Raw genomic sequence first — 72,089 nt, 5'->3', positions numbered from 1 at the left:
TACAAGGGTAAGAAGTGAGAACTTCGTGACGAGTGTGGGGCAGGGGCATCAGGGGGATTTCATTATTCATATTATAGTAATTAATTAAATTGAAATTAAGGATAAGATATGATTGAATAGGTGTAATGTTTCAGAAAAGATTATATGTATACAATTATTAAAATATTTATGTCTAATAATTAAATTTCAGAAAATAGTAATTCCTTTAATATATTTTAAAAGATAAAATACAAATATGGTTATTGAATAAAAGGTTTTTAATTTGAGATTCTAGTCAAATATATGCATATACATTCACCAAAAAAATGCGTGTATTTTTTTATTTTAAAAATACGTGCATATACATACATAGTACATAGTAATAATATTTAAATATTAAATATTCATTTATATTAATAATTATTATTTTTTATCCTTATCTGAAGCAAATTTAAATAGTACATAGTAATTTTTTATCCTAGTCAAATTGATGTAGGGAAGCATACGTAATTTTTCAAGATTAAATTTTAAATAATAATATTTATGATAACATTGACTTGAAAAAACATTAATGAAATAATTAATTAATAAATTCTTTGATATATTTTAAAAGATGAAATACAAATATAGTTATTAATAAAAGCTATTTAATATTGTAGACATGTATATACATTCACAAAAAAAACATGTATGTACAAAATAAATTACAATAATATTTATATATCAAATATTAATTTTATATTAATAATTAATAATTAGTTGAGTTCAAAAAAAAATTAATAATTAATAATTAATTTTATGATAAATTTGACTTTACTAGACATTAATGGAAGAATTAATTAATAATTAATGAATTTCAACCAATTTAAATTCAGTATTTAATATTATTAAAATATTAAATATTATTACAATTTAAATGTTAGTACAATATTAATTACTTTGTACCAAAAAAAAAACAATATTAATTACTAAAATTATACTATGTATATTTCAAAAAAAAATTGGTTACATAGGAAAATTAAAAACGACAGAAAAACTAAACAAGCACATCCTAGCACAGAAGATGCACGATGTTGGAGGGTGGAATATACTTGACCAAACATTAATGGAAGAATTAATCAATAATGACAAATAGTCAAACATTTTAAATACATTATGTTATTAAAAATATTAATTATTTAAATTACTTAATGATGGCATGGACAATTAATTAATTAATATATATTTTTATGATGAAATTTACTTGACCAAACATTTATGGAAGAATTGATTACTAATTACTAAAGTTCAAACATTTTAAATACAATTATTATGTTATTAAACATATTAATTATTAGTAAAGTATTCATTGTTTATAAAAAAATTAAAGTATTTATTATTGGTAAAAGAATAATTATTAAAATTATGTATGATAGTATGAATAGTTAATAATAAGGTTATAATACTTTGTGTTTATTTTTATGATAAATTTGACCTGACCAAACATTTTAAATTACCTGATATAAAATATAAATTATTAGTAGAATAATAATTATTAATAATAAATTAATTATTAAAATTACGTTGACTAAATATTAATTAAAGCATTAATTAATAGTAAGTTACATTTCACTACCTTCAATTTTATTCATATGACACTAAACTTATCACCTTTGTTTAAGATTCATCATTCTTATATGCACGACATGTTGTCGGCAGGTGTGGCAAAATGGGTTTGAACCGCTGGGCCAGCCCGTTTGGCCCGTATTTTTGGCGGACTGAGTTGAGACTTTAATCTCAAATGTCAAGATATGGTCAGCCCAACCCGCCCCACAATTTAGCGGGTTGGCTCGTCACACCCTGCCAACCCATATTGCCGCTCTTGATGGTGATGAAGATTTGAAAGATGATGATGGTGGGATGATGAAAAAGCGGATGCAACTTCTTCCATTAGAGCATCTTATGTTCGAACTAAAAACTATGTTAGAACTTAGAAGTTCTAAACTAAGATTATGTTATTGTGAGATTGTTGGACTTTGATTTGTGCTTTTGTTGTTTCAAACATTTTTCAGTTCTCTTTCTCGTTTTTATTCTTTTGATTATTCATTTTATTGGGTTGGAGTACCCCTAGTACCCCCTTTTATACTATTTTGCTTACCAAAAAAAAAAGATATTTTTGAGTTATGATGATTGTGAATTTTTGCAACCTGTGCGTTGGTTATGAATTTGTGATTTTTATTCTTAGTGTAATTATGGAACTAATTCTACTAGAGATGAATCAAAATCTTTAATAGTAATATTAACATGGAACAAAAAAATATGGAGAAACCATGTCTTCTTGTTTAATTAGGTCTTAGTGTTGTAGTGTCATTAATTGTAAATTTTAACTTTTTGTCTATTGCACAAGAAAAATGGAGCAACATTTTTAACTTTTTACTAGTTGCACAACATCTTTTTTCATTGTATACATAAAGTGGGCTAGCCACCAACTTGTTTGCTCGTATCAACCCAAATGTGGAAAATGAATTAGTCCAACTCAACCCACATTTTGGTGGGTTGATGGTGGGTCAGACTCAGCCGGCCCAGCCAACCCATATTGCCACCCCTAGTTGTCGGTATTTACTTGGACTTATTATTTTATTATGTAACAATTAGGTTTCTCAAATCTGATTATGAATAAACACTTTGCAACAAATGCTTATTATCATAAATGTTTAATTAATCTGTTTATCTAAACAAACCATTCATTTTCTCTCCAATTCCTTATTTCTTGGTGCACTCTTATTTATTTTCATAATGGAGTTATATTAAACTCGAAATCTTAGGTAGTTTTTTTGCAATCATAAGTTAATCTTTTTTTTATACCTTTAGATTTAGCGATCATGGTTTATTCATCACAGGTTTACATTTATGATGCGATACACACACACAAACACACACACACATATATACTGACAATGTGATTATTTTCAATTTCGACCCATTAGATTTTAATGATTTGCAACATAAACTAATTAAACTAAACAACCAAACTTATTTTCTCTTTTATTAATGAACACAACATATTATTAAAAGAATACAAGTGCTACATCTAATACATTAGCTTGAAGAACACGACCCATATCTTGAGGAACATCCTAAATCCAATAAGAATCTTGGAAAATAAAATATAACTTAGAAACAAAATTAGCACCACTATTTTCTGCTCTTTTAACAAAAAAGAGACTATAACGGTAAAAATGAGAAACTAACAAACGACAATCGCTCAGAATAGAGCCTAAATAAGACAAATATGACCCGAGCTTTAACCAAGCATTATACAAAGCCTAGCAATCCGCCTTGAACACCACAAATGTAAACCAAGATCATTTAACGTTGTAAGAGCCCATCGAAAGCACACTGCTTCTGCCAAAAGAGGAGAGGAAGCTCGAGACAAAGGACCACAACCCACCGCCAAAATAAATCCCTCCCAATCACGAACAACCAAGGTCAAGCCGAACTCACCAAAATCACGCAAGTCGCATCGAAATTCACCTTAACCGTATCAAATGATGGAGGAGATCAACAAGTAGCTCACAACACCAATGAACCAGAAGCAATAGTTCTAGGCTGCAGATTAAGAGGAACCATAAGTTGTTGTCTATGCAAAACTTGCTCAATGCCGTGAAGCTTGCCGTCAAAGATCAACTTAATACATTGTTCCCACAATGCATAGAAACCAACCATAAGGAGATGTGATCCTCCACCATCCACATGGGCACCGACCAGCAACATAACCTCAACAATGGACGTAAATTGGCCATCCTCCAAACACAAGCCTAAGTGAGAAGCGAACTAGGATGGTTTCAGCCTCAGGCATCAACGTACATAGAGGTCGCAATTAGTCCACCTTCACTCCACGCGCAGAGCCTAGAACGCACTGGTACAATATTTATTGTTGCACAACCACCAAGTGAGTTTTTTTGCCCTCAGGTGAGCAATTGAACCCGATAACCACGTCCAAAGAGAGCCTGACAACAACGAAGAAGATGAGGATGCCCATTAAGAGTGTGATGCTTCGTCAGGCCAGATCTAACAGTGTAATGCCCATCCGAGTAAGAAGGCCCGTAAACAATATCATGTGCATGATAAAATGAGAAAAGGAATAGAAACTATATGATTAATAATCTCATATAGTAAAAAACAAAAATTAACACCCTCATATCCCATGAATGGGATCCTCCGTCAATAAGATCATAAACTTAGTTCACTTCCATTCCGGAAGGGGTTTGAGCACCCAAAACATTTTAACACATCCATTGTGTCCGAAAAATGTTGGGTAAATGGTCACATTGGTCCCTGGAAGTTCACACCGACTTCAGAATAGTCCATGGATGAATTTAATTAGGCTCGCGGTCCCCAGAAGTGGCAAAAAATAGTCATAGTAGTCCCTGACGTTAAAATCCCCTAACGTCCGTTAACCATTTACTGACATGGAATTTTTTTTTCCCACAGTCTATGCCTACGTGGAAATAGAAAATGTCCCCCCCCTAAAATGAAAGATCCAAAAGAAGTCAGATTGGTCCCTAGGTATGTGTTGGATTCTTATTGGGTTAAAAGGAGGTCACATTGGTCCTTGTTACAATCTCCCTCCATTTTAGAAACTCCTCCTATTCTCCATGAAAGCAGAACGTTGGTGAAGGTTGAGAGAGAGAGAAGAGGGTGAATCGGTTGTGCAGTGAAGAAGACACTAGTTGGAAGCTTGGAAGTTCTCTTGCTTGCTGGTTGATAAGTGTCAATTTTACGTAGTTTTCCATTGTTATTAAGGCACTTATCTATGTGATTTATGGAAAATTTCTATCAAAGTTACTCTCCTTTGTTATGAATTTATAGATTAGTGAATTCTAGCTAGAAAGTGTTTAAAATTTAATTCCAATCTCAACTTTTGTTGTAGGAATGATGATTTAAGGAACAAATGCAAGAAACCAAGGATTTTGAAGATTTTGTGTCAAAAGAGCTCAGCTTATTCCAAAAGGTGCTCAGCTGATTTATGGTGGAATGGTTCTGACTTAAAAGAGCTGAGCTGATTTTGAAGGTGCTGAGCTGATTTTTAGTGGAAAGATTTTGTCCTAAAAGAGCTGAGCTGATTTTAAGAGTGGTCAGCTGGTCTGAGGCGGTTTGGAGACAAAACCCATCAGTGAAGGTAAAACAAATTCAGCTCAGCGCACGGGAAAAAGAGCTGAGCGCCCTGTGTCAGAATTTTATATAAAAAGGCCAAAATCCCATCAGAAACGGAACTTCTTGGATCATAATTGAAACCCACCACTTAGGGAAAGATAGAACTCGAAGGAGAGCATCAAGGGAGGTATAGGAGACTAGAGAGAAGGCTTCGGAGCCGATTTCATCGTCGGGGAACCGTCGCAGATTCGGTTTTTCATCGTTCTTCTTCTCTTTTATGATTGTAAAGTTATCCATGGAAATGGATAGCTAATTTCTCATTTGTTGGGATTAGAACTAGTTGTTTTGATGCTCTTGTAATCTATTTGATTTCCTTTCATGCAAATTTCATGTTTCTATGCTAAAGAATCAATGGTTTTCTCTTATGCTTCAAGCTATATCTTAGGTTGATCCCCTTGGGTATTTTGATTGATTCAAACTTGTGTAGGGAACTCACACGTAATTGAGTCTGAACTAGAGTTAATCATATGTTTCTTTTCCATGATTCAATGATTTTTACCTTGTGCTTCATGCTTGTTTTGGATTGATCACCTAGAACATGAATTTAGATTTAATAGGATGGTGGGAACTAACTATTTAAATCTGAATTAGGTAAAATTATCTAATGATTCTAAGGTCTAGGGACAGGGTTAGATCATTAGTCTATTCAAACATCTATGCTTAATGCTACTCACTATTGTTAATCGATCAAGGGATTGAAGGTTAATATAGGGAGTTGATAATCTTCTACACCGGGGGACTGGGTAGTAAGATAAGAAATGGTGGGAGGAATCAATTGCATAAAACGATATTTGTATGTGAATCAATAGAATACATAGAGGTCAAACAACGATGTCTAATCCCAACAATTCCTCATATCTGTTGTTTCTCTGTCATTTTATCTGTTTTCCTATTTACTTTCATGCATAAACAATCAAACTATTGTGAATCCATCATTTAAGTTTGTGAACTATTGAACGGCGTAAGTATTACACCTCCTTGTGGATACGAAAAAACCCTTTACTATACTACAATTGAGTCTTGAGAGATTCAAACGTAGAGTGGTAAAAAATCTTTCAACAAATTGGCGCCGTTGCCGGGGAGGTGTGTCATTACTTATTGCATTGCAATAGTTTTCATTCTTGAATGATCGTGAATATAGTGTATAGTCTTTGTTTTCAGTTTAATTTTCCTTGTTGCTACTAATCTCTTGTGTTAGTTAGCTAGTTCAAGAAGAGAAGCTACAAGAAGCTTCTGAATCACTACCTTCTCAAAATGTATCAACCGTCTCAAACATACTATCCCTCCGAAGAGGATAGGATTTCTAAGCTTGAGGATACCTTGGTGCAATTCATGCAATTGTCAATGATTAATCAAAGGAATACTGAGGCTTCCATCAAGAACTTGGAGGATCAATTGGGAAAGCTAGCTAATATGGTAGCTGAACATGGAAGAGCAATGGTTGAAACACAAGTGGAAGAAAGTGAGGAAGAAGAAGAAAAATCAAAAAAAGAAGAAAGAGATCCAACCCTTCACCATTTACCGATTCCTTCAAGCCCTCCACAGGTAAAACATGATGAGGATGAGGTAAGCGTTGAAGATTTTGATAGCATATCACATCACCAATGCAATGATGAAATTATTAATGTTGAGCATATTGACTCTGTATTTGGTGATAGGTTTGATGAACAAGTTCCATCAAATTCTTCAAAGAACTTTAAATTTGCATTCATTCATATGCATGTAAATACCTTGGCATGTGAGTTGAATGTAGGTGAATTGGGTTTGATTGAGAAAAGAAAGAAAAAGAATGAGTTTCTGATGGCTTGGAAAAACTTTGTTAGAAAACTAGATGAAATCCAAGTCAAAAGGCCTAAAAAAAGGAAGGGGTTATACTATAATCCTTGTTTGTGGTCACCATGATAGTGCTTGCGTCAAGCTAATGACGTTAAACAAGCGCTTTCTGGGAGGCAACCTAGTGTTTTACTGCTTTTATTATATTTATGTTTTTATGTGTTTTAGTAAGTGGTAATGTGATTTTGTGAAGCTTTGATTCATTGTGTGCTTTAACGTGCTTCACAAGTTTTGATAGATATATTGAGTGTGTTCATAAGCTTTGGAAGCAACGAAAATGATAAACTTTGAATTTGAGGAGGTGACTTGTGAAAATGCATGAAATTTGAATGGAATTTGGATCTTGTGAAATTTCTGTTCAAATTCTGAGTTTGGGGGTTGCTACAGGTTCAACTAAGTGTTTATCATGTATATGGATTGATGGTATGCAAGGTTTGTATGAATTGTAAAATCTAAGGTATGTGGTTGTGTGGTCTTAAGTGAAAAACAAGTCCCACTATGGTATTTTCTTCATAAACTGTGCAAAGTTTCTTTCTATTGCTTGTGAACCATCTCATAATGTGTTTTGAATGTCATTTTTCAAGTTTTAGGATAAGTTTTTAGTGAACTTCTTGATGGTGTGATGGAATTGCAAAAATGAAGGTCTATTTGTGCTTGTCATGTCCATGGAGTGAGTTATGATGCCATGCGCTTCAATTGTGTATCTAAAAGCTCTCAACAAGTTTTAAATAATGTTAATATATGGTTTTGAGGCCTAGCATGAAAGAAATGTAAGAAGTTCAAAATATAAGGTATGAAGCTTAGAGTGACTTTTGTGCAAAATGTGCTTCAATTTCTAATCTTAAGTTATGCACAAGTTTCATAGGGTATATAAATGTGTTTGAACCAAACGACATGTGTTAAAATTGTTTAAATCAAAATTTGGCCTATTGAGTTGTGGAATTGCATGAAACTTGACTTTGAAGCTTGGATTGTAAATCACTGATGAATTGAGCTTGACTGTTGATTTTTAAGGGTTAGACATGTTTCATATGATGAATGGATGTGAAAGAATCAATTGGCATGCTCTGAAAATTCAAAACTCAAAATTTGACCTACCCACTTGTGATTTAAGAGAGTTTTGAGTTATTGTGAAAATTATCAATTTGATATTTTGATTTTGGATTTGTGATTGAAAATTTGGTTTGAAAAATATTTGAGCAAGTTTAAATGAGTGTTTAGAGTGTATTATTGAAGGTGAGGAGTGAAAACTTAGTCTAGAACAAGCATTGGATATAGCACTTGTGAAAAACCAGAGTTTTCAACTGCAACACCATTATGCAGGTCTTATTTCTGTCCAAAACACGCTTAGCGTGTTATTTGGGGTGCTTAGCGCCCTGAATTTTGCAAAGCATAATGGATTCACTGCCATTTTAGCGCTCAGCGCTAGGTTTGGGCGCTCAGCACCACCCCTGAAACAACAATACATGCTTTACTTCAAATGTACATAACTTCTTCATTTCTTATCGGATTTAAGCAAATGACCACTCTTTGGAAAGATCTTGAAGTCTATTTTCATATGGACTTGAGTTTTTACTATTATAACACTTTTATTTTCTCATTTATCTCTTGTATTCTAACATGTTTCAAGTGACTGTAAGGCAGATTAACAAGAAAATCATACAGTTTGGCCTGAGGACAGTCCATTTCTCAAGGAGGAAGTGAGACATCAAGGATTTGAGGAGAGATCTTGGATTCAAAGCATTCACATCATGAGGGAGTCCACTTTACCTTGTTTCTAGTTTCTTTTTAATAGTATAGTTTATATATAGCACTTGTGTCCTAGATTTCATGTTTCTCTGACTGTTATCAATACTAGCATGACTGTTGTGAGAATTGCTTGATATATGATATAAAAATGAATGTTTCCATGATAGAAGTTGTGTTTGCACTCATTGATGCCATGACTAGATATGATTGCATTATTCTCTTGGAATTCTTGAAGCATACATGAAAGTTGCTTGAAAATCAGGGAAATTTGAAACTTTTTAGCCTGTGAGGGAGTGTTCCTATACACTGTGAGTTGAGAGAACATCACTGCTTTGCATAGTTGATTTTGTTTGAATCTTTGATATCATTGGTTGCATGGAATTGATAGGAAAGGATCAAGGCATATTTTGTTCTATATATATAGCTACTTAGCCAAATAGCCTACCTATGTCAATTAAAATCCATGTGCTACCCCTTGAGCCTGAAAGTTAAATATTTGGTTTTGTTCTTGATTATGACCTTAAGCCTAATAGAAAAACAATGGATTCTCCTAAGCTTGATAGGCTAAGAGAGCATTCATTAGTGTGGGTTGTATGCAAGTTGGGGGGAGAAGGCTTTTGTGCTAAATTTTATTTATGCTTTGGATTCAATATCTTTGTATATGCTTCAAAAGTAAAAAAAAAAAAATCCAAAAAATGTGTAAAAAAAAAAAGAGAATAAAGAAGAGATTGATGAAAGAAAAGGGTTAAGTTGAAAGAAAATGGTGAATGAGAGTTGGTTTAAATCAAGTTGAGGGGAGTGAATATCATGAAAGTAAGTTGTGATTTCTCTCTAAGCTTGTTGAGTTCCTTTGATTATCCAGAAAAACCAAATTCATTGAAGCATAGCCTCATTACAACCCTAAAAGTCCTAAGCGATCCTTGATTGCACATGTGATTTTGATGATTGTGGAGACAGGTAACAATCTTGACTTCTGTGATTCAGTGATGTACATGAGTGAGACACTAACCTTGCCTGATTCATATTCTATATCTAGGCTGGATTAAATGTTTCCTGATCAAGAGTAATTGAGTGTGTGCCTATTGAATTTTAGGTTGAATAAGTAGTTGTATCAATGTTATGAATTATCTTGTGGGTATCATGTTTCTATTTTGGATCATTCATACAATATGTGTGAAATCTTGCAATTTGAACATTGAAAATGTTTCAGTCATGCTTGCTTGATTGCGGTCTTGACCTTTTGTTTGAGGACAAACAAAGTGCTAAGTTGGGGGGAGTTGATAAGTGTCAATTTTACGTAGTTTTCCATTGTTATTAAGGCACTTATCCATGTGATTTATGGAAAATTTCTATCAAAGTTACTCTCCTTTGCTATGAATTTATAGATTAGTGAATTCAAGCTAGAAAGTGTTTAAAATTTAATTGTAGGAATGATGATTTAAGGAACAAATGCAAGAAACCAAGGATTTTGAAGATTTTGTGTCAAAAGAGCTCAGCTTATTCCAAAAGGTGCTCAGCTGATTTATGGTGGAATGATTCTGACTTAAAAAAGCTGAGCTGATTTTGAAGGTGCTGAGCTGATTTTTAGTGGAAAGATTTTATCCTAAAAGAGCTGAGCTGATTTTAAGAGTGCTCAGCTGGTCTGAGGCGGTTTGGAGACAAAACCCATCAGTGAAGGTAAAACAAATTCAGCTCAGCGCACGGGAACCAGAACTTTATATAAAAAGGCCAAAATCCCATCAGAAACGGAACTTCTTGGATCATAACTGAAACCCACCACTTAGGGAAAGATAGAACTCGAAGGAGAGCATCAAGGGAGGTATAGGAGACTAGAGAGAAGGCTTCGGAGCCGATTTCATCGTCGGGGAACCGTCACGGATTCGGTTTTTCATCGTTCTTCTTCTCTTTTATGATTGTAAAGTTATCCATGGAAATGGATAGCTAATTTCTCATTTGTTGGGATTAGAACTAGTTGTTTTGATGCTCTTGTAATCTATTTGATTTCCTTTCATGCAAATTTCATGTTTCTATGCTAAAGAATCAATGGTTTTCTCTTATGCTTCAAGCTATATCTTAGGTTGATCCCCTTGGGTATTTTGATTGATTCAAACTTGTGTAGGGAACTCACACGTTCTTGAGTCTGAACTAGAGTTAATCATATGTTTCTTTTCCATGATTCAATGATTTTTACCTTGTGCTTCATGCTTGTTTTGGATTGATCAACTAGAACATGAATTTAGATTTAATAGGATGGTGGGAACTAACTATTTAAATCTGAATTAGGTAAAATTATCTAATGATTCTAAGGTCTAGGGATAGGGTTAGATCATTAGTCTATTCAAACATCTATGCTTAATGCTACTCACTATTGTTAATCGATCAAGGGATTGAAGGTTAATATAGGGAGTTGATAATCTTCTACACCGGGGGACTGGGTAGTAAGATAAGAAATGGTGGGAGGAATCAATTGCATAAAACAATATTTGTATGTGAATCAATAGAATACATAGAGGTCAAACAACGATGTCTAATCCCAACAATTCCTCATATCTGTTGTTTCTCTGTCATTTTATCTGTTTTCCTATTTACTTTCATGCATAAACAATCAAACTATTGTGAATCCATCATTTAAGTTTGTGAACTATTGAACGGCGTAAGTATTACACCTCCTTGTGGATACGACAAAACCCTTTACTATACTACAATTGAGTCTTGAGAGATTCAAACGTAGAGTGGTAAAAAATCTTTCAACACTGGTGTTGTGAAAAATCGCTCTGTCGCTCGCTGAGGAAGAAGAACGAAGGAGGGCGAACCCTTCGTTTGCAGCGTTAAGGTATGTATCCCAAACCCCAAGTCCTTACAATCTGCAGTTGAAAGTTCTTACCTTTATGCATGTTAACCCTAAATTTCGACACATCTAAATCTTGTCTGCGATTTTGAAGTTCAAGTTATGATTTTTATGGAAAAGATATGAACTTTATGGAAAAGACATGAATTTTTGTGGAAAAGATATGATTTTTATGGTTTATATGGTTCTCTGAAGTTGGTATGTTGGTATATTAGAGTTGGGCTTGGGGTTTTATAAGGAATGAGATTGATTGTGGGTGTAAGATTGTGAAATTTTGAAACCCTTAAGATTGTGAAATTCTGAGATTTTATTTTGGTATTGTGGTGTAGATGGATTCAAGGATCACTGTGATATTGATGCATGGTGGTGAGATAAGTTTGCATGTGGATGGCACTGCCTCATACTTTGGGGGAACTATGTGTGTGTGGGAGGATCTTGATTCTGACAGGCTGAACCTATTTGATCTGGAAGCTATGGCAAGGGGATATGTTATGACTATGAAGATGTGGTGGCGTAATCCTCAAGTTCCAGATGTGCTTAAGTTAAATGAACTTTGCACTGATTCTGACCTAATGGATGCATGCTTAGCATCTAAGTCCAACAACCAAGAGATCGAGATTTACTATGAGCATTTGGAACCAGTCCCTTTAGAGGTTATTCCACCCCCTAATTTTAATGAGGATGAGAATGTTGTGATTGTGATTACACCCCCTGTGGTCCATGTGGTGGATGAGGAGGAAGTTATAACACTGATAAGTGCCAAATTCACCATGTTTTCCGTCATATTTTAGGCATTTATCTATTGTAATTATGGGAAATTTCTTATAAGTTAACTCTCTTTTATGTAGATTATGTAGAAAATGATTCCAATCTCAATTTGAGGTGTAGGTTGAAGAGCATTAGAGAAAGTTCATGATTTGGATGAAAGGAAGCTTGTAAATGAAGATATCCAACTAGCCCTTGAAGAATCTCACTCAAGACCTTTGAAATATCAAGAAATCAACCTTGTTTCTCCGGTCATGCTTAGCATGTGTTCCAGGGTGCTAAGCATCCTCTGGCGGTGGAGACTCCTTCAACATGAAGAAACAGGGCGCTAAGCACCTAAAATGAGGTGCTAAGCACCCTGTCCAGATCTGAAAAGTCTATAAAACTCAATTTCAGTCATAGAACAAGGAGTTCACGAAAATCAGAGATAAATACACAAACCCATCACTTGGGGAAAGGGAGAACTCAAAGGAGATCATCAAGGGTGACCTAGGAGACTAGAGAGAAAGCTTTGGAGCTGATTTCATCGCCGGGGAAACCGTCACGAGTCGGTTTTTCATCGCTCTTCTTTTCTTTTATCATTGTAAAGTTATCCATGGAAGTGGATAGCTAATTTCTCACTTGTTGGGATTAGAACTAGTTGTTTTGATGCTCATGTAATCTATTTGATTTCCTTTCATGCAAATTTCTTGTTTCTATGCTAAAGAATCAATGGTTTTCTCTTTTGCTTCATGCTATATCTTAGGTTGATCCCCTTGGGTATTTTGATTGATTCAAACTTGTGTAGGGAACTCACATGATCTTGAGTCTGAACTAGAGTTAATCATATGTTTCTTTTCCATGATTCAATGATTTTTACCTTGTGCTTCATGCTTGTTTTGGATTGATCACCTAGAACATGAATTTAGATTTAATAGGATGGTGGGAACTAACTATTTAAATCTGAAATAGGTAAAATCATCTAATGATTCTAAGGTCTAGGGATAGGGTTAGATCATTAGACTATTCAAACATCCATGCTTAATGCTACTCACTATTGTTAATCGATCAAGGGATTGAAGGTTAATATAGTTGAGTTGATAATCTTCTACGTCGGGGGACTGGGTAGTAAGATAAGAAATGGTGGGAGGAATCAATTGCATAGAACGATATTTGTATGTGAATCAATAGAATACATAGAGGTCAAACAACGAAACTCTAATCCCAGCAAAACTATCTACCTTGGTGAATCCAATTACTTTATCTGCTTTCTTTATATTTTCATGTTCTTAAACAAACCCCTAATATCTCTGTTAACCATCATTTGAGTTTGTTAGCTATTGAACGGCATAAGTATTACATCTCCTAGTGGATACGACAAAACCCTTTACTATACTACAATTGAGTCTTGAGAGATTCAAACGTAGAGTGGTAAAAAAATCTTTCATCAAATTGGCGCCGTTGCCGGGGAGGTGTGCCAATAATAATTGCATTGCAATAGTTTTCATTCTTGAATGATTGTGAATATAGTGTATAGTTTTTGTTCAGTTTAACTTTCCTTGTTGTTACTAATCTCTTGTGTTAGTTAACTAGTTCAAGAGGAGAAGCAACAAGAAGCTTCTGAATCACTACTTTCAAAATGTTTCAATCATCTCAGACATACTATGCCCTTGAAGAGGATAGGATTTCTAAGCTTGAGGATACCTTGGTGCAATTCATGCAAATGTCAATGATTCATCAAAGGAATACCGAGACTTCCATCAAGAACTTGGAGGATCAATTGGGAAAGCTAGCTAATAAGGTAGCTGAACATGGAAGAGGAATGGTTGAAGCACAAGTGGAAGAAAGTGAGGAAGAAGAAGAAAAATCAAAAAAAGAAGAAAGAGCTCCAACCCTTCACCACTTACTAATTCCTTCAAGCCCTCCACAGGTCCAATTTAATATATATAATGCATATGGCATGATGGAAGGTTGGTATGTTGAGTATTGAAGATTTTGGGTATAGAGGTTGTGAAGTTGTGATGAAATTCAACTCATTTTGTGTCCAAAACTGCATAAATTCTGCATAATGTTTCCAAATGGCATGAAATCATTATTGTTTTGGTGTGAACTTATGTCAATCTAATGTGCTTTTATGTTTGTGTTGTGTGTGTGCAAGTTTGAGTGTTAAAGATTAGGTATAATATGTTTTACTACTTTAGGTTGTAGGTTTTAAGTGTTTTATTTAGGATTTGAAATTTTGATCTTGTGGATTGAGTACTTTAAAGTGTGATTTTAAATTCTCCACATGTTTCGCTTGATGTGTATAGATGGTTTGCTCAATTTTGAGGTAAGAAAAATGAGTGGATTGAAATTTGAGGTATTGAGTTGTGTAAAGATGTTAAAATGCATGTGATTTTGGCTTTACTTTGATATTGTAAATTGTGATAAAATGTTGAAATTGAAGTTTGTCACAAGTTCAAAATAAAGTAAGACATGTATTTGACTGATTTTGAAGCAAGAACTATGATTAAAATGAGTTTTGGGGTATAAGGTTTTGAAAAGTCTTGAAAAATGCACTGTTTTTTGCTGCATAATTATGCAGATATTGAGATCTATCAAACAGATGCTTAGCACCAATATTTGGTGCTTAGCACTCTGAATTTCCACTCCAGAATGTCATTTTCATGCTAAGCACATGTAAGGGGCGCTTAGCGCCACCCCCTTAACAACATTGAACACCTTGTTTCAAACGAACATAACTTCTTCATTTCTCATCGGATTTGAGCAAATGACCACTCTTTGGAAAGATCTTGAAGTCTATTTTCATATGGAATTGATTTTTTTATTATTATAACACTTTTAGTTTCTCATTTCTCTCTTGTATTCTAACATGTTTCAAGTGACTATAAGGCGGATTAACAGGAAAATCATATAGTTTGGCCTGAGGACAGTCCATTTCTCAGAGGGAGTGAGAGATCAAGGATTTGAGGAGAGATCTTGGATTCAAAGCATTCACATCATGAGGGAGTCCACTTTTCATTGTTTCTAGTTTCTTTTTAATCGTATAGTTTTATATATTAGCGCTTGTGTCCTAGATTTCATGTTTTTCAGACTGTTTTCAATACTAGCATGACTATTATGATAATTGCTTGATATGTGCTTAAAAGTGAATTGATTTAGTGATTCCATGATAGAAATTGTGTTTGCACTCATTGACGCCATGACTTGATATGATTGCATGATTTACTTGGAATTCTTGAAGCATACATGAAAATTACTTAAAATCAGGAAAATTTGAAACTTTTTAGCTTGTGAGGGAGTGTTCCTATACACTGTGAGTTGAGCGAACATCACTGCATTGCATAGTTGATATTGTTTGAGTCTCTGATATCATTGGTTGCATGGAATTGATAGGAAAGGATCAAGACATATTTTGTTCTATATATATATAGCTACTTAGCCAAATAGCCTACCTATGTCAATTAAAATCCATTTGCTACCCCTTGAGCCTGAAAGTTAAATATTTGGTTTTGTTCTTGATTATGACCCTAAGCCTAATAGAAAAATAATGGCTTCTCCTAAGCTTGATAGGCTAAGAGAGCATTCATTAATGTGGGTTGTATGCAAGTTGGGGGGAGAAGGCTTTTGTGCTAAATTTTATGTATGCTTTGGATTCAATATCTTTGTATATGCTTCAAAAGTAAAAGAAGAAAAAAAAATTCAAAAAATGTGTAAAAAACAAAAAAAAAACAAAAAGAGAATAAAGAAGAGATTGATGAAAGAAAAGGGTTAAGTTGAAAGAAAATGGTGAATGAGAGTTGGTTTAAATCAAGTTGAGGGGGGTGAATATCATGAAAGTAAGCTGTGATTGCTCTCTAAGCTTGTTGAGTTTCTTTGATTATCCGGAAAAACCAAATTCATTGAAGCCTAGCCTCATTACAACCCTAAAAGTCCTAAGTGATCCTTGATTTCACATGTGATTTTGATGATTGTGGAGACAAGTAACAATCTTGACTTCTGTGATTCAGTGATGTACATGAGTGAGACACTAACCTTTCCTGATTCATATTCTATATCTAGGCTGGATTAAATGTTTCCTGATCAAGAGTAATTGAGTGTGTGCCTATTGAATTTTAGGTTGAATAAGTAGTTGGATCAATGTTATGAATTCTCTTGAGGGCATCATGTTTCTCTTTTGGATCATTGGTTCAATCTTGGTGAGATCTTGCAAATTGAGCCTTGAAAAAGTTGTCATGCTTGTTTGATTAAAGTCTTTACCTTTTGTTTGAGGACAAACAAAGTGCTAAGTTGGGGGGAGTTGATAAGTGCCAAATTCACCATGTTTTCCGTCATATTTTAGGCACTTATCTATTGTAATTATGGGAAATTTCTTATAAGTTAACTCTCTTTTATGTAGATTATGTAGAAAATGATTCCAATCTCAATTTGAGGTGTAGGTTGAAGAGCATTAGAGAAAGTTCATGATTTGGATGAAAGGAAGCTTGTAAATGAAGATATCCAACTAGCCCTTGAAGAATCTCACTCAAGACCTTTGAAATATCAAGAAATCAACCTTGTTTCTCCAGTCATGCTTAGCATGTGTTCCAGGGTGCTAAGCATCCTCTGGCGGTGGAGACTCCTTCAACATGAAGAAACAGGGCGCTAAGCACCTAAAATGAGGTGCTAAGCACCCTGTCCAGATCTGAAAAGTCTATAAAACTCAATTTCAGTCATAGAACAAGGAGTTCACGAAAATCAGAGATAAATACACAAACCCATCACTTGGGGAAAGGGAGAACTCAAAGGAGATCATCAAGGGTGACCTAGGAGACTAGAGAGAAAGCTTTGGAGCTGATTTCATCGCCGGGGAACCGTCATGAGTCGGTTTTTCATCGCTCTTCTTTTCTTTTATCATTGTAAAGCTATCCATGGAAGTGGATAGCTAATTTCTCATTTGTTGGGATTAGAACTAGTTGTTTTGATGCTCATGTAATCTATTTGATTTCCTTTCATGCAAATTTCTTGTTTCTATGCTAAAGAATCAATGGTTTTCTCTTTTGCTTCATGCTATATCTTAGGTTGATCCCCTTGGGTATTTTGATTGATTCAAACTTGTGTAGGGAACTCACATGATCTTGAGTCTGAACTAGAGTTAATCATATGTTTCTTTTCCATGATTCAATGATTTTTACCTTGTGCTTCATGCTTGTTTTGGATTGATCACCTAGAACATGAATTTAGATTTAATAGGATGGTGGGAACTAACTATTTAAATCTGAAATAGGTAAAATCATCTAATGATTCTAAGGTCTAGGGATAGGGTTAGATCATTAGACTATTCAAACATCCATGCTTAATGCTACTCACTATTGTTAATCGATCAAGGGATTGAAGGTTAATATAGTTGAGTTGATAATCTTCTACGCCGGGGGACTGGGTAGTAAGATAAGAAATGGTGGGAGGAATCAATTGCATAGAACGATATTTGTATGTGAATCAATAGAATACATAGAGGTCAAACAACGAAACTCTAATCCCAGCAAAACTATCTACCTTGGTGAATCCAATTACTTTATCTGCTTTCTTTATATTTTCATGTTCTTAAACAAACCCCTAATATCTCTGTTAACCATCATTTGAGTTTGTTAGCTATTGAACGACATAAGTATTACATCTCCTAGTGGATACGACAAAACCCTTTACTATACTACAATTGAGTCTTGAGAGATTCAAACGTAGAGTGGTAAAAAAATCTTTCATCAAACACCCCCTGTGATGGAGGAGGTTGAAGTAACCCAGAATGCCCCCAATGGAACTCCTCAGACACAAGCACCCCAGGTAAAATGGTAACATTCTCTTCTCTTTAATATGACTTATTTCATTATAATAATTAATGTTAATTTTATTTTACATGTGATAGGAACTTAATGATGCAAGCAATCCAATGAATGAGGATGGAGTACATAATGAGGCAGAAGATCAGAATGAGACACAAGTGAATTTGAATGAGAAAGGGAAGGCAAAGGCTACTGAATCTGATGGTAGCAAGAGGAAGAGGAAGCAGGGATGTGTGTCTGACACAAGTGGATCTGAATCTGATGGTAGCACAAGTTCAGGAGGAGATTTAGATCAAACTTATCAAGGAGAAACAATTGAACAAAGTGAGTGGTCTCTGGATGAGGCCCTAGGCAGCTACAAAAGTGAGGACCTTCATAGTCCTATCAGTTTAGATGATGAGGCCAACAATTAAAACAAAACACAATTTCCACAGTTTGATGAGGTTGCTGGATTTGGCAAGGTGAGATTAGAACTTGGCATGGAGTTTGGTGATTTGCAATCCTTCAAGGAGGCTGTGAAGGATTATACAATTGATGTTGGAAGAGAGATGAGATGGATTAAGAATGATAGCATAAGGGCAACAGCTGAGTGTAGAGTGGAAAACTGTCCCTGGAAAATTTATTGTGCATGATCTAAGGCAAGATTGAGTTTTCAGATAAAGAGCTTTAATGAGGAACATACATGCAGCAAGACCTTTAGGAACAGAGCAGCAAGCACAAGTTGGTGCACCAAGAAGCTTGAGAAAAAACTCAGAGTTCAGCCAAATTTGACACACACTGAGGCATATGACTACATGAAGAGAAAATATGGGGTTCTTTTGAATGAGACCAAATTTTTTAGGTCACTAAAAAAGGCAAGGAAGCTGGTTGAAGGAAGTGAGGCAGAGCAGTATGCAAAGCTCTGGGATTATGCACATGAGCTTATGAAGAGCAATCCTGGATCTACTGTGAAGATGGACACTGTGGCTGTGAGTGAGGAGGAAAGGCAGTTTCAGAGAATTTACATATGCCTTGATGCATGTAAGAGAGGCTTCAAGGCTGGTTGTAGACTATTGATAGGTCTTGATGGCTGTTTTCTGAAAGGATATTATGGGGGGCAACTGCTTTCAGCAGTAGGTCAGGATGCCAACAACCAACTGTATGTGATAGCTTATGCCATTGTAAATGTGGAAAATAAAGACAACTGGAAATGGTTTTTGGAGCTGCTCCATGGAGATTTGGGTGATTATAAACAACATGAGTGGACTTTTATATCAGACATGCAGAAGGTAATACACTTCCTCTTTCTCATGTTGGCTGTTTTATTATAGCATTATGTTAGGACTACGTGCACTGTATTTAATTTGCACATGATTAGGACTAATTTGACAGTAAGTTGTAACATTCAGGGACTAATTTGACAGTAAGTTGTAACATTCAAGGACTAGTTTGACAGTGAGTTGCAACATGTAATGATCAATTGTCTTTGTTTTTTGCTGTTTTGCTAGGGTCTCATCCCTGCCATGCAGGAGGTTATGCCTGGGGTGAGTCACAGATTCTGTGCAATGCATTTGTGGAGGAATTTCACAAAACAATGGAAAGACAAGGAGATGAAGAATGTTGTGTGGGATTGTGCTAGGGCAAGGACAGTTGAACAATTTAATGCAAAGATGAACAGGCTTAGGGCAAAGAATGCACAAGCATGGGCTTATCTCAACAAGTGGCCCAAAGAATCATGGACCAAGGCCTACTTCAAAGAAGGAGTAAAATCAGACAACATATGCAATAATGCCTGTGAATCCTTCAATGCAAAGATTCTGAAGTATAGAGGAAAACCTATACTGACATTGCTTGAGGAGGTTAGGTGTTATATCACGAGGACAGTTGCTACTAACAAGATCAAGTTCAAAGGACAACAAGGCTTACTTCCACCAATGCAAAGGAGTAGATTGGAAACTGAGAAAAAAGATGGTAGTAAAGGGTGGACACCTGTATTCATAGGGGATGTTGTAGATGAGAGGTATGAAGTCCAGAGTTGGGAAGGAAAGGTGGATGTGAGTTTGACAAGACATACCTGCACTTGTAGGTTCTGGCAGTTGACTGGCATGCCTTGTAAGCATGCATGTGCTGCAATTGCTTGGAAGCATGATCATGCTGAGGACTATTGCCATGCTTGGCTTACTATGGGAGCTTATAGGAGTACATATGAGCATTGTGTTCGCCCCACTGCAAGCCAACAATACTGGGAGCAAACAGATTATGTGAGGCCTATCCCACCAAGGGTGGACAAGAGGAAACCGGTAGACCTAAGAAGAATAGGAGGAGGGATGGAAATGAGGAACCAGTTGCTGGATCAAGAAACAGGAAGAGGGCTGGAAATGAGCCACCTGTTCCTGCCACAACAATTAGGAGGTCATATCTTCCAATTACTTGTACTACGTGTGGCCTAACTGGTCACAACACCAGAAGCTGCCATAACATTGGTGCACCATTAAGGCCAACAAATTGGGTTCCACCCCCACCTGAAGTAACTGAGGATGAGGTTGATGTATCCCAGAATGCCCCCAATGGGACTCCTCAGCCACCCCAGGTAAAATGGTAGCATTATGTTCTCTTTAATATGACTTAATTCATTATATTAATTAATGTTAATTTTTTTATGTGATAGGAAACTCCTACTGTGCCAAATTTTTTTATATAAATTTTGCAGTATATTAATTAATGTTAAATTTTTTGAACTGTGATAGGAAACTCCTGCTGCTACAAGACCTAGAAGGAATGCCAATAGACCTAGAAGAAATGCTACTCCTGCTGATACAGCTCCTGTGCCTACAAGTAGTGGAACTGCCCCTCTTTCAAACACTATGCCTGCTGGAATTGCAAGTAGGCCTGCTGCTACAAGACCTAGAAGGAATGCCAACAGACCTAGAAGAAATGCTACTCCTGCTGATACAGCTCATGTGCCTACAAGTAGTGGAACTGCCCCTCTTTCAAACACTATGCCTGCTGCTGCACCTATTGGGTTTGTGATTTGGCCCAATAGACCAACTGGAATTGCAAGTAGGCCTGCTGGAATTGTTTATAGGCCCACTCCTTCTCCTGCTGCTTATAGGCCCCCTTCAATTAGGCCACCCAGGCAATCAGTGGAAGCATCTTCCTCAACTCCTCCACAATTCCAAGCTTCAACTTCAGCACCATCAAGGGCAGAAACAGCAAGAAGCTCACCACCACCAGGGCCAGTGACATATGCTTATCCTGGAGGAAATATGTGTTTCATGCCAACACCTTCTATGTCCCAAAACACCTCAGAGGAAAATTGATGACAATGAAGTTCCAGAAGAGTCTTTTTGTGATGCAGCAGCTAGCCTATGCCTCTTTTTTTGTTTTAAAACTGGTTGTGTTATGTACTGGCTGATGACATTATATTTAGTAGCCTTAGTAACTTGGCATTGACATTATGGTTGTCTATTTAAGTTATGGTTGTTGTTATGCTATTTAGCATTGAACTTTGTAATGGTTGACAGTATTGTGTTATGTGTTTGTTCAGACTTTATAAGGGTTGATCTTTTATTATGAATGATTATCTATTTCACATTATGGTTGTCTATTTAAGTTCTGGTTGTTGTTATGGAATATGTGTTTGTTCAGACTTTGTAATGATCTTATATTATGAATGGAGTAGAAGATTTGGTGGAAATGACCAAAAGCAAGCATGACAAAATGCATACCAAAAGCATCAATAATGCATTTCATTGATAATTTGACAAGACCATTACATTCATCACTCAAAAGACTACATTGTTGTTGCACACAAACCCATCATTACATGATCCCCACATTACATGAACTTCCCAATCATCATTACAAACACAAACAAAGTCATCAATATGACACAAATTCTCATCAATTGAACTTGTTGAGCTGCAAGGTCATTGTTCTTGCACATGGCTGCATTCATGTACCTAATTTGTTCAATCACCATCTCATTTTTCTTCAAAATAGCTTCCTTCATAAGCACCACCTCCTGCATCAACACTTCATTCTTCAGAGAAATCTCATTCAACACCCTCACAACTTCTTCATTCTGCATACAGTTTGGGGCATTCGATTCAACTTCATTTCCATCTTCAACCCATCGAAAGAAGTTGCAGTTAGATAAATGACCTTGTACAACAAAACCCATACAACCCAGAAATTATGAATTCATGCCAACACATGCAAAAATGAAGAACCCAGAAATCATTTACTTGCCTTTGGTAGATAGCAACTATAGAAGGGTTTTCCTGGGTTGACATCAGTTCTGGAAACCCTAACCACTGCTTCTTCACCGCACTTGCAATGGGGCACTCCATCGTTCATCCCTGAGCTAGAACTTCCCATGGGTTTTTTCAATGGCCTCTGTGGAAGTCGCGACCTAGAACTACCACTCATCTCCCTTCTCCATTTCAATGGCAACGAAGATTGAAGGTTGGTGGAGGAAATTTCAGGATTCGAACAAGGAAGCTTGACAGATTGAAGGTTGATGAATTTGAGATTTTCCCCCAAATGTTAGGGTTCATCTTCATATAGATGATTCAGGGACTAATTTGAAGTGTTTAACATAAACCCCCAACGGCTATTTCCACGTAGGCATTGATTGTGGGAAAAAAAAATTCCATGTCAGTAAATGATTAACGGACGTTAGGGGATTTTAACGTCAGGGACTACTATGACTATTTTTTGCCACTTCTGGGGACCGCGAGCCTAATTAAATTAATCCAGGGACTATTCTGAAGTCGGTGTGAACTTTCAAGGACCAATGTGACCATTTACCAAAAAATGCTTGACTCCTCCCATTAGGAGCACTTTGGAAAATGTGTAACAAATTTTTTTTTCACATTATCACTTTTCAATTATATATAAATATAATAGAATTTCTTAAAATTTTTTTCACATTATTCCCAAACGAGTATTCCACTGACAGTGACAGACAACAACTCTCGTATGTAGCTGCCACTTCCACTGTTTCTAGCGACATGGCCGAGATTTCAACTTCTGCTGCGTACAAGGAATATGTCGCTGGCTTGCTCGCCGGAGTTGCCGCCGTAGCCACTGGTCACCCCTTTGACACCGTGAAGGTTCGGTTTTAATCTTTATCCCTTTCAGCATACTCTCATTTGGTTGTGATTATCGCACTGCTTTACTTCGTTTCTAGATGGGTTTGAGAAATTTCTTGGTAATTTGTTCAGATTTTGCTCATTTTTCTGGGTGTTTCTGCTGTGCTGTCTTGTGCTTTTGTAGGGAATTGTAAAACTTAGTGAATATGGGAACTAGAAAGGTTGAAAATTAAAATGGGTTCCACTGGTTATATACTTATATCTGTTGAAAATTCTAGTGTTAGTTGGAGTCTCACATCCGTTAAGAATGAATGTTGAGAATTCAGTGTGAGTTGGACTCCCTACATTGGTTAAGTGAGTGAGGTAAAGACTTTATAAGAGATGTGACCTATAAACTCAAGGTTTTGGGTAAAGATATGGGGTTGGTTTCTCTTATTGTCTTGTTTCCTTGGCTCATAGGCTCCCCCTGTCTCCCTGAGAATATGGTGTTTGGTTCTGCGGTGGAAAACCTCATAATCAATTCCGAGAAGAAGCTATCAAGTCTAGCTTCTGGACTTGCTGTGTTTTGAATTTTGTGCCACCACCAATGCAAGCATGCTATTAGTGTTGTAATATGGTTTTGCCATGGTGCATGGTTGATTGAGCAGTTAAAGATTTAAACCGTGTTCTAGTTCGGTTAACTGACCGTTGAAATCATAACTTATATGCTATAGATGATTGATATGCTAATTCAAGGTTCCTAGTGATTTGCTGAGTTAACCTCCTAATTAGTCCACAATTTTTGCACTCGACATCAAATTACTCCTTAGGATTAAAGAAACTCCTCTTCAAACCCTCAAACTATTCTCCAGTCAACCACATTCATCCTTGCTGTCGGCACATCTCCTGCCGGTCACATTTGGGGTTTAATTGTGGTTTTCTTGTTTCTCTTGTACCAGTGCTTTACTGCTAACATTTCTGAGTAATTTGAGACTGAATAAGTAGTACAATGACAAATAATGGAGAAAATGATAAGAAATTTGAAAATCTTATTTTTATTATTCAATATACTGAATATAGTGCTTTAGTGGAGGAATATAATGATAATTTTCAGATCTCCTTGGCACGTGCAATGGTTTCTTTGATTAAAATCTTTACATTTGTGTTGGAAAAAGTCAGTTAGGTTCACCATGAGGGGAAACCATGAACTTATAAATATGATCATCCTTATGATGTCTCAAAAAAAGCTTAAAAAGCCTCTGGTAAGGAACTATGCTTCCTACATGTGCTTATGTTGAAAGGGTTTATCTTTTTTTGGATTAGAATATAAATTTGTAGACAGGAAGAGCAGAAATGTTGGAGTTTAAGGTTATCCGGACATAATTATTATGATTAAACAATGAGGGGTATGAGCAGGAATAGGATTATAGGAACACAGTATGACTAGTAGCTGAAACAGGGAATGGACCTAACTCATATATAATTGTAACAAATCATCCAGCGGAAGACCTATTTTCTGAATCGTCAATTGTATCTTTTTATGCATCATAAAGTATACGATAAAAAAAATTAAGTCATAAATTGAATCATAAACTGATATATTATATGATAAACTTCAAAATAAATTCACGATCCAAGCCATAAATCAAAATAAGAGGAATAATATTTGATGGATGCAAATTACTTTCCTACTACTTATACTTAAATCCTAGTAAATAATCATAATCTACCAAACTATTTGAATCATTCATCATCCCCAAGGTCAATATCACAATCACTGAGTTCATCATGCTTAATTCTCTGAATGATCTTCCCCTTCCTCTGCATTTCAAATTATCTCTTCAACTTCACTCTCACTCCAAATGATAGATCATGTGATATCACTCTCAATTGCGACTTGTATCGTTCTATTCATGCAGTACTAATAACACTGGCTGTGAGACATCATGTAACATCACTTGATATGTAATGTCATATTGTAGATGTAAATGTAGTTGTTAGACTAGTTTTTTAAATTGTGACAAATCCAATCATTTGTTTCCAGCTCTCTTCTTCATCCAGAAGAAGAGTAGAAATGAGAATGTTAAGATGGATGAGTGGCCACACTAGAAAGGATATGATACACAATGATCATACAAGAGAAGATATAAGGGTGGCACCTATCGAGGAAAAGCTAATAGAAAAATCAGTTAAGGTGTTACTGGTATGGACATGTACAAAGAAGACCTATGGCCCCCACTGAGAAGGGTGTAAAACATGGTTCTTAGTCTTGTGAAGAGATGTAGAGGGAGGCCAAAAAGGGCTTTGGAAACCGTTGTTAAAAACGACATAATATCCCACATAATTTGGTTTTTGATCAAGTGCAATGGCGTCCGCGTTGTGTGATCTATAACGCCGACCTCACTTAGTGGGATAAGGCTTTTGTTGTTGTTTTTGTTGTTTTGTTATTCCACCACCCCTTCTCAAAGAAAAAGGTTAATCTTTTTCTACAATGTTTTTTCTCTTATTTCTATCAGTATATTCATCTATTTTAGGTTTTTCTAGCATTTTTGGTGACTTCAGGATGATTTTTATTTTTGTTTGATTATAGATTTAGATATTACCTGCTTTTATATTTTAGCTTATCTGTGCACTTTTTTTTTTGTTTTCATTTATTAGGTGAAGCTGCAAAAGCACAATACTGAAGGAAATATAATTCGTTACAAAAATGGATTGCATTGCACTTCTAGAATATTGCAGACCGAAGGAGTATGGCTATTGACCTTTGACTTCCAAGGCATAAAATTAACGGGTTATTCATTCCATGTCTACATAAGAATGTGAAATAATAGATTTGTAAACTTGTATTAGTGTTGTTTATTAGGATTTGGCTCCTCTAAAGTGAGAGACTCACTTTCTCACTTTAAAATAAGCTATCATAACCTTTGATTGAAAAATAATGGTTGAGATTTAAAGAACATCAAAATTTGCTATACATGTGCAATGTGTGATCATAATCACAACCATTGATTTTTAAATAAATGACTCCTACTTTACCTCACTTTAGAGAAGCCAAATCCTGTTTATTAACCATTCTTGTGTATAAAAGCATGAAGTCTGTGCAGCTGTAGTTTATCATAATCTACATATGTAGTGGGGTAATTTACTTGATTGATACTGTTTCATCTAGTAAGTTAGATTGAATATCAATTATGAGACCATCACATCATTTAATAATTATGAGGTTATTTGTCCATCTGATATTTGTGTTCAATTTTTTGGAGTCTAATTTGGGTGCACATTAAATGCTGTTTTGGGAGCTATCTTCCTAGAGAAAAAAGATGTCATGTTTGAACTGGAGATTACATTTCATGGAAGCTAGTGACTGACATATTTTGCTAATTATTTGTAAAATTCTTGCTGTGCTAGGCATACTTATGTATAGTTAGAAGGAAAATATGTCCAATTCTCACATTTTCTTTTCTTTCCTGTTGTGAAGCTTTCCTGTGAAGTCAAAATTGTTTTGTTCTCCCTAGCACGACACCTCACCTTTCAAATTTGATTGATTAAATAGATTAGGATTTTTTTTATCCTAAACTTACACCTTCTTGACCTTAAACTTAAAATTTTCTTTTATGTTAATTCTCCTTCCAAACTTGCAGAATTCAATATTGATGACCCCAAAGCCAATTTCTTAGAAGTGAGTTGACTAGTCCTCCCAAAAGAAGTTTTTAGGGGACACTTGTGAATGATTTTATAGCTGTAATACATCCCTTCAATCAAGAGCCTGTGAGCTTTAAGTATAGACAATACATAGGCTCATTTTACTGGTGAAGAAATTGAATTTAACCATGATGAATGGGGTAATGATTGGACTCTTCTTGAACTCTTAGTATTAGAATCTACGAAACTATGTCCAAGGCTAATTATCCTAAAGGCATAAGTTGCTAGGTGGAGGTCTATGAATGATTTACCTCTCTCTCTGATCAATTTTAGATGTTGATTATTAGAATTTGGGTTAGGCCTAACTCTGCTAAAAACTAGCTTAGGAGTGAGGGTTTCTCTACCCTATATAAGGACTTATTTAGCGATAAATCTTAGTCGATGTGAGACTTCTCAACACCCCCCCCCCCTTCACGCTCAGGGTTGTGCATCTAGAGCATGGAATTTGCAGAATGAATATTTGCGCGTGGCTCATATATGAGTGGTCTCCAATAAATAAATCTAGGGTAGGCTCTGATACCATATTAGAATTTGGGTTAGGCCTAACTCTACCCGAAAAGCTAGCTTAGGCGTGAGGATTGTTCTACCATTTGTTAGGATTTATTTAGCCATATTTCTATTCAATGTGAGACTTCAACACTGATAAATTTTATATCCCTAACACTATGATAAGTAATGCTTTATTATTAATTTTTTTTACATATTTTTAATTAGAGGTTTTGAGGGAATTGATTTAAGACTTCCAAATGTAATTTAGTACTAACTCTTTCAGATTAAAGGACTTTATAGAGGTGCTACATCATCTTTTGCCGGGATGGCTTTGGAAGGATCCCTTTTTTTTGGCATGTATTCCCAGACAAAACAATACCTTCAGGTATGTGCATGAAAATGACTGAAAAATGGGGTTTTGATTTGAGATTCCACCAATCAGCATAAGTTGTCATGAGGCAGAGTAATATGCAAGAAACTCCTCTAAAGTGAAGTTCCATGTGAAGTGAGAAATAAGGGTGTATTCAAGCTTAGATTTTTATGTGGTCAATATTTTATTTAATGTACTGTAAATTAAACTAACACTGGATATAGTCTTACTTGCTCACTTCAAAGACAAGTTCACTTTAGAAGAGTCTTATCCAAGTATTATACCCTTTTTAATGGTTTTTCTTGTGAGGTACTTGTTTCTCTTTGCACTTTGGTTCATACCTTGTACTTTTGTTTCTCACCACTAATCTAGGGGGGTGTTCAAAGCGGTGAACCTCGGCCTCAAGTGATAATACCAGCTGCAGCTTTTAGCGGCGCCATCAACAGTTTCGTGCTTTGTCCAACAGAGCTGTTAAAGGTAAACTGAACCTTATGTCTGTTTTCTGCAGTGTCATCATTGGTCTATTTGCTGTAAGCATGCCAATTTGATTTGAACTTCTTCAGTGTAGGATGCAGATCCAAGGCACTGACTCTCTGGTTCCGATGTCGAGTAGATACAGTAGTCCCCTTGATTGTGCCCTCAAAACAGTAAAAAACGAAGGGGTGAGAAAATCTTCAAATTGTGCAAAATCATGATCATTGTGTTATAGCTGATGGAATTCCTTTCAGGTGACAGGAATTTTTCGGGGAGGTTGTGCTACATTGCTTAGAGAATCTATGGGGAATGCTACCTTTTTCAGTGTATATGAATATATGCGTTACCACTTGCATTCACGTATCAAACCTGCTTCTTCTGATTACAGCGGCCTGATTGACATTGGAATTGGGATCGTTACAGGTGGCGTTAGTGGTATTGCTGTAAGCATCTTGAGAACTAACTAAGCATGTGCATTGCGGTTCACAACTAAATATACTATTAACCCTATTCAACCCATCTTTTTTTGTGAATGTTTTTTATTGTTCTACCAGTTTTGGTTAGCAGTTTTGCCCCTTGATGTGGCAAAAACTCTGATTCAGACAAACCCTGATAAAAACTCTCAAAGGAATCCTTTTGTGATTTTGAGTTCAGTAAGCTTTCTTAAACCTTTCTACATCTATTTCTGTAATTTCCATTGATTTCAAAGAAGATGAACCAAATAGAGGCTGAAAATGTGTTTGATTGTAGATCTACAAAAGGGCTGGATTGAAAGGGTGTTATACAGGTCTCGGTCCCACATTAAGTCGAGCATTTCCTGCTAATGCAGCAACAATTGTCACCTGGGAGCTAGCATTGAAAATGTTAGGCATTAAACATGACTGAGGTTGGTTAATTTCAATTGCTGTATAATGAATTTTTTGTTATCTAAATCATACCAATTGGTGATTCCTTTAGGATTGTTTTTTTTGTAGAGTTTGCTTAATTTCTATCGCGGATAATACAACAAAGCTCAAGTATGCTTTGAAGCCAATTTACACACTAGATCAGAGTTGGATGAACAGAATAATGCTTTCAATATATTGCATTTTTCCTTGGATGAGCTTCTGATTTTCATTTTATCAGCAGGACAACGTTCATTATTGCTTTTATAGTGGCCTGTTCCTTAATTTTAAGGTTAGGGGAGCTTGATTAACTGCCCTCTTTACATTTTCACCTTTCATTCTTAGGGATAGAACATTTCTATCACTGGAATGAATTTATATTTTAACACATGTAAGATAAACTGTATTGCAATTCAATATTTTTTGGTGGCATGGCCATTTACTTAATATGTTGAATGTATGGCCGAGTCAGAAAAGCCTACTAATTTTAGACTAACTAAACTGTTGCTGTATTTTCTTTAGATGGCTTCTTTGCAACTAAATTTCAGTTCAATTTGAGAAGTTACGCACATCTTTTTTATTGTTATTTGTCTTAAATATATTGTTCATCCCCATAAAATTGACATAGTTTAATTTTAGTCGTTGAAAAAAGTTTTATTCCTTGTTAGTCTTATAATATACAAAAATAATGTGTTTTTAGTTCTTCATGAAGGATTACAACCACAGGATTTTTGTATTTTGTAAGACTAAAAACAAAAAAGGAATTACCAGGATTAAAACCGATTATTACATATTTTACCATATTTTATAGTTTACTAGTCTTTTTTACCCGTGCATCGGGATATTAATCTTTTTGTGTAATTTTTTAAAAAACTATATCTAAAATGTATTTTAGATATAAAAAGTTATGAATTTGTAAGTTTTTTTTTATACTGTATGTATGTTTTTGTTTCAGTTGTTATTATTTTTTATTTTTTATCGTTGTTTTCGTAAATGCTCGATTAATGGTTTTTTTATATCTTTGGCTTAATTGCACTTTTGGTCCCTCAATTTTAGCCTTCCTGCGAAAATCGTCTCTAAACTTTAAAATTAGCAAAAAACGTCCCTAATGTTTATACCCGGTTGCAAAATTGGTTTTCCGTCCAATTCCATCCAAAAACTAACGGAATATTCCTCAAAAAATTAGTTAAAAAATTAAAATATCCCTCCTAGAAGAAAAAAAAAACTTCAACTCTCAGACATCTTCATCTTCTCCAGTTTTAACTAGAAAGTCAATAGTTTTCAAAGACTCAAATTGTTGATGGAACCCAAAGCATTGAAATTTCAGCAAACAGCCATAACCCAGATCCATTAAGGAGGAAGAGGAAGCAACACCCACAACCCCATAAAACGAATATGCTTGTCTCTAGATCTAGCGATCCTCTCCTCCTTTTCCAAGCCCAGATCGCGAACAAGAACCCACTTGCTTCCAGATCGCGAACCGAAATCCTTCGATCTGTTGCAAACCAGAACGGGGATCAGAGAGATCTTTTTGTTTGGAACTTGCTTCCCACCAGAAATCAGAAACCCAACCCCTTTCCATCTCAACTTCAACATTGATTGTTTTCGAAAGTTGCGATCTTTACCATGGTCTGCACGCGAGATTCGGGGAGAAGAAGAGAAAGTAGCACCGGAACCAAAGGGTATGAATCAGTAAAAATAAGAGGTGTATAACCTCTTGCCAGACGAAGAGAAATTTGAGAATTTGGAAATTTTTATTTGCTGGTGTTGCTATTTTCTTTATTTTGATAATCTCTTCCTTCCGTGTTGTGATAATCTCATGAGTTGATGTAATATTGGAACTATATTGCTAATAGCGTGGTTAATGGGAAGAAAATCAAATATGTTAAGGTGTGTTTTGTGTGATTGTGAATGAGATTTTGGTTTGTGATGTTTCAAAAAGGAGAAGATAAATGTTATTGTTTATGGGTTTTTGATTAAAAAAAAAGATGATGAAGATGATGAAGGAAGAGTCATGTTGTGTTGTGTTTTGGGTTTAATCTGAAATTTTTCTGGGTTTGAAATGGGTAAATGGAGTAAAGGGAAATGCAGATTTGGAGAAACTGGTTCTAGTGTTTGTGATCATCTTCAATTGATGGTTGATTTGAGATCTGAAATTGATGTTTGGGGTGGGGTTGATGATTTTTTGGTTTGCTTCTGGGTTTTCTAGAGAAGAATATGAAGATTAGAGCTGTCAATATGGGTTCCAACCCGCGGGCCAGCTCGACGGGTTGGCTAAATGAGCCGGGTTGGGTTGGTTAAATTCCAGCTCGAAAAGAACTTGGGTTAGTGCAACCCGGCTCGTTTAACCCGCGGGTTAGACGGGCCAACCCGCGGGTCAAGCGAGCCAACCCGTCGGGTTAGAGTTAATTTTTATTTAAAAAATTATTTTATTTCTCTTTAATTCCAGGTTAGTTTTATGGATTAATTTTAGATAGAAAAATGAAAATTTTCATTTCTTTTAATTTGAGTCAATTTTTTATGTTTTATTTATTGTTATTATATTATTTATCTCATTTTAAATGTGACAGTAAAATAATTGTGTTCTTAAATCCTGTAAACTAAATTCTTTTTCTATATTTCAAATGTTAGATAAAAATAATTGCGTTGATAAACCTCTTTTTTATGAGTTGATACCAATTTCTACAAGTATTTTTTTGAAATTATTTTTTTATAACATTTTAAACATTTTCTAATCCAATTTCTCAATTTTTTATATTTATTTCACTCAACCCGCGAGCCAGCCCGCCAACCCGCGAGCTTGTAGCGAGCCGGGTTGGGTTCATATTTTCCTGACTCGTTAAGACCCCGGGTTGACACAACCCAACCCGTTTTCAACCCAACCCATACGAGTTGACCCATATGGGTAGGGCTGGCCCGTATTGACAGCTCTAATGAAGATGATGATGAAAGTTCTTTGAAGAAGATGAACATTCATCAATTTCTAGGTTTTTGTTTTATTTTCTTATTTTTTATTAATTTTTATCCCAGAATTCGTTAAATATTGGATGGAATTGGACGGAAAACCAATTTTGCAACCGGGTGTAAACGTTAGGGACGTTTTTTGCTAATTTTAAAGTTTAGGGACGATTTTTGCAGGAAGGCTAAAGTTGGGGGACCAAAAGTGCAATTAAGTCATTATTAGTCTATATCTTTTGAATAGTTTTTTACAGGGAGTTTTTTGGAAACATATTACAGGAAGTTGAAGTAACATATATGTGCTAAAAATAGTCATTGGATTATTTTTTTATTTTTTTGCAATTGGAGTAATTACATTGAAAATAAAATTGAAAACGTATCATGCAACATTTCCTTTAAAAGGATCTTCTTCACATGACATTGTAAAATACTTCTATATAAACTACATTTGAAGTACTATGAGAATTGTTGTCATCACTATTGCAAATGAAGTTTATTACTCTTGCGTTGCATAGAGAACAGGGGTACTTTTTTTTTGTATGTGTTTGTATTTTTTTATAAATTATTTATTCCTATTATTTATTCCTATTATAAAAAATAATATTTTTTGTGATAATTATGTTTTTTTATTTTGTGGAAGTGATAATTTATGTTTTTGTTTCTAATTGTTCTTTTTTTTGTGGTAGGTTTTATTTATGAGTGTGTTTTTTTAACACAATCCTTACCTTCGAAATTATATTTTCGTTTTTCAGTCCTCCCACCAATTCGATGTTATATATCCTTCTATTATTTACCTTGAATTTTTTTAAAATTGATTTATTATTATTATTATTACTTCATATGAGTTATGAATACCATAGAGCAAACATAATTATTTTTTATTTATTGAATTATTAATGAAATCATAATTAATATTAATCCCTGAAAGTTAAAGGTGATGCATATAATATTAAATATCACATCACTCAGAAGAAAAACCTTACCACTAATCATTTTTCCTATAACCATATAAATTAGTGACGATGTTCATTCAATATGTGCACTTCACATTGTATATGTTAATATCAATGCTAAAAAAAACTTTCCCGATCTTTAGGTGGATATCAATTCAATCTCTGTCATGCTCATTGATGTGGCAAACAGTTCCACAGGCCAAGGTATCAGCAAGTGTGAACCCAGCTTGGTCACCCGCCTGCAAACCCGGGTCCCTCACCTCCAGCTTTAGCCCTGCAGTGGTTTTCCTATTTGTGAGGGAACCAATCCAAACCTTCCAGCACACAACATCAGGGTTGTGTAGAAGCCACCACCATAATCTAACAAAAATACTCCTATCAAAATATGGGGGTGCCTTTAAAATCATGAGATGCCACCAGATTAGTGGGTGAGCCAATAAAGTCACACCGAGCTCCCAAAGCATCATTTCCCCCTTACGTTTCATGGGTTGGACATCAACCTGCAGAAGAAAAATAAGCAAACCCAGTTCATAATTACATATTTCAGCTAGAAGTTATAGATGTGGGATACTATCTTAAAATGCAAATTCATGTAAGTATGAGAGGGGTGCTTACCAAATTCTGCACAGGTGCTGCTAAGAATTTTGGTCTAAGACCACTGAGTTGAGGGAGAGTAGTCATCATAGTGGTATACAACTAAAAAGAATAAAAATAAAAATGCTTTAGGACCAGACTTTTTAAGTTCAACGATGTGGCAACAGTGAAGGGTGCAAAAAAGGGGGAAAATATTCAGAGCCCAAATCAAGCACATAAATGTAACATCACAGGTCTCCATAATAACAGCATTCTAAACCCCTTCTTAAATTATCTAGCATCATGTATCCAAACAAACAAATCCCATAAACTATATTAAACTATGGGAAAACCTAATATGCACCATTTTTAGGTGGTGTAATTTTACACCACCTACTTTGACCGGGTATAGCAGGTCAACAAATTATTTTTTTAAAGAAAAAATATCATTAAAAATTTGTCATATATTAAATTTCTTTAAAAAAAGATGTGTTGATCTGTTATAGCAGGTTAAAAAAAGTGGTCTAAAATTAGACCACTTTAAAAGTGGTCTACATTAGGGGTCACCTTAAACTATACTCACAATCATTTTAGCATAAAAACACAACTGGAAAACTGATAGAAGAAAAAGGTTTCTTAAAACAAAACTGAATTCTCAAATCAGCACCGTGAATTCAGATTTAAGAGCTTGCAAATATTTTCATTCTGATGGCAAAATTCACATGAGATCCTTGACTATCACTCTAAGCCAAACACACAAACTGTTTAAACCATAACAACAATCCATAGAATATGCTAATATAATAATCTCATTAAATATCATCGCCCCATTATATAAAACCACAATCCTTATAAGCAACAAAATTCTCTTCAGATGTAAACCATTTATCCTTGTTTGGATTTCTTCTTTCATTATCTTTCCAATATTTGTATTTCTGTTATGGACACGTGTAGCATCTTTTTGTTTGCCCTCAAAATCTCTATCACAATAACCCACTTTTGAAAACTAACCTTGAATCGACACTTGGGAATAAAGTAAAAGACAAAATTTGGAAACTGGGAAGCAGTTTATGATAATTTAAAAAGTAGCAGGCATTCCAAACTTCAGGTTAAGTGTTATTATTTGATCCTGAATGAGTGAAAGTAAGGATATACAACTACTGTAACTCCAGGTAGAAGAGTTGCTGGAAGCTGTAAACACGAATTGAAATAAACATGTTCAAAAGCATATAAGTTATAACTATAAGATGACAGATAACAACATTGCACCAATTAATGTAGTTTGGGTACACAGAACAGCTTGGAATTGTCATTCCAGCAATGGTAAAAGGAGGGACATTTGTGATACACATTACAATCATTTGATTTTGAATTTCCAGATCTATAGCACTTTTTAGAAAGTATTTACTTCAAAAGAATATAACAATCAATGATATTAAGTTGTTAGAAGAATATGACCAAAAAAAATATCAACAAAAATATAAGAATGGGGCTTAAGGAAAAAAAAAATGACCGGATAGCAAAGACATCTACCACCCCCAGTAGGCATAAGAATAAATGAATCTTGCTTTGCCAAAGCTACTTTACATGTTTGATGCTGCAATGGTTGAAGTGACCTATTCCAAAGATAACAACATTTGTCAATTCAATATAATCTAGCGCCTTAGAATTCTGATTTTGTCCTTTGAAGAGAACAGCCAACACACATAAAACTAATGAAACTAAAAGTTGTAACATGAGCTTAAATCACTATGAAGTTAAAATCCACTCCTAGCTCATGCAGGTGAGAAGATACTCCATATTAAAAGAGTAATTCATAAGCTGGACACTAATACCTCAATTTAAAATACTAAATAGACAAAGCTAATCCTTACTGGTTACATAAAAAATAATGATGACCCTTAAACACACTTAATGGTCCTTAATGCATAATAACTCATGAGACTCATGACCGTTCATCTTTGTAACTTGGAAACCTTCATTTTCTATTTAAAAATGACTTTATTTCTAACAGTAACTCCCATTTAAGTAGTTAAATTTAGCAATCAAAATAGAAGCTGCAATGGTTAAATATCAATACAATAAAAGTATACTATGAAGTGGTAAGAATTTTTGTTTGGAATCCCATTTCAACATCACTTCAGTTATTGTGTGATTGAGTTTCTATTTCACGTACCTTTTGGAGCCAATCATAGATCAATATACAGGACTAACCTGAAAAAATAGAACTAACCTTCCAGGACTCTCTCTAATTAAAGGCTAATATATGCAGCAAGGATATATATAATAATAATAATATGACAACTTTTAGTGACTTCCAGTTTCCAAATGAATGATTTCATACAACATCCATCATGAAAATTTATAGAGGGATCACATAGTTTATATAAAATTATCAAAACTTATAGAAGGATCATATTAAATATTAAAAGAAATCATGTGCAAAATACATCATTTTCTGTTTAATGAAGAACAGATTTCAGGATGCCATTTATCCGCAACATATAGAATTCAACCCCTAAATCTTAAAAGAAAAAAACATGGGAAAAGGGAAGAAAATCCTGAATAGCAATACCTTGTTTTTCTCGAGCCTCTTGACGGTGACGCGATCCCCATTGGCTTTTATCTATTCCAACATATAAGTAACCCAATAGGCATGACTCATGAGTTCAATTAGTCTGTAACTTACAATTGAAACCATTGTCCTAGAACTCCCTAAAAATTCAGGATATTTTGTATTGATTATCACCACATAAGTAGTTGAGTCCAAACTATCTCACCAAGGTTCCTTAGCCCAACAACATAATCACACATATCGATAATCTCCTATAATGGATAAAATGAAAGATTAAAAACATTCCATATATAAATGCAAATACTAAATATTTTCATCTGACATGCTACTAAATTGCAGAATCAAGAGGTTTGCCACACCAGAACCTCCCAAATTAAAAACTTCTCATACACAAATGCGAGGTTCCTTTCTACATTATTGGTTTAGTAACCTCCTTGCCAACACTCCCTTTACCTTACAGTTCAATGTTACTAAATTTGATAATGACCCTACTCTCATGTTTTGCCACCACAGATTTCACATAGTCAAATGTAAGGATTGATCAATTCCATTCCTATAATTTTGAAATGAGATATCTATATACAAAGATACTTTCTCTGTTAAACAGCAAAATATGAGCACCTACATTGAGCAAAGGCAAGACAACTGTCGAGGAAAAATATATATATCTATCTATCTTTGCTTTGTGCTCTGTTTTCTGGTTTCTGGTCTTCTTCTTTCCCTCCCCTGTATTGTGCTTTTGATCTTTTCTTTCTTTCCTTTCTGGCCTCGTGTCTTGTATCTGTTTTCTGTTACAATGGGTGGCACCCTTGTGCCTTTTAATTCAAGTTGTTTGGCCTATAAGAAAAGAGATAAGTTGATTTAAATTTTGTAAATTTTAATTTATTTTTAGAAATAATTCTTTTGGTCAGTTAAGTTACTCATATACGTGAGACAACCCCATTTTCTTTTTAGTTTTTTATATCTATAGGTGAAATTTATAAATGACCCACGGTGAAGTCTTGCAGTGAAAAGGAACCTTGTAGACTGTAGTTATCATCAAAACGAAATAACAGGTCTACAATTATTCTTTCCTTCATTTTATATACGAATAAAAGAATAAATATTGATCGTTAGATTTAATCATAAATAGTTAAAATTATTTTTTTTTTGGTTATTAGGAGGGCGATACACCCGAATAAGAAAGCAACTACACTAAGGTAGACCTAGGGTAGGACACACCCGTACAATCAAACAAGAGCAAATGCCAACAGCTAGCTGGAGGCCCCTCTAAACGATGAACACCCAGAGGGTAAGTATGAGCCAAACTAGCCAAACAATCCGCTACACCATTAGCCTCCCAGAAAACATGCGAGAACTGCACCGTCCAATCCCTTGCCGCTAGAGCCTGAATTTGGGAAACAATAGAGGCATAAAGATGGTGAACATCACACCCATTATTAATCAGGTGGATTGCTACATGAGAGTCACTCTCAAACAAAACCTGAGGAAACCTCTTCTCCCAAGCTATTTCCAGTGTAGAATGAATTGGCCAAAGCTCAGCCCAGAGGACATTGGACGATCCAAGGTTCCTACACATACCAAAGAGCCAACCCCCCTCTTCATCTCGACATAAACCTCCACAGCCAGCAGCTTTCGTAGGTCCTAGCACTGATCCAACAGAGTTGCACTTAACCCATCCATGAGGGGGAGGAAGCCAGCGAACTTGGACCTCTCGGTACACTCCACAAGTCTTCAGCGACGTGGAATCATGAAGCGCTAAGCTATGAGCATAGTCCTGCTCAAGAAGCAATGCTGAAAAAGCAATCTGCTAAAGGTTGAATCCTACCCCATTAAAAACAGCATTGTTTCTAGCCTTCCAAATGACCAAACAACCATGCCAAAATTGGTGGGATACTGGGCATTGTCTTGCCGCAAAGAATGGGAATTAATATTGGATATCACCCAATCCTTAGCCTCTTGGAGAAAGAAACGCTGCTGCAAATCTTGCTGGACCAGTTGCAACCAAAGCAGACGCACACAAGGGCAATCACGAAAGAGATGAATGATGGTCTCATCCTCTAAGTGACAAATTAAAGAGGGCAGCGAGCGTCAGCTACCAAGTTTGCTTGCCACCTCCTGAAATTCACCCACACGCCATTTCGAGCCAAACGCTAGACGAAGTTGGAAATCCATAACGGTCCCTCCCACTTCCAAACGTTACGCCAGGCACCATCATATGCAGGAGAGGGGAGCGGGTCAAGAGCCTCATAAGCAGACTTGGATGAGAAATTGCCATCAGGGACTATATTCAAAGCTCGATGGGGCATTGAGCGAATCTCAGCTACCACATGTTGAGGGACTATATCCACAATATTGGCAAGAATCCAAGAGCCTCCATTGTGGTCAAAATAGTCCGCCACACACTTCGTAGTATCTTGATCCGAAATATTACCCAAAGCAACATCCTGTAAAATCACACCAGAGTGTAACCAGGAATCCAACCAGAAACGACAGGTCCTACCATCACCTATCCTCCAACGTAAACGCTGGTGCAGGTCATCCCAGGTACCTCTAATAGCCTGCCAAAAAGTTACATATTATTAAGTAGTCACGAGACTATCATATAATTATTAAATTATTTTAATCTTGACCATTCATAATTAAATCTAATGATCATAATTTATTCATATAAGATATAGAGTGAAATCATACTCTTTTTTCACTTAAAATCTAGGGATGATCAAGTAGTCCATGAATTTGTAAGTGACTTTGATTTCAGTTTCTCTGAGGAAAAAATGACATTTAGTGGCGGTCATTTTTACAATTACTGGTGGATTTTAACCGCAACTAAACATCATTTTTCCTCATAAAGACTATAATCAAACTCGCTTATAAATTCATGGACTAATTTTACCGTTTACCCTAAAATCTTACTTTAGACATCCATTTTTCATACACTTTATACTACTGAAAGCATTATTTAAATCTTCCTTTACCGACACAAGCACATATGTTAAACATAGCTAGAGGTAAGATTCTAAACTCCTGGTTTTCAATATTTCAGATCCAAATATAGGACATTGGAATAAAAGGACATTTATAGAACTAATGGAAAAGGAAATGAAAAGCAAAGAGACAAAAAGAGTGAAGCCATGTGGTTTCAAAGGTCACATATCACATGCTATCAATATTTGTCCCACTAGTTTTTGGATCCAAGTTAACTTTCGTAACGAACATATTCTGTGTCAATTTCATTCATAATAAAGCTATGTACCAAAAGAAACACAATGATTTCCCATATCAAGTTATTCGATCGTTTTGTTGTCTGCATCTGCTTCAATTAAAATTAATACTGAAATTTGTTTTGTCAAAACAACGTCAATTTTAAACACAATCGTGTGTCGTCACATGAACTAATCTGTCGAAGGAAGGGTAAGAGAAATGAAAAAAATTGGAAGGTGAAGAACCGGGATTCAAATCCTGGCAAATGAACTAATCTAATAACAATTAACTACTAATATTTTCTTATAAAAAAATATGAACTAATATGTCACATGGAATCATTCACTATAGTACTAATTACTACTAGTAGCAAAGTTAGTAAGGGTGATGTCTAAAAGTGTCTCACCCTATACTAATACATAATTGAAAGTAGAATTGAGATTTCACCAACATTTTAAAGTTTTGTAAATTGCAAATAAATTTCTTTGCTTAACATGGTATTCAATCACGCCTCCACCACATACGCACCATCAACCCATCACCACCACCTCTGGCCGCCAACATGCCATCCCAACCCCTTCATCGGCTCATTGCCTACAACCCAGACATCGTCTTCTTACTCGATGGACAAACCTCCCTCATCCTTTTCGACGTCACCAAGTGGGAGAAAAGAGTCGTCTTCACCGCCATCTTCATGCCCTCCATCGAACTCACTAGTGGCTATTGCATCCTCTTACCTCGACTCTCTAAGGAGAAACACGACTAGCTCAAACGACTAATTTTCTTTCTCCTAAAGTTCAAAATCAATAACCATGTTATCCTCGAGTCCCATTCCTTCTACACCGTGCTCTTCAACAACCTAGAGAACGACCTCATCGTAAAAGGGAAATCGTTTTTGAAGACTTCAACGACAAGCATCATTTAACTTGCTTGCAAAATCTCTTTATGAGACCAATCCCTCTGACACCCACCTCGGAAGACCCCCTTGGCCACACCAAATCATAGCTCCGATCAATTCCACCGAAAACATCGGCCATCAATCCACAACCAGACCACCAAACCTCCCCAAAGTACCTCGGTCAGACCCTTGTCCATCCAAGAAGCAATGCCACTTAAGCCACTGACAAACCCCTGGCTGTAACATCTCGATCTGACAACTAGCCTCACAATAACAACACGAGTTTTTCCAGCATATTTTGTCCTCACTCACGTGCTTCCCGAAAAAACTTCCGGGAAGGTCACCCATCTCAATATTGCTGAAAGGCAAGCACACTTAACCTTGGACTTCTTATGATTTGGGCTCCCGAAAAAAAGATGCATATTTTTGTAATGAGTAGTACAAATCAAATTTTATATGCCCTCCTCAACTGTATAGTCCCAGACTGATATATTCTCGAAATACCTATTTTTCGGGTGTGGCATCGGTCCAACTGTATAGTCTCATACCTATATAGCCTCAAAATACCTCTTGTTCAGGTACGATGTCGGCTCATGCATGTATCCTGCACCCAAAAAATAGGTATTTCGAGACTGTATAGGTATGAGACTGTACAGTTGAGGAGGGCATATAAGATTTAATTTTTACTACTCATAACAACAAGATGCATCTTTTTTTCGGAAGCCCAACTCATAAAAAATCCAAGGTTAAGTGTGCTTGCCTTGTAGCAATATTGAGATGGGCGACCTTATGGGAAGTTTTCCTGGGAAGCACGTGAGTGAGGGAAAAACGTGTTGGAAAGACCTATATTATTACCGTGAGGCCAATCGTTAAGTCGATATGTTACATAGCTTGTCTAGATTCGGACGAACAAGAAATGGACGTTGTTCGTCGGATTCGCAAAATAGCTTGGTTATGCGATATATGGCTAAAGAGATCTAGGTAGGAACTTTCAATGGTGTGGTCTCTCCTATTGGTGGTTTTGTAGAGAAGATTCGGTGGGGGAATTGGTTAAGTAGCGAGTCATGTTGAAGGGAATTTGGAGTTGTCGATGGGGTTTGGCAAAAGAGAGGTGGGTGTGCATTACGCTAAAAATACACAAATAGAATAGAGCAAGTGGACTCTATTGCTCAAGTAATATAGAACTATGAAGTCTCAGTTATCGAGCATAAAGGATTGTGAAAACAAACTAACTCTAGGTGTGAAATCATGGTTACTGTAAATAATAGTTGAAAAATTGTGGTGTGTGACATGAAAGTAAGCGAGTAAGAGTAAGACGATGAGGTGAAGAATCATAATGGAAGAACCTCAAGATTGCAAGTTGTTGAATCATCTCCCCCTGTTTTATATATGTTATCCTGAGAATCTATGTCACTATGTGTAAACTATACTTCTCATCTGTTAGATAAAACGTCAGGTTTTACCTAAACTACTTACCTAAGACAATAAATACCACTACGTACCATCATGCAAGGGTGAACGCTTAAGTAAGGATTAAATCAGAGAAGCTACCTAAGGGATATTTCACTATCCAATCATAGGCTAGTCGAAAGCATACAATAACTAATGCTAATACCTCCCCCAGAAGCGCACCAAAAGTAATTCCCTATCCCCAATCTTCTTTACTTTTCCATAAAGTAATTCCTCAACCAGGAGTACACTATCATACTTTTGATCCCATTAATTACTTCATATGAATTACGCACATAAACAGAAAACACAATTATAATAAACCGAAATAACACATATAAAAAGAATAGGGCTAAAATCATATCCTAAATTAGAACATCGAGAAAGAGATTTAGATACTCATAATAGAATTATAAACCATGAAAATCTTAGTAGATAAAATGTTACAAAAAAATAGAGGAAAGATGAATCTCTTGTGCTTCTGGTCTCTCTCTCCCCATCCTCTAAAGCTTGTATCAGCCTTCTTTGTGTTCTACACTACTACACTCTATATGTTTATTTTCCCAAGCCTCTTTAAATAGAGTTATATAGGTTAAAATGCATGTTCTCTAATGCACCAAAAGGCATGACTATGCCACTTAAGGAGCACGACCATGGTCACTTGAAATTCTGCCACATGTAATTTGGAATTGACACGGTCGTGAAGTTTGATTTCATTAAGCACAACCATATCCTCTAGAAACCACGACTGTGCTTCCTGTTCAGCACGTTATTCTTCACCTTTTTTACTTCATTCCACCCGTGTGAAATTGATCATAACACATCGAGGTGAAACGACGCGTGATCTTTGGGGGCGTGTAGATTGTCAACGAACTGCAAACAAGTGCAGGCGTGATCCTCGTACCACCTAACCAGTTGGAATAGTCGGTAAAATTTAATTAATGCTATGTGAATCTGAATTTAAAACTTATCATTTCAATTTAGTGTTGAAAAGACAGAAAATCAGGTTAGCAAGGGTGTCAAGCAGGCACTTGACTGACAAGGAATAACATGACAAGGAGAATGATAACATGACAAATGACGTGACATTGGGTTTCAAGGACCGTCTAGATGGCGAAACGAAGATGCTTCGAGCCATTACAAACACACTTTGCTTTCATGCTCTAGGCACGATGTCTTGCGGACTTGTCAATGACCACCAAGATGGCGAAGCGAAGATGTGGTGAGTCATTAAAGACACACTTTCCCTTAATTATTTAGGCACGATGTCTTGTGGATTGGTCAAGGGCCTCCCATATTATAGGCTTGCCTTAATGATGCTTGGGTGAGACGACCTCTCTCTAAATGGATATGGTCGTGGAGAGTAGATATTAGAGAGGATCTTCGAAAGTAGACTCAAGTGCGAGCCCTTAAGGCATAACTACTAGCGAGTTGTGTTGGGGCAAGAGCATGAGATTGCTCACATTGAGACTCTCCCAATTGGCGATTCCCTCATACGTATGGTGAGTTGGTTCCTTGTTAGCGACCTCATTATGTTGAGCTTACTCTAATTGACAACCTGTAAGGGCTCTTCGGCCGATAATTTATGAGGCCCAAGAGCCCAATTAAAAATCAAATTTAGAATTTAATACATACGTACCCATATAAAAGGAAGATGATCTTTTATAACATATATGTTCACTTATTTTATCTAAAGCGATTAGGTCATTATAAAACCCTACTTCTGCTAGGGTTCGTGTATAGCAAGCATCATTGTTTAATCCTCTAAAAATTGAAGTTATATCCAAAGGTGGACAATAATGGTTCACCACTTTCAAAGTCCACATATTATATTCCCCCTTTTCATGTTTTGCTTTTCTAAATATTTTATGGAGTGAGAGCTAGCCGCCATGGAAGGAATTATCAACGAGCCTTCAAATGGCTGACTTGGATGATTGAGAGCCACTACATATGGTAACAATTTTTTTTTACCGAAAGGAATTAGTGTTTGATCCACTTACTTACCTATCATTATCTTTACAAAATTATTGTCTAAGAAAATTCCAAAGCCATTAATGAGAGTGAGGCACAAACATGGGTTTGTTTCTAGTCATTGATAGGTCTTGGTTGTACTATGCACACCTAACAAGAAGTCGTAGACTAGCTACTTTTTAAATCAGTTTTTGTACCCGTTTACTGTTACCCTTTTGTTGACAACAAATAAATGGTGGAATATGTATTACTTTAATTTACAAGCAAAGGGTTTATACCACTAGAAAGATAAGAAGATAAGAGTAATAAGTGTTATATATGATGTCATGTAGTTGGAAGAAAAAAAGTGTCGAGAGGTGTCGGCGCTATTTAAGATTTATGAATCATTGTTGTAGATGGTGAGAACAATACCCTTTGTGGTCCTTATTATCCCTATCCTATTTACCCTTCATGTTTTCATTTTCCTATATATATTATTGAGGTTTTCTGGTCTTTGTTCTCCTTATGACTTCTCTAAGTTTTCTCCATATTAATCTTCCTCTGGATCTGTCTTGCTTTGCTTGCATTCATGGATAGGTATGAGGGAAAGAGAACCTTGAGGTACAAAGAGTACGATGAGGAGGAAGAGGAAGAAGAAGAAGATGAAGAAGAAGAGGGTAGAAGAAAGAGAGTAGTTACAGATCTATATAGCAAGAGAGGGTCTAAAGGTGGAAGCTCAGTGCCACCTTCTTGTCAGGTGGAAAATTGTGATGCTGATCTAAGTGAGGCTAAGCAGTACCACCGGCGGCATAAGGTTTGTGAGTACCATGCCAAAGCTCATGCCGTACACATTGCAGGGATGCATCAACGGTTTTGCCAGCAATGTAGCAGGTTGAGAAACCCTAACCTATTTTAAGTAAAAAACTATTTTGTTTAAGTCTAATTATAGATTTGCACTTTTGTTGATGGTTAAACTTTGCTGTGAATTGCTGAGTGCAGAGGGAAGAGGTTTGGTTAGTATTAAGTAGTATATACAGTAGCCCTATGTTGAGGAAAGGAGAAACTTAAATCTTCAATTTGAATGGCACATAACTAGGGTGTGGTTGGTTGGAATGAAAATGAAACTTCCTTTGTTCTTTTTTGGTTTCTTAATTACTTTGGGTTTTCACTCCTACCAATTTAGAAAGATCTATCCACCCCCAAAATGGAAAGTCTTTACTCTTTAGCATAGAGAATTCTTCTTTTTTTAAATTTCTGTTCTCTTTTTTTTGAAATTAATTTTATCCCTCAACAGCACCCATATTACGTTTTGTACATTTTAGTATAAACCATAGATGGATTGTACCCAAAACCAAACCTATACACTCAGTGTTTGGATTCCCAGCCCTCAAAATAACTTTTCTGATTTCTCCCACAAAAATTACTCACAGTAGTTTTCTTCTAGAGTAAGTACTTCTCCCTATAACTTAGAAAATTGAATTTATAAATACAGTACTTATTATTTTCAACTTTTGAAAAGTATTAGTTGTAGTTGACCAATTCCTTGAAATTTTCCCCTCGACTTCTCAAAATTGGTACTCTTTTCCTTTACTAGGTTTTCCCAAGGGGGTTTTATCCTAGTAAGGTTTTAATGAGGCCTGTTTTGGAAGGTCTGTTTTCAATGAGGTATTAGGTTGGGTAGTTTCGCCATTGTTAGGGTCTTTGATATTTTCTTTTTTCCTCTTCTTTCTTTTTGTATTGGGTTGAAGTACCCCTTGTACTTCCATTCAATATATTCATAATTGCCTATCAAAAAAAAATTGCACTATAAGAGAGGGACTGATATCTAACATCGACATCCTAACCGATAGATTTATTGTGAACGAAATTAATTCAAATGATTTCTCTAGATCAACAAAAACTTGGTTCACATTGATACGCTTAATTGGTAAAATATAATTAATGTTCTTTTAACATTGTAAAAGTCATAAATAAATAAAAACAATAAATATTAAAATAGTGATAGATATATAGGAACAGAGTGAGTAATAGTAAAAGATAATTCAAAGATAAATCAATTTTTAACATTATCCACCATATAGTTGCCCTAATTATAAGATTTTGTCCACCGTTGACCAAGAAAAACTGGGTTAATATCACATATTAAAATGAGATATCTACAAATTAATATTCGCACAAAAAAACTTTGTTGCAAATAACATATACTGAATGTTAGTTGTGAAAACATGATTCATTATTGAAACAGTTTTAAACCTGATCCACATAAAACTGTCCTAATTACAAATAAAATCTTATATCCTTCAATAAAATTTTCTAAAATTTTTTCTTTTGTTTTTATAAGTAATACATAAACTAAAAAAGGAAATATTTAAAATTCTTAAAATATTGAATTTAATGCTTTCTTTCTCTAATGATTAAGAGAATTATTTTGAGAATAAAATGGGCTTTAAAATTATTCATTACCAATCACCTATCAAATTTCTACTTTTTCAACATCTATACTTGGAGTCACCATTTTGACCCATTAGGATCTTATTCGTGTTGGGGTTGCTTTCCATTGAAAGCAATTGAAGCCTCTTCATTTTTTTTTAAATTTCCACATAGGAAAGCTCCATCCTACTTCTTATAACAAATTAAAGTCCTTATATTACTTACTCAAAAGGCACACACTTAGTTGACACTTGACAAGAGACGACTGGTTTATTGGTTGTTAATGAGGCCCCATCTAATATCTAATAATATTAGTTGTTAATGACAATATTGGTACTTGATTTAGGACATTAGTATCCATTTATCAACACACAAGACACGTCCTTTTTTTTTTAACAAAACATGAAACACATCCTTTCTTTGTATATATATTTGATTTTATAGGATCTACCTATTTAATATTTAAAAGATAGATTTTTTAAGCAAAATATATTCATTGATTTGAAGTACAATATTAAGAAAGATTGTAAAGTCACAACCTATAACTGAGATTGTTGGACAAAACCATCAACCACGAAAGTTGAAAGTTGAAACGCCCCAAGGACCAAATAATTCCGAAAAAACCAAAAAATCCAACAAAGCCAAAAATGATCGAAACCACAAACTTAATTCCAACAAAAAGCCTTCAATGCAAACAAACAGCTCCAGGAGGAACCAAGTACTCATGTAAGATTTTAACATTAAATTTATACATAGAAGATCTACTCAAACAAAAATGTATTGTGCTCCATTGGAGCAAAGTTCAAATGAGTAGATAATTTTCCATATCAACTAACTTACTCTTCAAAATCTTGTTTTTTAGATTCCATGAGCTATCAGAATTTGATGACTCTAAAAGGAGTTGTAGGAGGCGTCTGGCTGGGCATAATGAGAGGCGTCGCAAAAATGCAATTGACTATCATGGACAATGATTTCATCAATGAGATGGGCATTGAGGCAAGCATATAAATGAATTAATAAAGTCACCCATTGAAACCTTTTAAATAGTGTTGCTGGTCTCTATGCATGGATGCTCTCTATCTTCTGTCAAATCATTTTTCCTGTATGATGAAAAGATTGGTGCTGCTATTAATAACATCCATGAGAGGTTATTTTCACTTAGATTCATTACAATCATGCTTGAACAATGACTTTAGAAAGTATTTGTTTGTTTTTCTTTTTCCTGTGTTCAATTTGTTAGCATTACTTTCTCTGGGGGGCAGAAATCTTTATGAGGGATTTTTTCCAATTGGTACTGCTAACAAAATCTTATTAATATGAAATATTCTGTCAAAATAATCAAAGGGGGAAATTAAACTAGGCACTGCCACCACATGATTAGTTATACTAATATAAGACTGAAATAGATATCATTTTTTCTGCATTTAATTATAGTTTGTTCAACTATTACTACTTGGATATATAATGAGGACTTGCTTATCACATCATTTAAAGCAACAAGTTTGTTATAGTAATTACTAGCATATATAGGAATTAATCATCTTTCCTATTAAAAAACACTGCCTATTAGTCTTAAATCTGAGCCCATAGACCACATTTTTATGTTAAGTTTTTCAAGTTCGGCTATCAATTATATTTATTAGTTACTTGGACAAAGGAATGAAGCGTCAAAGAAGATTGGAAAAGGTATAAATATAGCAGAACATTAGTGTCATAGTGTGCATTAGTCGTTTTGAAAAGCAGATGCCTCTTAATTTTGGTATTTGATCTAAAAGAAAGTATTTCAATTGGTAAGATATATATAATATATATATATATATATGCAGTACTATTTGTTTCCATGTTAAATAAGTAGAGGACAGATCTTGCTGCTAAACTTAAAATTAAAGATACATGCATACATCCCCAATCATTTCACATAACAAGGGCCATTTGTTGCCAATGTACTGATGCAACTACTAAAAGGTTGAATTCTAAAGAGCACAGATGTTTAGAAATCATTCTAAAGTCATAATTAAGTGAGAAGCTAATGTGAATAACTTACTCATGCATGCATCTGTACTGTTGGGAGACAAGGGGGAAGCCAATAGGCTAGGGTCGGGCCAACATTAAATGAGACCTAAAACAAACTTTAAAATAAGACATTCATTACTTAGTATTAATGTTTGATTTTTTGGGGCCTTTTTGACTTAGTAAAAAAAAAATTGGGGCACGACATACAATTACTCCTTTGGTCGTTCCGTTTCGATGTTGCTTGGGGTTTATCTTGTCATTTGTGCAAGTGTTTATTAGGTGTTGTGTTTTAAAAGTTTTACCTATAGGTGCACCAAAGCAAATTTGATTTTAGGCTTTCTTAAGTATTATTGGAGGGGATTATGTTCACTTTGTTGAGTGTTGTTTGTATTATTGACTATTTAATTATCTAATATGAATTTTTGCTTTAAAAAAAAATTGGTGGCCTAAAGCTCTTGCTTGGGTCGCTTGACCCTTGGGTCGGCCCTGCGATAGACCAAGAAAACAAGACACAAAGAGAACTCGACACCACATTTTTACCCAAAATCCTATGATATTTGGTTTATGACAGACATTTCTTATAAAGTCTTCATCTTACTCATATTTAACCAATGAGAGACATTTTTTTAAGGAACTCTTTTACGGTGGGACTCCTTAAAAAAAACCAATGACAGACTCTTTTACGGAGGCAGAGCATAGTAATGTGGTGGTAACGCACACTTGAGGGAGAGAATGTTAAGAATTCAAGTATTAGTTGGAGTCACACGTTGGTTAAATACAAGAGATGTGACTCATATACTGAGTACGTCTTAAAGTTTTGGGTAAAAATGTGGTGTCAGATTCTCTTCGTGTTTTATTTCCTTGGTCCATGGACTCTTATATCTCCCCAACAAATGGTATTGGACTCAATGGTTAGAGTGGTTATGATGACGACTTTTTTTTTTTGAAAGGTGAAATCATATATAAATGAATAAACTCATGGGAACAAAGTCCCCCAGGTGAACTGATAAAAAACAGCAACAAAAAGAAAGGAAAGACAGCAACAGAAAGACAAGAAAAAACAGCAAAAACAGAAAACATAACAATTGCAGCAGTGAAACAGCACCAGGGAAATAAACATAGCAAATTGGGTGTCAGCAACAAGCAGCAGGGCATAGAAGGTTCTCGAACCAAAGAAGAAACAAAAACAGCCCAATAACAACAAGAGTGAAGAGCTTCCGAAGACTGGGAAATTATAATCCAAAGCAGCTCTAACAACTTTCAATCAGATTTCTTCTGTCTTCACTGAGCTCACCTGCGGTCTCACCTTACGCAGAGCTTACCTAATCACTCTTCTTTTCCCGGATTTCACGTTCTAGGAAACCCAATTCCTCTTTCAATGATGACGACTTCTTACATCGTAAGTCTTCTTGGCTGTGTGACCAGACATAGTGTCCCGTTAACGTGGTGAACGGCGAACCAAGTGTTTTTTTTATAAGCAATGAAATATATATATTAAGTGAAGTATAAGGGGTATTTCAACCCAATACAACAGAAGTAGAAAAAAAGAAAGGTACAATAGCATGCGGAACAAAAGATGAAAAAAACCCACCCCACCCCTACCTTAGAAGAAAGATCAAAGAAAGGGGCCTCATTAAAACCTTACTAGGATAAAACCTCATTGGAAAAACCTAATAAGGAAAAAGATCAAAAAGATACTTCCAAGGAGGACTAAGAAAAACATAACAAAGAGAAAGACCCATACATTCCACCAGCACTGCAATCCTACTGAAAAGCTCCACCAAGTAGATACACTTAGACATAGTATCCATCCTCAAAATACAATCAACAAAGCCTTGGAAAAAAGATATTTTAAGTCCAACCAATACATAACCGAATCAATATCACCACACAAAGAAAAATTCTTTCCAGCCCTGCCTCCAAAATGTTACAAAAGAAAACATAAAGCACCCAACTACAATCTCCACCCAATAAGTCCTTTGTTATAAGCTCCATAGAAAATAGCACAGCTAGCATCAAACACTGTGAAGAACTAGTATAGAATGTCTGTACAAAATGACTGCAGCTCAAACTCCCTGGAATTAGCATTCCAGAATAACCTCCATCCCCAAAGATAAAGAGACCTGTCATCATTAATACCAATCTGCCAAGGACCTCAACACCTCCACCTTCTGCATCAAGAACCTACCCTAATACCCAAAGCAATGCTAAGCCCACATCAAACTTGCGAAATACAGGAACAAGGTTCGGATTTCCATTCAAACATGGAACAACGAAATTCCTTCTCAAATGCAGAAATCCAGCTCCAAGAGCGCCATTGAATCAATTCAATGATCTGTTATGCATCTACGTCCTCACTTTTAAACAGTGCATCATTATGAGCTAGCCAAATAGACCAAACCGCCGCTGCCCAAATTGCATTCCAGCACCGTTTCTGCTTCTTTTTCCAGCGATTTAACGAGTGTTGCAGAAAATGAACCTTACAATCCGCTGGTAAAACCACTTCAAAGCCCAACCACATGTAGATTCTACACCATACATAATAAGAGAACGTACAAGAGTAGAAGAGATGGCTCATAAACTCCTCTGATTCTCTGCAGAATGGACACTTCATGCCCTCTTCATCCAAAGTAATTCCCCTCCTCACAAGATTAGTTTTTGTCTGTAATCTATCCCAAACAGCTCTCCACACAAAAGACTTAATGTTAGCAGGGACAAGCATTCTCCAAATATGTTTGAATATTGGCTCAGATGAGATATTCCAATAGCCTTTAATAAAGGCATTAGCCGAACTAACAAGGTACCATTCCTCATGATTATTAAGCCATAGCAACTTGTCAGCAACCCCTTGTCTAAGATTGATCTGATTTAATTTTGTCATAAGATCAACCAACATATTGTTCTCCTTTTCTCTAAGTTGACGACGCCAGGACAGCTTCCAAGACCACAAATTACCTTCCCAACACCCCATATCACCAATATTCGCATTGCTCTGATTTGATAAATGGAAAAGTCTGCTGTAAGTAGTTCTCAACGGCTCAATTCCTATCCACTTCTCAGTCCAGAACTTCACTTCCTTCCCATCACCAACCCGTATACTCATAGCTTCATCAAACCATCCATCACCTGTAGAATCAAAGCAAGATCTGCAAATATCCTGCCACCAAATTGAAGCTCTAGCACCTAGAGGAATGCACAGATCAGGGTATTTAGCCCTGACTACACGAACCCACAAGCTTTGCCTTTTCTTCATTAATCTCCATCTCCACTTCCCTAGAAGCGCCGAATTAAAAGCACTCCAATCTTTAATCCCCAAACCCCCTTGATCCTTTGGTCTGCACACACCTTCCCAATTCATCCAAGCAATTTTCTTTTGATGCTCATCCTCTCCACCCCATAAGAAATTGCACATAATCCTGCGACACTCCTTAATAATACCCGTCAGAATTTTATAAAAGGATAAATAAAACAGAGGCATAGATGAGAGTGTGCTGTTAATTAAACAAATTCTACCTCCAAATGACAGACTCTTCCTTCGCCAATTGGACAGCCTACCTCTCAATTTAGTCAGAATATGATCCCAAAATTGTAATCTGTGAGGATTACCTCCGACCTGGATACCAAGATATAAGAACTACATCTTCATAACTCTACAGTTAAGGATTGCAGCCAGTACCCTTTCCTCCCTACAGTCCACTGCTACCGTTACTAAACTACTTTTGTGAAAATTGACTCTTAAACCTGAAGCAAGTTCAAAACATCTCATAATGCTCTTCAATGTAAACGCATTCTGTCTAGTATCCTCTCCGAGGAACAAAGTATCATCTGCGTATTGTAAAATCGCCACAGCCTCTTCCATATCACCAAACTTGTACCCCGAAAACCTGTTCAATCTCACAGCTTGTTTTAACAATGCATTTAGTCCCTCCGCCACAATTAGGAACAAGAAAGGGGCAATGGGATCACCCTGGCGAATACCCCTACCCATAACGAACTCGCCACTTGGGCTCCCATTGACTAATACCGAAACTCTCGTAGATTCAAGACATCCTCTTATCCAAGTAATCCACCTTTCGTCAAAATTCATTCTAGCCATCATGTAATATAAGAATCCCCAATTGACGGAGTCCTATGCCTTCTCGAAGTCAACCTTAAAAGCCATTGAACTTTTCTTCCTCATTTTCGCATCATGAGCCCATTCGTTAGCGACCACCACACTATCTAGCAAGCCTCTACCTCCCAAAAACGCAAACTGGCCAGCATCTATCACAGAAGGAAGGACCTTGTTGATTCGATTACGGATTGGAACACCATCCAGGTTTGGAGATTCACGAACCAATCCTTTAAATTTATTTTCAAAATAGGTTCGCACCTCTTCTTTTACTCTCCCAGGGTCCTCTTCCCAGCTACCATTTATATTTAATCCCACTAACCTGTTTGAATGCCTCCTCCAGTTGATGAAAGAGTGAAAAAAATTTGAGTTTGCATCACCTTCTTGTATCCATTTACATCTTGAGTTCTGATGTAGGATCGAAGCAAGTGTTGATAGCTTCTGCTAAGGGAAACAAAATAATGTTATGGTGACTTGCACTTGATGGGAGAATGTTAAGAGTTCAAGTGAATTGGAGTATCACATTAGCTAAATATGAGTAAGATGAAGGCTTCATAATAAATGTGACCCATAAATCAATGCCTTAAAATCTTAGGTAAAGATGGGGTGTTGAATTTTGTTAGTGTCTTTCTTCCCTTGTTCCAACGTGTACCCAACAAGGGATACAGCTTTTAATTACTGCTTCGGTAACGATTGTGGTAAGTTAGTTTATCTTTGAGTGGTTATCACTCTAGGAATGCAATATATGTTAAAACTTAGAATAATTAATGGCACAATAATTCTTCTGGCAAATATCATTACGAAGGGATATAGGTGCTGGTATTTCAGATTTGTCATTGACTTTCTCTTTAAAAACCTGTTGAAGTGATATGAGTTAGGGGACATAGAGGTTGGGTGGGATGAAGGGTGAAGGGTTCATAGTTCAAACCCTGAAGAAGAATTAATTTACTAACATTACTAACAACTAACATTTGCCTATAAAAAAAACATGCATACCGGTAATTATATTATTGGAGTTGGAGGCAAGCCTTGAAAAGCGCCATTACCTTTTGCTTTATGATTGTGATTAATGACATTATTAATGTAACATATATTTTTAGAAATTTTTATTGAGGGTTGATTAGCTAGGTATGAATAGGATGTAGAATTTAAATATGTTAATATGATAGGTTCAATTCAAGCTTTTGTATTCTACAATATGGTCTTGAGAACTCTACCAGCTATAAATTTCATAGGGACCATAATATAAACAAGACCTAAAGAAAGAATCAAGTGTGCAGGAGGTGCCTAGCCCTCGATGCCAAGAGAAAAGAGATGTGAAGTCCTCCAAAAGGGAAGAAGCTCTTGAAGAGAGAGAGAGAGAAAAAAAAAACAGAGGAAACCCTAGAATAAGAGAGAACGTAGGAGAAAGCCTCAAGAGCATAAGAAAATCTCTCAAGAGGAAAGAAAAGAAATGAAGCAGTAATTGGAAGGATGATCAAAGTCAAATCAATCACATAGAGTTTACTGGTTACTGCTGAAGAACTAGAACTTCCTTCAACACGATCTTGCAAAAGTTCTCATTTCAAAAGCTAAGTGCTTAAACGCTCAAACGCTTATTCATCTATAGCTTTTGTTTAGAGCCTCTAAGTATTGTAATCAACTGTCAAACCCATTTACATACTAGAGGGCCTTGTTCTTATTTTCTATTATGATCTCATTAGGAGAATCAAGAAGAACGCATACCAACTTGCTAAGTTGAAGGTACCTGGAAAGACTATGTTAAAATAATACTTATTCGAAAAATCCTGTAAAATACTTGTTGGTAGAAGTCTCGTAGAATACTTGCTGGGAGAAGTACCGGATAATACATTTTTTGAAGGAGAAGTCTTGCTAATACTTAATATAATGACAGTATAATAGAAAATAAGAATTGGACGTAGCCTTGGGTTTACATGAAACTAGATAAATCTTTGTAGGAGGTTAAGTTTGCAGAATATAACTTTTTTTACGAAGGTTATTTTTATTGAATTAAAGGCTTTACGAACAAGACAATAAGCAATACGATAAGTCGATAAGCCCAATAAAATAGGGTAACAAAATAAGGGCCGCAACGCAATCAAAGTACACTGGTTCCAGGCCACTCGACAATGGAAAAAAAAAAACAAGAGAAAGCTAATTGAGGATAATTTTTAAGGGGGAAGTCTTGGATACAGTATATTTTTTTTCATTTCTGATACTGTTTTCCAATAAAATAAATTGACATATGAGCAGATTATTATTTCAGTTTAAAAGTTTAATTCATTTTTTACAAAAATATTTCATGCATTATTTTTGAATTGGAGAACAACACGAACAAGACAATATCATGTATTCATGTTTGAGCTGTTTATAACCGCTATAAACAATAAACCTCCTACTAAATATTTAACGCAACTACAATTATATGGACTGAATTTGACTCATCATTTTGAGTTACTATCATGAATATGTAGAGTGAAACGATAATCGTCGTGCATGCTCCAGGAGTTTGCGGTTGAAGCCACCTGACGAAGGCTGGTTAAAATTCAACGTCGACGGATAGAACTTGTTTGATCTAGGGTAAGAAATTTTTGGGTTGTTATGGCTAATGAAAGTTTTGGTACTTTAGTTGTCCACTTGTGACACACCTTACTTTTCTGGGAACTTCTCGGATGCACTTGCCTTGGTGATGGTGAGTATTTTTCAAAAAATCCCTAACATTTTTGGAAAATTTGAAACTAGCCCTTAATCTTTGTTGGGTTACCAATGTGACCCTTCATTGATAATTTGGAGCATTACAATGTGAGCATGTATAAGGTGAAAGATTCCTAACTACCTCTAGCTTGATAATCAAGACCAGGCACCACCCCAAGCTGAGAATTGGAACTGGGTTTGGAGGCTCAAAATTCAGGTGAAGCTGAACTTCTGTATCTACGTTGCCTTCATAATGGGTTGCTGAATGCTAATAGGTTTAGGTGCCAGATGGCGGTCTCCCCTGCGTGCACGCGGTGCTCTTCCGATGGAGGATGTTGTCCATTGTTTGCGAGATTGCCCCCATGCTATGGATTTTCGATTGGAGATGGGCACCCTTACTTGGTTCAATTTTATGATTCAGAATGTTTGTCATGAGCAAAGAGGTTGAGGTTCTTCTAGCAAGTTTATCGCAGGCTTATGGGGAGTTAGGAGATGGAGAAACAATTTTGACGGGTTGGAGACTTGGAGCCCACTTTAACCTCGGGTCTTTATTTAATTCACCTTCATAAATTTTGTCAAGCAACCACTTAACCCAAAAGCTTAAGCTGTTGGGTAAGGGCCATATGAATGGTTTTATATTATATTCTAACACGCCCCCTCACGCAAGAGCCCTTTGGGCTTGAAGCGTGGATAAATGCGCAGGCCAACCTACCATGTGCTTAATTAAATTCCACTTTTAATTAGAAAGTGAGGGGAGCAAGGATCGAACTCTAGACCTCTCGGTCATAGAGACTCTGATACCATGTCAAGCAACCACTTAACCCAAAAGCTTAAGCTGTTGGGTAAGGGTCATATGAATGGTTTTATATTATATTCTAACAAATTTTCATACTACATTAATAAACCAATTACTATATTGATATTTCATTTCGGAAAGGAAGAATCTCAAACCAAATTGATTTCTACCACTCAGTTTTGGGAATTACGTTTTGGGCTCCCATAGTCACTCCAAGGGGATGGGGAAATTATAAAAATAGTTATAAGGTGACTTTTCTTATATCCACTCAGTCTCAGAAGTATATATATGTGTTTCTTATCTTTTTAACTTGATATGTTATATTATTTTCAAAAATAAATTTTTATAGTTTACAATTTAATCCTAAATATTTTAAACAATGCACTGGAAACATACCAAACTCTCTATGTTTTATTTGGGTACTAGAACAACGCAATATATAAATACAGTAGAAATGTAGTAGAATATAATATATATATAGTCACTCCCCAACATTCTCAAGGCCCCACAGGTTTGAAGATGGTTGAAAGTTGAAACTTCCATAAGCAACAGTCCAAGACTCCAAGCTATAAATGTTTAATTAATGTGATAGATTCTGTCAAAAGACCGTGTATGACAAGTTCCTTCGTGGAATTTTCTATGCATGCTTGCTGTTTATGGTCCAGTTCCTAGGTATGGTTGTTCACTAGTCTCATGTTACTCCGGAGTAACTGTTATTTTAAGGTTGTGACACATTATTAACGAATTGTATGTAATGTTCTTATTTTGTTAATAATATTATTTAACTTCTTAATATATCATTTATCTTTTTTATTAATTCTGACCTTTCAATGTTCCTAACACCATTAAATTAAGGGTAGAAACGGTAAAACGTAATTCATGTTCAATTGAAATTGTAAAAGTGACAAATAAATAAGAGTAAAAAAATGATCAAAATAGTGACAGTTATATAGAACGGATATATTGCTCGCTAATAAATTTTTCCACTGTATATTGAGGGACGGAAATATGTAGAGAGTTAAAGGCAGCTACCAACCACCACTAAGTTTTTAAATATTACAATAATAAAATATACTCCCTCCGTTCCTAAATATAAGACCTAATACAAAAAATTGAGCTTATTAAGAAAACATTAAATGTGTTCAATTAGTGTATTGGTTTTTAAAAAATGCATACATTCCTCCATATTTACCCTTTGTCATTTTCTCTCACTAATTAATGGTAAGTGGTAATCAAAACTTGGGAATTGAAAACATATAATTAATGTGGAGGGTAAAAATGGAAGAGTACAAAACCTTTTGTTAGATTATTGTAACTAGGTCTTATATTTAGGAACTTTAAAATTTTGAAACTAGGTCTTATATTTAGGAACGGAGGGAGTAGTTATGGGATATAGAGTCTTATATATTGCTCCTACAAAGTTAGAAGTGCTTTCATGCAACTAAATGCTACTCTCTCCATTCTAAAATGGTTGTTGCGTGCTTAAGGTAATGCACACAATTTAAGAGCTCATTAATTAATATAAAATTTGATTGTATAGTCATTCTATTTGGCACGACAAGAATTGATGCACAGTTGCACACCTTGCACGATTGTAAACGTGGACCTCTCATATTTTCTAAAAAAACATAATTAACAATCAAAAAGGTAATTGGATTGTGATATAAGTTAAACTAACAAAACACTCGTGCACCATCGTGAACGAAATTGTCGTGCCATATATCTTTTTCCTTGATTGTAAGACCTTATTAAAAGTTGAGTTATATTAAAGAGAAAGAATGATTGGTGAGAATTGTGATAACTGAAAATTGAAGGTAGTAAGTGAGAAATATAATACTAAATAAGGGTATATATGAAAGAAGATGTGATAAATAATTTTAGATTTCTAAAACAACTACTATTTTAAAAAATACGTGAAAAGATAAAACAACAACTTTTTTGGAACGGAGGGAGTAATGTTTTGTTTTGTTTGTAAGAGAAAGTGAGAAGAGAAAAAGTGATGGAAAAAATTAAAGAAATTTTATAGATTGTTTGATATAATAGAAAAAGGAGAAATTTGTTATATTTATGTCACCCTTAAAGTGTGAAAAGACTAAAATACCCTTAAGGAAAATAACTTCTCCAAATCACCCACCATCTCACTTTCATTTTCATTTCTCTCCTCTAAACAACTCACCACCCTAACTATTCTTCTTCTACCTCGCAAGCTCTCACTTGAACCAGATCTATTTGCTTCTCCCTCCAAGCACTCGTTCGTTGCCGATCACCTTCACCCATCGCTCGCCATTGTTGGTCGCTCCCCATTCTTCATTTTCAATCGTTGTGAACCGGTAAGCAACCCCTTTTCTCGACTTCTTTATTTTTTAATTTGCACTTTAAAGTACATGTGTTACCTACGCACTACACAGTATGTTACTTACACAGTTTTAAGTGTGAATGTAGCGCACTTTGATCAAATAATTTTCTACAATCTTAGTGGATTAGTAGGGCCCACCTCTACATTATACATGGGCCTCTATATATATATATTTTACCATAATATCCCTACTAATTATCTCGAAACTGAAAGTTCATATTAAATAAATAAATCTCTTTGATCAAATAATTTTCTAAGAATACCGCTTAAAAATTAAACTTTATCTAAATAATTAAATAATTAAAGAGTTCAATTATCTAGTAAACTATATTTGAAATTTTTGGTTGTGCCTCTAAATATTGACTAATGCCTCTCCCTCTATAGTTTTGCGTGCTTGTTACTCCCTCCATTCCTTATTATAAGTCACTTTTTAAAAAAAATTGTAACAAAATATAAGTCACTTTCTAATATCTAGGAAGCATTAAATAATTTTTTTCAAGTTCACCCTCATATTTAATATGAAAGAGATGATAAACTTTAGAAGTACAAAGTATTAACTTGGAGAGAAAAAACCATAGGAAAGTAAATAAGGGTAATCTAGGAAAGTAAATCATTTTCTTTACAAATTTATTACTGGTAACTATTTTTCTTAATTTAAGAGAATTAGTTATTTGTGACTTATATATAGGAATAGAGAAGGGAATTTGTTGCTGTTTCATATTGTAATAAATCATTGTGTACTTTCTACATTGACACTGATAGTTCTATATATATATTAAAGTTGTTCAAACCTGCTAAATTTACGCAATTAATTAAAAACTTGATTATAAGATGTCTCTCATTCTATGTAGGGTAACCATTGATTTGGTGGGTCGAATTACTTATACTCACATGAAAATTTAGCACAACTTAAATCATGACAGCTAGTTTCAACTACTAAAAACAGTAGTCATAACAAATCAAATTCACCATGCTCAAGAAAACTAAAAAACTGCTAAATATTATATCATGTAAGAAACTTGCACCTCTCGTATACTAATATAGTTCAGAGGAACCACATACGCATATCTATAATCAACAATGTTTTTATTATATAACCGATTTTCTCAAAAGGTCAAAAGGTCAAGCTGTTAAATAAAAGTCACATTAATGATTTTATATTATATTCTAACACGCCTCCTAAATAAATGCATAGGTCCGCCTAACATGTGCTTAAATTTCATTTTTTTAATTAAAAAGTGAGGGAGCAAGGATAGAACTCTAAACTGCAATCATTGAAGCTCTAACACCATATCATGCAACCAATTATTCCAAAAGTTTAAGTTGTTGGGTAATGGCAACATTAATGATTATATATATGAGGCAATGTTTCGTACTAGGTCTATGAGGCAATAAGGAATCTCAAGGTAAATCCTAGCAGAGTACTAAATAAGGAAATATAATGTAAGAAAAGTCTTATTTCATTAATTGAGTAAAAAGATCTTTAACACAATGGAGGACACCCCCCCCCCCCTTTTATATTGGGTGGATCTCCTTCTATAAAGCTCAAGGGAATTGGGTCTTACAATCAATACTCAATTCCTAATATAAAAGAGTACGCTAGGCTCTAATCCAGCTTCCAGGACAGTTCACCAGGCACTTGACTTGCGCATCTAACCATGTGTGGCGGGTCTTAGGGCTTGTGAAGAACCCGCCCAGCCCACTAGCTAAAGATGCATATGGCCACTCTCGGAAAGCCTCGCCAAGCCACCCCATAGTCACACCAAGCTCTAACTCTGGACGGGTCCTATCATGGGTAGGTCCCGCCCAATCCATATATATATATATATATATATATATATATATATATCCCTTCACATAATTTGTTCAAATCATCAGAGACTTAAACTCCCTTCACAAAATGACTTAACGTCATATTGAAGAAAATATGCAGCTGGGGGAGCTTACAAGTAACAATCTGTATTTTTTTGTTGAAAATGGTCTAGTTTTAGGAGGAAGAAGTGATATCAAAATTTTATGTTTTTAGGTAATTTAGTTTGGATTTTAAAGACTTAAACCTCTTGGGTTACCTTCTCTTTTATTGTTACTAGTAGGTTTTGTTTGACACATTTGATATGACTTTTTAATCAGTTCTAATATACTATTTCATAATATAGAATGAAAACACTTCTTTCTTTGTATATCATGACATAATATTCAGTTGATTGCGAAAACGTTATTATTGAGAAAATGAATACAAGTTTCGGGAGTACAACTGAATCCAATATTCAGCTACACCTAACCAATAACGTCATATATAACTATATTAACTACTAGTTATACTACTAAGCTAGAACAACACAACCAGTTAGTTATTCCTATCTATGGACACTTCTATTCTGATGCCTTGCGTGGACCTTCTTAGTGCTTAATAGGAGGCCTTATTTTCTAACTAAGTCTATCAATAACTTAGATTAACAAGCTAATTCAGAATTTGTACTCGAATTGATTAAAGTTAGATCATGGATTTGGCTCTGAACATTAGTAATGGACTTCAAAGTTTCTTTCCAAGAATGGTGGAGAGAATCGCATTCCTGTATGTATATTTTTTGGTAAAATTTAGGGAGGGGAGTACCAACCTGCTATGCTTTATTGGATATACTTTACAAGATATCGTTCTCTTGTTTTCAGTATTCATTGCATGTTTGGGGTTGAGTAGCAAATTGCTCATTGCTCACTAAGTGGAAGATAAGATACATGGAAGGTGGAAGTCCCTTTTATAGTGGGTCAACCTCCAAACCCTAGCTGCAACATTTATTACATTGTCGGTTGACTTGTGGACCAATCACGCTCGTCAATGAAGCATTTTTATTACGCGATCGACTAAATCCGTGACAGGTGGCATTGGTCAGGAGAAGTCTTGACATTTGACTATATATGCGCGCAATCAATGGTTATCTTGCTTCCTCGCTGACGGTTTGATGTCTTCATAAGGGGATGAGCTATTACTTTGATTTTCTGGCATGTATGGCCAAGCTTCATCCGTTCGGTCCAATCCGAAGATAGAAGCCAAGTACTTCGTTAGTGAATTAATCATCTAGTGAAAGATGAAGCATTAGATAAATCCATCAAAAGAATAGGCATAAGATAAATCAGTCAAAAGAACTAATATAATTTCGTTATTGTCACTAGCTTCTGGAGCTGAAGCTCAGTATCAAATACCTGTCCCACTAGTACTCCTTGTTAATAGTATTTTTTCATTGCAAAAAATCCAGTGTTAATTGTGTTGTATTATTTGATTAGGCTCAACAACCCATTAAAATTACGGAACATGAGATGCTCAAGGGTTTAGGAAGAGCATGGGCTTATCACAATGCAAAGCTTGACCATTTCCTGGTTCTTTCACAACAAATCATTGTGGATGCCTACCTCATTGCGGGTCGGTATGGATTACTTAGTTTCGGTCTTCGTCAAAACGGGACGTGACAGCTTATGCCATGGCTAAAAGACATTTCTAAACGAGAAAGGAAATTCAGAGCTGATCGAGAGAAAAATATTGAAGAAAATATGCAGCTGGGGGAGCTTACAAGTAATAATCTGTATTTTTTGCTGAAAATGGTCTAGTTTTAGGAGGATCAGGAATAAGTGATATCAAAATTTCATGTTTTTAGGAAATTTAGTTTGGATTTTAAAGACTTAAACCTCTTGGGTTACCTTGGCTTTTATTGTTACTAGTAGGTTTTGTTTGACACATTTGATGACTTTTTAATAAGTTCTAATATACTATTGCATAATATAGAATGAAAACACTTCTTTCTTTGTATATCATGACATAATATTTAGTTGATTGCGAAAACGTTATTATTGAGAAAATGAATACAAGTTTCGGGAGTTACAACTGAATCCAATATTCAGCTCCACCTAACCAATAACGTCATATATAACTGTAATAACTACTATTTATACTACTAAGCTAGAACAACACAACCAGTTAGTTATTCCTATCTATGGACACTTCTATTCTGACGCCTTGCGTGGACCTTCTTAGTGCTTAATAGGAGGCCTGATTTTCTGACTAAGTCTGTCAATAACTTAGATTAACAAGCTAATTCAGAATCTGTACTGAAATTGATTAAAGTTAGATCATGGATTTGGCAGAGAGAAAGAGAGATGGACTTCAAAGTTTCTTTCCAAGAGTGGCGGAGAGAGTTGCATTCCTGTATGTATATTTTTTGGTAAAATTGAGGGAGGGGAGTACCAACCTGCTATGATTTATTGGATATATCTTACAAGATATTGTTCTCTTGTTTTCAGTATCCATTGCATGTTTGAGGTTCGGTGGCAAATTTCTCATTGCTCACTAAGTGGAAGATAAGATACAGAGAAGGCGGAAGTCTCCCTTTTATAGTGGGTCAACCTTCAAACCCTAGCTGCAACATTTATTACATTGTCGGTTGACTTGTGGACCAATCACGCCCGTCAATGGAGCATTTTAACTACGCGAATCTGTGACAGGTGACATTGGTCAGAGGAAGTCTTGACCTTTGTCTATATATATGCATGCAATCAATGGTTATCTTGCTTCCTCACTGACGATCGAATGTCTTCATAAGGGGATGAGCCATTACTTTGATTTTATGGTCTGTATGTCCAATCTTCACCCGTCCGGTCAAATCCTAGTCTTCTGTTAGAGGCTTAACCATCCAATAAAAGAGGAGTATATCGCAGAACCACATGAAAAAGATAAATGGTGATGTTTCCCATTTCTTTCCTTGTGGGGGGCGGGCTCGTACAATCATATCAAAAATTGAGCATAGTGTTCGGAAAAGAAACAACTCTCAGGCTCCAAGAAACTGTGCTTGGAGAAATCGAAATCGGAACGAGTGAGCTTAAGGTGGCAGAGGAGGGAGGTGGACGATGAGGAAGACACCATCAGCGATAATATTTGATTATCTTCTAGCGATCTGACATATTTCCCTAAATATTATTAACGTAATTATGTCTGTGTAAATTATTATTACACTCTCTTTTATATTTTACCTTTTCTTACACAATTCATTTCACCACCAAGACTCTTAATTACCTATCTCTCAATATCCAAAATATTTAAATACACTGAAGACTCATTTAGCAATCCTTTTGACACGCCCAAACATATATTATCCCAAATGAAATTAGCTTTATTTTTGCCTCATACTTACATTTCTCCAATACTTTCCTCTTAAAAGCCAAAAGTTTTTCACCCTTGAGTGTCATTGGCTGGCCACTTAATTATTGGGTTTGTAGCTTGCCGATTTTTCTGTTTACAACTCTTTATTAAACGAACATTAAGTTTCAGTACCCTATATTGTGTGTCAGGCTCTTTCCTTGTATTACCTTGAAATTGCAAATCTAAGCTCCATACAAAAAGAACTCAATTCATAATCTAAAATCCAATTTTTAATATTTATATTTTATTCACCCTATACCAATGTTAAAGAGAGAATTTATGAGTTAAGGAATAATGATGATGGAAAGTAATTGGGAGGAGGAGAAGATCCCTTGGAGGACTACAAAATCTGTTTGTGCACCCATATCTGTACTTTGCTTTATCTTTCTTTTTAATTTCTTTATCTTCATAACTGAGCTGCCAATCACATGGTTATGCACATCCAAGGTTATAATTCCATGCCACCGTCTCATGACCCTTCCCTCCCTCCCACTGACACTGTCACACCCCATTAACGGTTTCTCATCTTTGAATTAAAAAATCAAGAACACGAAATTGTCTTGGTCAATATGAATGAATTATCGAGAAATTAAAAAGAAGCAACTGAGCAAGAGGCTATTAATTCTAAAGCGTGGTCTTCTTTATTTTCGAGTCTTGAGATGTAAACAGCCACATGCTGGCTTTTGTCCCTTTCATTTGGAACTTTTAGTCGGTAACCACCAATATATAGTTCTCACTCACCTCTCTTTTTCCCATTTTATATACTCTCCTAATTATTTGTCTCTCTCCCATTATAAATCCGAGAAAAAAAAAAAAAGAGAAAGCACATCTTTATTGCCAATTATATATACCAATGTTTTATGTACTTACTGTAAATGGTTTATGCAGAATACCATATATATTCTCTCGCATTCTTGTTCATGTGAAAATTTTGATTTGACAAATCCGGTTAAATCACTATAATGGTGTTGATTGAAGAGGAATTGTAAAATTCATGTGGACACTGCAAGTAAGAGTCGAAAGGGAAGGAGTTTTATGGTGGTCCATCGTCAATACACTCAAAAGAAGTTCTTTATTAAGACACTCTAAGGCCAAAGTTAGTGGCATAGATTTTAAGGAGAAATTCTTTAAGTATTTGCGTAAGAGTTTAATCTGTACCTAATCAACTTTTGGATCTTATCTTTTATATATGAGAGCGTTTGTTGGGAAGGTATCGAGGACTGTGAATCTGTGATGAGTGTCTGGTTTAGACATGGGCGGATCCAGACATTATATATCGGTGTGGCTAAACATAAAAGAAATTATAGACTAAAATACAAAGTATAAATTATATTAGGTAGCAAGCAAGAAGTACTATAATCGCACATGAATAGCACAAAAGTTTATTCAACCATGAAAAGTTAAGACTAATTTGTGTAGTAAAAAGTATAAATTTTGCTTTAAAACATTACAAATGCTGCTAATTTAACATTCCAAAGTTTGCAGGCACGAATCAACAATCAAAACAGGAAAGCTTATCAGCAAAAACAAACGGAGGTAACTCCAATCCCAAAATGGTTCCATCAAAGAACTCAAATCTGCTGAGTTCACAAGCGAAAATTCTCACCCAAAAAGTCGATCCAACTCAACGCATGCAATAAGTTCACAAACAAAAAAAAAACTTTAAAAATTGAAAATTAAAAAAAATATAAATAGGAAAATATCATCCAACATGAATTGTGTGTAGCGTAGTAAGGTGAATTACGAAGTTGATTTACCTCAGAGACAATGAATCAATTGAATTTCCTCTTGAATTGTGGTTGATTGGTGCGGTGATCAAGGTTCTCAATGCGATGAGAAATTTAGGAAGGTGGAAATGGTGGGTTCTCAACTTTTGGGGAAAAGGGTTTAAAGTTGATGAATGCTAAAAAGCAGCAAGTTAAGACTAATTTGTGTAGTAAAAAGGATAAATTTTGTTTTTTTTTTTGGGGAAAAACATTACAATGCTTCTAATTTAACATTCCAAAGTTTGCAAGCACGAATCAAGAATCAAAATAGGAAAACTTATCAGCAAAAACAAACGGAGGTAGCTCCAAACCCAACATGGTTCCATCAAAGAACTCAAATCTGCTGAGTTCACAAGCGAAAATTCTCACCCAAAAAGTCGATCCAACTCAACGCATGCAATAAGTTCATAAACCGAAAAAAAAATCTTTAAAAATTTAAAATTAAAAAAAATAGAAATAGGAAAAGATCATCCAACATGAATTGTGTGTAGCGTAGTAAGGTGAATTACGAAGTTGATTTACCTGAGAGACAATGAATAAATTGAATTTCCTCTTGAATTGTGGTTGATTGGTGCGGTGATCAGGGTTCTCAATGCGATGAGAAATTTATGAAGGTGAAAATTGGTGGGTTTTCAATTTTTGGGGAAAAGGGTTTTAAGTTGATGAATGCCGAAAAGCAACAATGGAAGAAAGAAATTAAGAAAGAAAACCGCGTTCTAATTTGATGTTAAGCGTGAATTTTAATTTTTTTTACTTATTAAGCTATGGCGGCGCTTTCGACCGTCGCCATACATTAACACAAAACTTTTAGCGGCGGTTCCAGAACCGCCGCTATATACGATATTAACAAAAAAAAATTAAAAAAACTGGTGTGGCTATGGGTTTAGAGCATAAGGAGGGCCTAGATCGTAAGCGAGACTCGGAATCTTGAGCTCCATGCCTATACTTGTACCTAGCTAGAGGAAAAGACTTGAGATGGGAAGTGAAGAGGTGACATAAACACACGCTAATTTATTAGGCCTTGAAGCGAGTTTGAGCATGAGTTGTCAGATTAGTTTTCTCAAGAATAATCAGAACTAGGGTTTAGTCGAGGAAGACCAATCAGTGTAAGGCTGATTGGTGGAGGAATGTTTCGGATTGGCCCAAAACAAATTTATTATCAAATTTCTCATCCAATTAAACTAAATTATATTGAATTATATATCTTTTTGAATTACTATAGTAATTAATAATTAAAGCAAATTGATGTGGGATATGTATGCCCTTCTTCACTTATACATGCTTTGGGCATTGGGCTGATCTTAGGGATTCCCTCTAGGTTAGTTATCTATAATCTATCCAACTCTCTTTCTCTCTGCACAAAAGAATGTTTGTACGTTGGAATATATGTATTTGCGTGTTATCTCTTTTTTCTTTCTTGAACCACTCAAGATTCATCTCAATTCTGCTTTACCTCCGTGTCCCCTTCTTGGATTTCGAATGTTCTTTTTTTATTCCCTTTCATTATTCCAAATCCATTATATTAATCACCCAAATTCGATTTGAAGACCAACCCCATCACGTGAATCTACATAAGTGTTTTATTTTCACATATATTATTCTTCACGTATCACACGTATAAATAGGGTAAAATACTAAAATCTAATAAACACTTATTTTTATTTTTATCTCTTTATTCTATCTTATGTCATTAGATCAGGATCATTTCAATTGTAAAAAAATTTAATCATGTCAAGTTTCACAATCTCTCAATTAAAAAAATCCTAGTCCAACTCGTACTACCTTATCAAATTCTATATCATTGAGAGAATTTTTATCCATATGATATCTATTATTTCTCTTTATTCTCTGTTTTTCTCATTGTAAATATATATGTTATATGTATGCAATATACGAATATATACATATCATTTTCCATTATTTAGGTGATCCATTAATTAATTAATTAATCATGTTCATCTCATCATGCTAGCTAAGCTATAGCAGTACCCCTCACTGTTTCCCGTCTCTCACTCACTGTCCTTCTGTTTATCCACAACAATAACAATTCACTCTCTCTTTCTCTCTCACACACACACCATTTCAAGCCCCATCAAGCGCAACTCAAGGAACCAACTGCTATTTGTCTGTTTCATTCAACTGTTGATTCTAGAGATCAAAATGTTGGGTAACTGTGACAAAACAGCGTCTAACAAATGGACACAGGTACATGTCTCACGCTCTCAATTATTAGACAATACACAACACCACTATCAATTTTGTTTTTTTCCTTTTGGAAGAGAATAATCCACACTGTGTTCCTACACATTTTCAGTTTTTCACCCTAGAAAAACGCCACCTTAAAACACCAATTATTTCTCTTCCTCTCTTTTTTCATTTATTTTTATCTTTTTTCTTATCCTCAGAACATGAATGATCATCATCATCATCAGGTCTCAACAACAATGGGTAGTACTTCATCCATTAGGGCTATGGAAAAACCAGGTCAAGAGCTTCTTCAGCTGCAGCAACAAGCACTAAACTGCCCTCGCTGTGACTCAACCAACACCAAATTCTGCTACTACAACAACTACAGTTTGTCACAGCCAAGACACTTTTGCAAAGCTTGCAAGAGATACTGGACTCGAGGTGGGACTCTCAGAAACGTTCCGGTAGGTGGTGGATGTAGAAAAAACAAACGTGTTATCAAAAGACCAACCGGTTCTTCTACTATTGATTCTTCTCCTTCTCCTATTAGTTCCAATTCAAACCCTCCTTCTTCTAACCCTCAAACAACCACTACAAGTCAGATCAACCCTTTGTTCTTCGGGTTACCCGGCGGTGGTAGCGATGTGATGAATCTCCAGTTTCCTAGGTTCAATTCTAGAGTACTTTCCGGTGACGGCGGTTTGGGTTCGGGTTCTGGTTCAGGGTTTGATCTTCTTCAGCCTCAGATGAATAATACTCTTGGGTTTATATCTGGGGAGGTTAATGATAATTGTTACCGGAATAACAATGGGTTTAGTTCAAACAACAACAACAGCAACAACACTCTTGTTTCTAGCTACAGTTCCATGTTTGGTAATTCTTCTCCCTCTAATCCAGTTATGGCTTCCTTGTTGAGTTCTACTCTACGGCAACAGAAATTCAATGCTTTTCAAGGAATGGTCCCATTTGAACAGATTGAAAGTGATGAGGGAGGGGTAGTGGCTGCTTCAAAAGAAGTGAAAGTTGAAGGGCAAAAGTGGAACAACAATAATGATAATGGTAGTGGTGGTGATGGTGGTGGTCTTTGCCAAAACCAGATCGATCAGCATGTGGGTTTGTCTGATCCTTCACTTTATTGGAATAACAACAACAACACAGCAATGGGGTTGGGTGGTTGGAGTGATCAAGTTAGCAATATTGGTCCTTCTATCACTTCTCTGATCTAGGAAGATGAAACATCGTCTTCAATTAATCTATCTCTCTCTACTGTACCTCGTTTAAGGTCACCTTTAATTTTGTTCCTTTTCTTTGGATCTATTAGGCTTCTCTTTGTTGCTGCTTTTTTTTTTTGTGAAAGTGGGTTTGGTTTACTTACTTACATTGAAAAATGAAGATACTTCGGAAATTAAGGTAAAGGTGAGAGGAGTTTGGGATCGGAGAGATCATGTCAGCTGCAAATACACTACTCTTCAGCTTGTTTGTTTTATGAGTCAAGGTTGAGGACATTGGTTATATTGCGCTGAGAGGAACCTCGGATCCTCTTCTCTCGTAGTGTGTCACGGCGGCGGCTGCGCCACCACAAAGTGTTCCCTCAGGCTGTGGAGATCCTTTGGTGCAAGTGCTCCATAGTTGAGTAAGTTTGGTATTTTTCAGTAGTTTTGTAATGTGTATATATGCAATGACATGTACTTTTTTCCCTTAATTTTCTAATGTATTGTGGTTAGTTTAGATGAGGTCGGGGATTTAATCAGGTTATGGTGATGTATTACTAAAAGGAAACTAATATTGGTTTCATTTTTGTTAACTATCTCAACATTTGGAAAGGGGGGAAATTAGATGGGGGTATAGTAATGGTATAGGAGAGGGGGAGATTATTTACTTGGATTTGAGTGATTGATCATGCATGTATTTGGAGTTGGTTTGTGTCATATGTTGTTATGTGGTTCCTAGCTACCGGTAATTCTAAGACGCTTTGGTTTATGCAAATATTATTGTTTTTGTTTATTATTATTATTAATGAGGCTTAAGTGCATGTTTGGCTATCTTAGTTTGAATAATAATTTTGTTTAAAAAAAAAATGTTTGATTTTAGTTCCCTGATAATTTTTTTAAGCAGATATAGTCCTTAAACTTTTCTAATTGTTATAATTTATTAATTCACTGAACAATCATCATTATTTAACTTAAACCTATCAAATTGTCATTTTTAAGACAAATTGGGTTTTTTCTTAAAAACACCTCCAATTTTTTTCCATCCTTAATAATCTTATAGCTTAAAAACAATCCTTTAGAATTTATAAAATCAAATTTTAACTATTTTTTAAAAATAGAAAAATAGAAACTTTAAAATTCTAAATATCCATTTTTTACATCGGGAAGATAAATTACTTCTTTTAGGGATCGATCCAAAACCTTCCCCTCCCATAAATCAATATAGTTATCCTTTGGGGACAAATTTTATTATTAATATATCTAATACATCATAAAACTTTTTAAAATAAAAATGAAGATTTACGATTTTATACATATAAAAATTTAGAGAAATAAAGACCAAATTTATTTTAATTATAAGAGTAAATAGAATTTTGACTAGCTCGAAAAAAATTAGAAAGACTAAAAGTCATAGTCTAAATCAAGTGAAGTGAAAATACTATTAACTCTTTTTTTCTTCTTTCAAAAACTACAAAAACAACTAGAACTAGCGAACAAAGAACGAATCCCTCAAAAGGAGATTCTCAAGCTCCATATGAGGTTTCTAACAGTGCATGATCTTAGCACAATCCACCTCAAATAATATTGGTCCAACCCCTACTCATAGCAAGCACGAGATCGACCATCTCGGAGAGTTGTGACCTCCGCCACAAACGAGGTCCCTCCCTCCTCAAACATGTTAAATCCCAGCAACAAGGAGCCCTCATAATCACGAAAAGCTCCCCCACCACCCATACAGGTTCACTCAGGTAGAAAGCTCCCATCGGTGTTCGGTTTTATTTTGCCCACCGGCAAATATGTCTTATTAGTTCTATTATTATTATTTATTTTTATTTTTAATTATTATCTACTTTTGAAAATTTAATTTTAAAACTACCAAGCATATATATCCTGATACGTTGTATGACTGAAAGTCTGAAAGTGATAGTTGGCTTAAAGCTATTGCGCACAATGTGAATTTAAGCAGCATTCAGACTCATGCTACCCTCTAGTACTCACAAGGGACATTTCGTCTATGTACCATTTCAGGTGAGTCTAGAAACAAATAGCTTGAGAAGTTCCAAACTAGAAAAATACCAAATTAAGTAAAATTAGAGAGGGGAGCTATAGTTTATAAGTGCGCGTGTAGGAAGTTTAATAGCCTTAAGATTTTCGGACTACCCAAACATGCTTTCATACCTCATCACTCTCTTAGACCTACAGATTAATTTGGTCTCACGTAACTCAGCCCAATAGGTGGTATTAGAGTCAAAATGGCTTAAGGACCCACGATCTAAAACTAGAGGAGTCTAACAAGTGTTAGGAAAAGACTAACATAAAGATTTGAGCTCAATAAACAACCACCATCGATCCACTGGAGTCAAGCCACTATCTTCCTCATCACCAATGTCGATGAGCTCAACTCTTATCACAATTTTTGGACCACAAGGGAGATTTCTCTCCTAATTTATTTGAATAATATTTAGACGCGTAGATTCTCTTAAGTTTAACGAGAAAGACACAAACTTTATTGATAAAAATAACTTAGGCTTTTCTTAAATATGCAATCTTTGTTAAAATAATCATGGATCTTAGATTAGGCCATTGGCGATTGATGTGTTTCAGTGGAGGTTCCAAAGAGTGTCACAAGGTGGAATGTGGCTGGAGTTCGAGATTGTGGTTGTTGACGGTGGCTAGGGGTGAGGGTGATGTAAGTGAGGTTGTGGGTGGTCTTGATTTAGGGTCTTGTGGGCCTATCCATGAGGGGATTTTTGGCGTGGGTGACATTTGTGGTGGTTATGGTTCTCTGATTTAGGACACTACTAGAAATTCGCTCTTTAGCGACAGATTTAGAGACCGAAATATTTCAGTCACAAATAGCGACCAATTTTGCGATCTATGATATTTTAGTCATACTCCAAGTTTGACTTATAAGCGATCGATTTAGCGACGGAATTATTAACGACCGAAATTTCCGTCGCTAAAAAATAGGATAAAAATAATAAAGCAAAGTAGCGGTTGTATAATCGACGAATTATTTAGCGACCGACATATCACATATTCGACGCTAATAACGACCGAAATTTCCATCACTAAAAAGTAGAATGAAAATAACAAAAGGAACGTTGCGACCGTATTAGCGACGGGTTAGCTAGCGACTAATATATTCGTCACTATTAGCGACTGATTGAGCAATGGAGAAATTAGCGACTGATATTTCCGTCGCTAAGAAGTAGAATAAAAATATCAAAGCAAAGTAGTGACCGTTTTAGCGACAGATTCTTTAGCGACCAACATATCTGTTGCTAAACTATGATATTCATTCTTAATAGCGACGGATTATTCCGTAGCTATTTTTACATTATTTTATTACCTATTATTTTACTATTTAGCGACGGAAATATCGGTCGTAAGTTGCTTATAGTTACTTCGTTAATTATTTTCTATATTTAGCGACGGATTTGTCCGTCGCTAATTTTATTTTAAATCAATATGATATATTATGAAAAACGCAATGCCATTGGATCGAACCCAGGTTCCCCATATGATATTTAAATGCTGGGGAACCCTACCACCCAGAGCCAGAGGTTGAAGATTGTGTTACCCTTCGCCCCCTGCGTTCGTTGTTTGCCATCTCGTTACTGCTGTGTTCACCAT

General features: G+C 35.5%; 6 protein-coding genes across 8 annotated transcripts in view; 4 read left to right on the top strand and 2 right to left on the bottom strand.

Moving 5' to 3' along the window:
• Nucleotides 1-21,985: 21,985 nt before the first annotated feature.
• Nucleotides 21,986-22,527, bottom strand: LOC130712197 (uncharacterized protein At4g04775-like). Its single transcript, XM_057562035.1, has 2 exons — nucleotides 22,395-22,527; nucleotides 21,986-22,311 (listed from the first exon to the last, which is right to left on the bottom strand). The coding sequence occupies exons 1-2, from the start codon at nucleotides 22,525-22,527 to the stop codon at nucleotides 21,986-21,988; spliced, it is 459 nt and encodes a 152-aa protein (XP_057418018.1).
• Nucleotides 22,528-23,094: 567 nt separating this feature from the next.
• Nucleotides 23,095-29,634, top strand: LOC130715251 (mitochondrial arginine transporter BAC1). The gene is made up of 9 exons (XM_057565330.1): nucleotides 23,095-23,264; nucleotides 25,881-25,970; nucleotides 27,697-27,798; nucleotides 28,156-28,260; nucleotides 28,347-28,445; nucleotides 28,512-28,700; nucleotides 28,812-28,910; nucleotides 29,008-29,143; nucleotides 29,232-29,634. Exons 1-8 carry the CDS (start codon nucleotides 23,163-23,165, stop codon nucleotides 29,140-29,142), a joined length of 921 nt encoding a protein of 306 aa, XP_057421313.1. The 5' UTR covers nucleotides 23,095-23,162; the 3' UTR covers nucleotide 29,143; nucleotides 29,232-29,634.
• Nucleotides 29,635-32,970: 3,336 nt separating this feature from the next.
• Nucleotides 32,971-36,980, bottom strand: LOC130710006 (photosystem I reaction center subunit psaK, chloroplastic-like). Of its 2 annotated transcripts, XM_057559161.1 has the most exons (5): nucleotides 36,826-36,980; nucleotides 36,201-36,451; nucleotides 35,139-35,241; nucleotides 33,668-33,748; nucleotides 32,971-33,552 (listed from the first exon to the last, which is right to left on the bottom strand). In XM_057559161.1, exons 2-5 carry the CDS (start codon nucleotides 36,239-36,241, stop codon nucleotides 33,208-33,210), a joined length of 570 nt encoding a protein of 189 aa, XP_057415144.1. In that variant the 5' UTR covers nucleotides 36,242-36,451; nucleotides 36,826-36,980; the 3' UTR covers nucleotides 32,971-33,207. The 2 variants fall into 2 exon arrangements, with proteins under 2 accessions (XP_057415144.1, XP_057415143.1); XM_057559160.1 differs by having other exon boundaries at nucleotides 36,201-36,980.
• Nucleotides 36,981-44,146: 7,166 nt separating this feature from the next.
• On the top strand, nucleotides 44,147-47,288 carry LOC130714911 (squamosa promoter-binding-like protein 3). Its single transcript, XM_057564887.1, has 2 exons — nucleotides 44,147-44,592; nucleotides 46,994-47,288. Exons 1-2 carry the CDS (start codon nucleotides 44,291-44,293, stop codon nucleotides 47,100-47,102), a joined length of 411 nt encoding a protein of 136 aa, XP_057420870.1. The 5' UTR covers nucleotides 44,147-44,290; the 3' UTR covers nucleotides 47,103-47,288.
• A 19,750-nt stretch (nucleotides 47,289-67,038) lies between these two features.
• LOC130715933 (dof zinc finger protein DOF1.4-like) lies at nucleotides 67,039-69,249 on the top strand. Of its 2 annotated transcripts, none has more exons than XM_057566090.1 (2): nucleotides 67,039-67,260; nucleotides 67,488-69,249. In XM_057566090.1, the coding sequence occupies exons 1-2, from the start codon at nucleotides 67,216-67,218 to the stop codon at nucleotides 68,466-68,468; spliced, it is 1,026 nt and encodes a 341-aa protein (XP_057422073.1). In that variant the 5' UTR covers nucleotides 67,039-67,215; the 3' UTR covers nucleotides 68,469-69,249. The 2 variants fall into 2 exon arrangements, with proteins under 2 accessions (XP_057422073.1, XP_057422072.1); XM_057566089.1 differs by having other exon boundaries at nucleotides 67,040-67,260; nucleotides 67,461-69,249.
• Nucleotides 69,250-71,962: 2,713 nt separating this feature from the next.
• Nucleotides 71,963-72,089, top strand: part of LOC130715935 (uncharacterized protein C6G9.01c-like) — a 3,503-nt gene continuing 3,376 nt past the window's right edge. The window contains exon 1 of the mRNA XM_057566092.1: nucleotides 71,963-72,089. This exon is cut by the window's right edge and continues 16 nt beyond it. The gene's annotated coding sequence lies outside the window, so the exon portion shown is untranslated.

Source organism: Lotus japonicus, chromosome 4, assembly GCF_012489685.1.
Source record: "Lotus japonicus ecotype B-129 chromosome 4, LjGifu_v1.2".
NCBI lineage: Eukaryota > Viridiplantae > Streptophyta > Magnoliopsida > Fabales > Fabaceae > Lotus > Lotus japonicus.
The sequence above is the reverse complement of the archived record's forward strand: the minus strand, read 5'-3'. Positions and strand labels throughout refer to the sequence as shown.

Excerpts from the sequence above, each read along its gene's own strand:
- LOC130715251 (XM_057565330.1), top strand. The coding sequence starts at position 23,163 with ATGGCCGAGATTTCAACTTCTGCTGCGTACAAGGAATATGTCGCTGGC. Across the intron at positions 25,971-27,696 it reads GAATATTGCAGACCGAAGGA|ATTAAAGGACTTTATAGAGG; the intron begins GTATGGCTATTG and ends TAACTCTTTCAG. Across the intron at positions 28,261-28,346 it reads GTCCAACAGAGCTGTTAAAG|TGTAGGATGCAGATCCAAGG; the intron begins GTAAACTGAACC and ends GAACTTCTTCAG.
- LOC130712197 (XM_057562035.1), bottom strand. The coding sequence starts at position 22,527 with ATGGGAAGTTCTAGCTCAGGGATGAACGATGGAGTGCCCCATTGCAAG. Across the intron at positions 22,312-22,394 it reads TTGCTATCTACCAAAGGCAA|GTCATTTATCTAACTGCAAC; the intron begins GTAAATGATTTC and ends TTGTTGTACAAG.
- LOC130715933 (XM_057566089.1), top strand. The coding sequence starts at position 67,216 with ATGTTGGGTAACTGTGACAAAACAGCGTCTAACAAATGGACACAG. Across the intron at positions 67,261-67,460 it reads CGTCTAACAAATGGACACAG|AACATGAATGATCATCATCA; the intron begins GTACATGTCTCA and ends TCTTATCCTCAG.
- LOC130714911 (XM_057564887.1), top strand. The coding sequence starts at position 44,291 with ATGGATAGGTATGAGGGAAAGAGAACCTTGAGGTACAAAGAGTACGAT. Across the intron at positions 44,593-46,993 it reads TTTTGCCAGCAATGTAGCAG|ATTCCATGAGCTATCAGAAT; the intron begins GTTGAGAAACCC and ends CTTGTTTTTTAG.
- LOC130710006 (XM_057559160.1), bottom strand. The coding sequence starts at position 36,241 with ATGGGGATCGCGTCACCGTCAAGAGGCTCGAGAAAAACAAG. Across the intron at positions 35,242-36,200 it reads AGAGGCTCGAGAAAAACAAG|GTCACTTCAACCATTGCAGC; the intron begins GTATTGCTATTC and ends TCTTTGGAATAG. Across the intron at positions 33,749-35,138 it reads GTAGATGTCTTTGCTATCCG|TTGTATACCACTATGATGAC; the intron begins GTCATTTTTTTT and ends TATTCTTTTTAG.